We start from the raw sequence: 72,089 nt of genomic DNA, 5'->3' as shown, positions 1-72,089 counted from the left end.
AAGGGAGTAATCCTTAGTTCCATAGGTGGACGACGTTTCGAGATATCGTCATAAAGGTGGGCCAGGGGTGACTCTAGGCTTTGTTAGTACGATATGGGCATCAAATGAAACGTGTTAATGAGTATTTTTAAAAGGGAGTGGGCCTTCGTTCTGTAGGTGTTCGCCTTTTCGAGATATCGCAATAAAGGTGGACCAGGGGTGACTTTAGAATATGTTTGTACGATATGGGTATCAAATGAAAGGTGTTAATGAGTATTTTAAAAGGGAGTGGGCCTTAGTTCTATAGGTGGACGCCGTTTCGAAATATCGTCATAAAGGTGGACCAGGGGTGACTCTAGAATGTGTTTGTACGATATGGGTATCAAATTAAAGGTATTAATGAGGGTTTTAAAAGGGAGTGGTGGTTGTTGTATAGGTGGTCGCATTTTCGAAATATCGCCATAAAGGTGGACCAGGAGTGACTCTAGAATTTGTTTGTACAATATGGGTATCAAAAGAAAGGTGTTAATAAGTATTTTAAAAGGGAGTAATCCTTAGTTCCATAGGTGGACGCCGTTTCGAGATATCGCCATAAAGGTGGGCCAGTGGTGACTCTAGAATTCGTTTGTGCAATACGGGTATCAAACGAAAGGAGTTAATGAGTATTTTAAAAGGGAGTGGTGGTAGTTGTATATGTGAAGGCGTTTTCCAGATATCGACCAAAATGTGGACCAGGGTGACCCAGGACATCATCTGTTGGATACCGCTAATTTATTTATGTATGTAATACCTGCCAAGATTTCAAGGGTTTTTTATTTCGCCCTGCAGAACTTTTTCATTTTCTTCTATTTAATATGGTAGGTGTCACAACCATTTTACAGAGTTTTTTCTAAAGTTATATTTCGCGTCAACAAACCAATCCAAATACCATGTTTCATCCCTCTTTTCGTATTTGGTATAGAATTATGGAATTTTTTTCATTTTTCGTAATTTTCGATATCGAAAAAGTGGGCGTGGTCATAGGCGGATTTCGTTCATTTTTCATACCTAGATAAAGTGAGTTCAAGTAAGCACGTGAACTAAGTTCATTAAAGATATGTCGATTTTTGCTCAAGTTATCGTGTTAACGGCCATGCGGAAGGACAGACGGACGACTGTGTATAAAAACTGGGCGCGGCATCAACCGATTTCGCCCATTTTCACAGAAAACAGTTAACGTCATAAAATCTATGCCCCTACCAAATTTCAAAAGGATTGGTTAATTTTTGTTCGACTTATGGCGTTAAAAGTATTCTAGACAAATTAAATGAAAAAGGGCAGAGCCACGCCCATTTTCAAATTTTCTTTTATTTTTGTATTTTGTTGCACCATATCATTACTGGAGTTGAATGTTGACATAATTTACTTATATACTGTAAAGATATTAACTTTTTTTTATAATTTTGAATTTAAAAAAATTTTTTTTTAAAAAGTGGGCGTGGTCGTTCTCCGATTTTGCTAATTTTTATTAAGCAGACATATAGTAATAAGAGTAACGTTCCTGCCAAATTTCATCATGATATCTTCAACGACTGCCAAATTACAGCTTGCAAAATTTTAAATGACCTTCTTTTAAAAGTGGGCGGTGCCACGCCCATTGTCCAAAATTTTACTAATTTTCTATTTTGCGTCATAAGTTCAACTCATGTACCAAGTTTCGTCGCTTTATCTGTCTTTTGTAATGAATTATCGCAATTTTTCGGTTTTTCGAAATTTTCGATATCGAAAAAGTGGGCGTGGTTATAGTCCGATATCGTTCATTTTAAATAGCGATCTGAGATGAGTGCTCAGGAACCTACATACCGAATTTCATCAAGATACCTCAAAATTTAATCAAGTTATCGTGTTAACGGACGGACGGACGGACGGACGGACATGGCTCAATCAAATTTTTTTTCGATCCTGATTATTTTGATATATGGAAGTCTATATCTATCTCGATTCCTTTATATATGTACAACCAACCGTTATCCAATCAAACTTAATATACTCTGTGAGCTCTGCTCAACTGAGTATAAAAATGCAGATAAAGATTTTCATGTGCCAGAGTGAAGCGCAGGGATTATAGAAATATTTTAACATAAATTTTTTTCAATAATAAAATGTTAAGTCCAAATGAGACCAAAAAATAAGAGTAGTTAGAGATACACAGGGCGGAACCAGGAAAAGGTGACAGCCGGAAATCAGCTAATTGGTACTTATTTTAACGGTGCATTACGATTTTGACATTAATCGATCGATATACAAAAACAAATGACATGGAATTGGTATTTGTATTGGTATGTATGTTATCGCCCTGCCACCATTTATAGTTCTACCATGCCGATACAAAAAGCTGAAAATCAGTAAAATTGTGTAAAATATAATTATAAATAAAACTGAGAAACTTATCACCACTCCAATGTATGGAAAATATTATATTCAAGGTCAAAGGTTAAGAGTTTGCGACTTTTATAACTTTTTGGATTGTAACATCCAGAAATGGCTCTTCAGGAAAAAAATCATCGGACGTTTTTCGTAGACAATTTTATGATCTACAATTCTTGTAAATTTTTTTTGATAAAACGTGTCACTTTGTTGAAAATCGCGAAGACTAATTTTTTTTACTTTTGACCTTGAATTAAATTTTTTTCATACCCTGGAATGGCGAGAATTTTTAAAATTTTATTTATAATTATATTTTAAACAATTTTGCCGATTCTCAGCTTGCTGCAACTTTCTTCATCATCGTAGGTGTAGATTGACCGGACTATGTGGGTTCATCGCTATTTGAATAGAACTACCACCACTCCCTTTTAAAAGCCTCATTAATACAAACACATTCTAGTCTGGTCCACCTTTATGGCGATATCTCGAAAAGGCGTCCACCTATAGAACTAAGGCCCACGCCCTTTTAAAATACTCATTAACACCTTTCATTTGATACCCATATCGTACAAACAAATTCTAGAGTCATCCCTAGTCCACCTTTATGGCGATATCTCGAAAAGGCGTCCACCTATAGAACTAAGGCCCACTCCCTTTTAAAATGTTCATTAACCCCTTTCATTTGATACCCATATCATACAAACAAATTCTAGGGTCACCCCTGGTCCACCTTTATGGCGATATCTCGAAAAGGCGTCCACCTATAGAACTAAGGCCCACGCCCTTTTAAAATACTCATTAACACCTTTCATTTGATACCCATATCGTACAAACAAATTCTAGAGTCATCCCTAGTCCACCTTTATGGCGATATCTCGAAAAGGCGTCCACCTATAGAACTAAGGCCCACGCCCTTTTAAAATACTCATTAACACCTTTTATTTGATACCCATATCGTACAAACACATTCTAGAGTCACCCCTGGTCCACCTTTATGGCGATATTTCGAAAAGGCGTCCACCTATAGAACTAAGGCCCACGCCCTTTTAAAATACTCATTAACACCTTTCATTTGATACCCATATCGTACAAACAAATTCTAGAGTCATCCTGAGTCCACCTTTATGGCGATATCTCGAAAAGGCGTCCACCTATAGAACTAAGGCCCACGCCCTTTTAAAATACTCATTAACACCTTTCATTTGATACACATATCGTACAAACAAATTCTAGAGTCATCCCTAGTCCACCTTTATGGCGATATCTCGAAAAGGCGTCCACCTATAGAACTAAGGTCCACGCCCTTTTAAAATGTTCATTAACCCCTTTCATTTGATACCCATATCGTACAAACAAATTCTAGTGTCACCCCTGGTCCACCTTTATGGCGATATCTCGAAAAGGCGTCCACCTATAGAATTAAGGCCCACTCCCTTTTAAAATGTTCATTAACACCTTTCATTTGATACCCATATCGTACAAACAAATTCTAGAGTCATCCTGAGTCCACCTTTATGGCGATATCTCGAATAGGCCTCCACCTATAGAACTAAGGCCCACGCCCTTTTAAAATACTCATTAACACCTTTCATTTGATACCCATATCGTACAAACAAATTCTAGAGTCAACCCTGATCCACCTTTATGGCGATATCCCTAATTGGCGTCCACCTATAGAACTATGGCCCACTCCCTCTTAAAATCTTACAAAATTTACATACAATCAATTGACAGGCTGTTTCGCATACTTAGCATACGTAAAATCATATAAAAGTTATATGAATCGATTCGTATTGATCAGCCGCAGTGCATAGGCCTATTTTTGTTAACAAATATTACTCTATTTGTTTATAATTAATAGACAATTTTTTTTGTAAGTTCGAACAATTCATACAAATATCGCAAGTTATTTTCGTGCACAAGCCCGCCCTCTTCGGGAACAATTATCTAAGTTTTCTAATGCGAATTTCAAAGACCTAAACCTTTATGCACATGCGCGCCGTCTTTGGGAACAATTGTCTAAGCTTTCTAACGTGAATTTCAAATTTTATGTATACTCGCTAAATTCGAAAGCACAAATGTTTCACCTACATACAAATATGGTTCCCCATTGTAGCCGCTTACCTATAATAGTCTCTACCAAAATCCTAAAAAATTGTTCCTAAATAATTTGTAGCGTACCAAAAAATCTCAAATAGAATTAATTTTTGACCGGCCCATTTTTGTGGCAAATTTCACTTAAACGTAAATACATAAGTGTTTATTTAACAGATTATTTGTTTCTTATTTTAGTTATTTTCAAAAAAACATGAAATCACAAATAATGAGTTAACTTTAGTTGAAACTAACTAATTTTTTTATAACAATTAATGGCAAATTTGCCCGAAAATGTTTTTGCATTTGCAGATTTAATCCTCATTTTAGATAAAATACGTCTTATACTGAACGAAAAAAAAAAGTTACAAAAATATAACATTAAATTTTTTATATTGCCTTTTATGCTAATTTATTTTAGTTCTTATTTTATTTTATTATATATTCTCTTATTTCAAATTGGTTTATTATTATTTAACTGCAACTTGACTGAATCGGAAAATTTCACGTTGTATATTAAACGAAACAAAAAAACGTCCCAAAAACGTCTTTGATTTTAGGTCAAAACGGCAACCGGCATCATAGCGTGCATAGTCAGTATATTACCCACTATATTTATTATTAGGCTAACTTTGTTGGATTATATATCCATTAATCGGATGCTTAGATCCCATAACCCTAATTTTTTTATGTCGCTTAAAGTTATGAAATCAATTTTATTTTAGTAAATATGTTTACGTGAATAACTTTAATGTTTTTGTTTGTTTTTCTTTTTGTTTACAAATTTAATATAAATTAATTACGTACATAGATCTCAATGGGAATCCCAACATTAAATATCCGAACATTAGAAGTTTCATATTTCCACAATGATCACATCAAACCCCGGAAAAAGTCTAAGTGCACTTATTGCGTTTTTATATGGAACTGTTTGTTCACTTCACTTAATTTTTTCGCAATTTAAGTACTTTATTTTTTTCTTTAATTAAACATTTTTTAGTAAACTCTGCTTTCTTTCTCATTACATAATTTTTTTATATTTTTATTTTATTTTTTATGAAGGCATCCTCTATTCTACTCGAAATTTGTTTTTGAGACAACTTTTTCCAGTTATCCCCATAGTGCGCCGCCTTACCCAGGGCATCTTTTGCATTTCGTACCATCAACGACCGAGTGGAGTTCTCTACAATCAAAAGGAGCATCAAGGGAGAGGTTCGTTTGCTTTGGATGGAGAATATAGTTTCTAATTAAAAAATTCAAAGATATCTGAAGAGATCGTTGGCAGGACGAAATAGCTATAATATTATAATATCATAAAGTACGTTTAATTCTTACAGTTTTTCTATTAAAATAAAATACAATAATTTAATAAATATATTTTTGTGAAAGGCGTCTAATCGTACGTTTCCACCGAGCCAAAACTCTGTGTTTGTCAATTTTATATGCAAAATATCTCTGGATAGAAATAAAATTTTTATATTTGCTTTCGGATTATTGATACCGATGTTAAAACGCGACTTTCGATTCCTTTCCCGATATCTTTAGACGTTTTCTGGCTATCGAACGAAACAGGCTAACACGAAGTTTGGGTTTGTTGGAAACGTAGTGTAAAATTCAATAGAAATTTATGAGCCTAAAATGAACAGACGAATAAATAAAAAAATGTCAGGCGCGATAACCTCCGAAGAGATCTAAGGCCGAGCTTCTCTTCCAATTTGCGTCGTGCTCCTCTTGATTTTCCCTACAAAAGACGGGTTTACATAACCATTACTTACAGTACTCGATTCTACGCTGCAAGTATTTTCAATTGAACAAAAAGTGTTACAAAGCTTATCTTTCTAAAATGAAAAGAAATATAACTTGCAACCCGAAGACATTTTACAGATTCGTAAACTCTAAACGCAGGGTGAAAGGATTTCCATCATCCATGAAATTCCAAGATAATATTTCCAGCGATGATCAAGAGATCGCCGACTTCTTTGCGGAATTTTTCAAATCAAATTACTCTATTGAGACCAATGTTCCACCTAATGAATACCCATACCATATTGATTCATGTTATTCAATCAGAGCTCCATTTATATCTTCAGAAGATGTATTATCTTATTTAAAAACTTTAAAAGTATCATATTCATACGGCCCCGACAGGATCCCGACACACTTTCTTAAAAAATGTGCCGCAAACATCTATCAGCCGCTAACAGATTTATTTAATTTATCTTTAATTCATGGCATTTTCCCAACAATATGGAAGGAATCTTTTCTTATTCCGCTTCATAAAAATGGAAGCAGGTCTTCAATAGAAAACTACCGGGGCATAGCAAAGTTATCCGCTATCCCAAAGTTATTTGAGGCTATTGTTACCCACCACCTAACATTCCCTATTTCCCCCATAATTGCAAGCTCGCAGCATGGGTTCTGTAAGGGCAAATCACCTATCACCAATTTACTAGAATTTACCACCCACGTTTCTAATGGATTTAGAAAAGGCCTTCACACTGATGTAATTTACACCGATTTCAGTAAAGCTTTCGACAAAGTATCACACCCATTACTTATTCATAAGCTCAGTCAACTCGGTTTTCAACCCCGTCTTATATGTTGGATTTCTTCGTATCTTGGTTATCGTACGCAAAAAGTAATCTTTAAAAATACACTTTCTGGGGTCATCAATGTTTCTTCTGGTGTTCCTCAGGGCAGCCATCTTGGTCCGATTCTGTTCTTGTTGTTCATAAACGATATATCTGGTACAATTAAATACTCAAAAATCTTGATGTACGCAGACGATGTAAAACTTTTCAAATCATGTGCCTCGGTTGAGGAACATTCCTTGCTTCAAATGGATTTAAATCACTTGGTTACCTGGTGCAATGTAAATTATATGCCGCTCAATCTCAAAAAATGTAAATTCATGTGTTTTTCTCGGAGAGTTTCGCCACCAGCTTCATATACAATGAACAACTATAGTCTAGAAACTGTAAATAATTTTATTGACTTGGGAGTCATGATGGATTCCAAACTTAGTTTCAATCTTCATATTAATGCTACAGTGAATAAAGGCAAAGGTGTTTTTGCATTTGTTAAACGGTGGTCAAAAGAATTTAACGACCCTTACATAACTAAAGCACTTTTTACAACATTAGTTAGGCCAATATTAGAATACGGCTCGATAATTTGGAATCCGCGTTATCAAGTCCATGCAGACAGTCTCGAATCAATACAAAAACAATTTTTACTATTTGCCTTAAGAAATTTCCAATGGGACTCTTTAACTAATCTTCCACCTTATACTAATCGATTAAAGCTTATCAATCTTCCAACTCTTGCTAGTCGAAGGGAAATGCTTGGTGTGATATTTATGACAAAACTTTTAAATGGATCAATTTCGAGCCCATTTCTTCTGAATGAAGTGAACTTTTGCGTTCCCTCTCGGACATCGAGACACTTCAAACCTCTTCTGCTGAAACAATGTAGAACGAATTTCGAACAAAATGAACCTTTTCGGCGTTTATGCCAAGATTATAACTCTCACTCAAACACATTTGATAGCTCGGACTCCCTTTTTTCTATAAAAAAGATTGTTCTCACCTCTCTAAATTAATGTATAATACGTTTGCTTCTGTTCTCTTTAAGTATTACGCTTGGCTGATGAAATTTCTTCTGTAGCTGAGCAGTCTCAGATCGTGACGCTTGACAAAAAAAAAAAAAAAAAAAAAAAAAAAAAAAAAATATATATATATTTAAATCGATCGCGTGAACAGGATTAGCCTGGTTTCATTGGGCCACTTGAGGGCAGCGCGCTGCCACAACGTCCATTAAAAAAAAAAAAAAAAAAAAAAAAAAAAATTGGCCGGACGGGACCTACATGTTTTATGTCGACTCCGAACGGCATCTGCAAGGCAGATGAGTTTTCACTGAGAGCTTTTCATGGCAGAAATACACCCGGAGCGCTTGCCAAACACTGCCGAGGGGCGACCCCGCTTAGACAAATTTTTTTCTAATTGAAAATCCTTATTTCAAAAATTTTGATGTTGCTTTGCCCGGGGTGTTAACCCAGGGCATACGGTGTGGTAGGCCGAGCACGCTACCATCACACCACGGTGGCCGCAGACGAAAAAATGCAAGATAAAAATCTATGAAAATAAAATGAAAAAGGACTAATAGCGAAATTTTGTAAAAATTACACATTTACCAATGAACAAACATCAAATAAATCAACTGGAAATTTCCCTTCACATTTCGTGTTAACCAAACTTCAATCAAATGTATCGAAAAACAATAAACCCAAATTTACGACTAAATGAGTCCATTTCCAAAAATGCTGCCATATGAGGTTTTAAAGCGTCATCATTTAAAGTGTATTTATGTAGGTATGTATGCATATACCTAACTATAAATTTCCATTACCAAACAAATAAATTTATAGCATTGTATGCATGTGTGTACATACATACGTATGTATTTAAAATTTGCATGGGAATTCGAAGTTGAAATTGTGTCGAGAAGCGCCAAAATGTAGGAACTTTCAGTCAAAAACAGAAGAAAGCAAAAAGTCAAGTAGCCTTATTTATATACTTGCTTACATGCATATGTGTTAATATGTTTGTACGTAAGGTAAACATATGCGGATGCAATAAGGTGTAATCAACTTCAAAAACAATTATTTCTCACTCCAATCCAATAGATCTTTGAATAACGGAAATATATGCTAAGAGGAGAACGTCACCACATAACAAATGTACGTAGGTGCATACCCATTAGGAAACTTAAAGTTACGTGGCTCCAGTTCTCCAATTTGTATACTACTTTTTTCTAACTTTTGTGAAGTCTCCACATGGTGTCATCCAATTAGGTTAGGTTGAATTGGCCGGTCCGTGCGGACCTTACTTAATCAGTTCATAGTGTTATGTCATACCGAATTCATAGGCAATATTTTTCCAAAGGTGAGTTAAAATAAGAATACCTTCTATGTATGAGCATCTTTCTTAGGTGCCCCCATAAATTTAGAAAACAAAAATTCAGAAACACACTTTTTCAGAAATATTAGTCAGAAAATTGATTTCTGAAAAATGACTTCTGAAATTTGGCTTTCTGAAAAACAAGGTTCTCACTAATGTTTTCTGGAAAAATGTGTTTCTGAATTTTTATTTTCTGAATTTTTAAGGAGGAACCTTTTATTAAATCACATAATATGCCTAACCAACGCAATGGTGGGTTTAATTCTCTGAACTATGTCGATATCTGCTTTAAGCCTAGAAATAAGTCTCCTTCGCTACCCTGCACACAGCTGTCCATGAATCTTTCGAAGAGCCTTTCTCGTCGCCCCATTGTAATTATCAGCATCCAAGACTTGGCAATATAGAAAAACGCTAAGATACGCGAATTTAGCTCTGCAAGTAAGCCGACAGGGTCTTTACTTCTCCAACGCAAATAGGTGAACTGTTTGGCCAACGATAGTCTTGTAGTAAGCTTAACTAACGGCGCGAATTCTACGTCCAATGTTGTCAATGTTTCCAGGTTATGCCTGTTACTTAATTTATTGACGCTTAATCGTTTACACGACCTTGGACGTCCAACAAGGCGGACCAGTCGCTTCTTCGCTCTGCTAACTAGTACCAATTCGTCACACCAAGCGAATTTAAATCGTCTTCCACCTGATTCTTCCAGCTGAGTGGGGGCCGTCCTCTTCCTCTGCTTCCATAGTCGAGTTCCGATAAAAATACTTTTGGCCGGAGCGTCATATTAATCGCATAGCACCGCCTAGCCACCGTAGCCGCTGCGTTTTAATTCGTTAGACTATGTTGATGTCGGCGTAAACCTCGTTCATTATTAAATATTACTCGGCACTCGCCGTCGCCAATGCGTAAAGGTCCATAAATCTTTCGTAGAACTTTTCTCTCCAACACTCATGGTCATGTCATGGTCCATACTTCTGTACCATATAGCAGCATGGGTACGAAAGCTGACTTGTAGAGCATGATTTTCGTTTCCCGAAAGAGGACTTCACTTTTCAATTGCCTATCTAGTCCAATGTAGCATTTATTGGCAAGAGTGACTCTTCGCTGGATTACAGAGCTGATTTTGTTGCTGATTACCAAATAAACGAAGTCTTTTACTATTTCGAAATTATTTCATAAGGTAAGTATGCTCTAGATATCGGCTACCAAGTTAAAGTTTTCGTTCATTCTGAAACGAATTTATTTCATTCTTTAAAGTTTAAACCTTCGATTGCTCACTGAGTTTCGAAATCATTGACACTCTAACGTAATCAAATTTTTCCGGCGTCCAGTTTTCCTTGTATTGGTCTTAATTGCGACGAGGGAATGACGTGAGTCACTTTTGAAATTGTGTGACATTCTTGAACTGTGTCTTTTTTTTTTTTTGTCAGTTTTTCCATCCGGAAACATGTATGAGCATTACATGGATGTAAACGGGTAGTTTTGGTGACAAAGTTAAGGAAGATTCATTCAAATCATCTTTATTTACTGTTGGTCTTTCCATTAGGGTACGTACAATACTTAAAGGCAAACAACTTTCTTCATACACTTTCAATCCAGGTGAAAAATGTTTCCCAGTTACCAGCCTTAAACCAATAAATATTGTCCATCCACATGATTTCGATTTGAGTAACTTCAAGACTCTTCACTGTAACGCCCTTGCGGTTCGAGTCCCGTAGCTAACATATGTTTCTACCAAATGCTGAGCTATTCAGCTATGAATCAAATGCAGCATCAGTGGCACAAAAAAAGGATTCACTTCAAATCGAAGAGTCCACAAGCACTAATGTAAACATCCAAACACAAGTTAATTTTAAAACATATGTATATTAGGGTGCACCCTCTAACTATGCATTCACATTTGTGTTGAGCTGCAATGTAAGACTGAACCTAGAAAACTTCGCCGAGTCACCAAGACTTCTGAATCTGGAGGAAGTCGAAGAGAAAATTACGTGCATAAAAATGATCATATGAATGGTCAGCTCAAAAGGCATTGCAGATATCATTTAATCGTTAATTTTGCTCCCTTTCATAGTTTGTGGATGCAATAAAAAGTGCAAAAAACCTTTCAGAATGGTTTCATTTGTTGCATTCCTAAAAAAAATGTTTGGCGCTTACAACGTTTTCCAAGACAACCGTTTATATGCAATAACCTTTTAACGAAGGCCAAGGTGTAACACAGGAAATGTTAGTCGATTGCTCAGGCTATAGCTTAGGCCTTAGTGGAAGTTTTTTGTCTCTGACAATTGCCTTTTTGTTGCTATTCCCTTTAAACAAAGCATGAAGGGCATACAAATGACTGAGGGGATTAAGGCATCCGCCTTAACACCAGAATGAGCTCAAAGCTCAGATGATGAAATAGTGAAGTTCAGAAACATGCCCTAGTAACGATCACCGTATTAAAATTTTGACATTTTTCCCTGATAGCAATAACAAACTTCATTTGGTTCTGCAATGATTCCGAACTAGCACTTTAAAAACTTACAAACTTCGACCTTAAACATTTTCTGATAGCTCTCATCCCTGCACTCCACATGTAAAATAGTACAAATTTTATGGTCCCAGCATCACATTTCCGTCTAAACTTCCGAAACTCTATGTCCCTGAAAACAAATGTACCAAATTTCATAGATATCGGTTGAGCCGTTTCCAAAATATAAATGGAGATGTAAAGGAATATGTAATAAGGTTACTTAAAGATGTAAAAGACGTGTATCATGTAATTTTTAAAAATTTTCGATTAGGTGATAATACGGACATGGTTTCTTTTCCAAGCTCTAGAGTGAAGGGTGGTTTAGTTTCGAATGGCTCTGAAAGGTTGTTGTCAATTCTTATGGACTTCATGACGTTGCTGAGCGCCATATAACAAAAGCGATAAACTTATCTAATCAATCAGCAATGGGTTTGATTTAAGCACGCTATCTGTCGAGAAGTAGTAGTATTGTGAAGTACTTGAATAAAGCCATTTTGCATTATTGAATAGTGGAGTTATTTATTCAACTGTTTAGTAATTCGGACGTTAGCAGAAGGTTACAAATAAGAGGATTTCAGTAAATTCGTTACAATATATAACATTGCTGCAAACGACGGATATAAAAAACACTAGTAGATAAGCTCAGAAGGACGCATGGAGAACCTAAAAGAAATACTGAAAAGGAAAAAAATAACGCCTGGACGACTATGACATATACTGGAAAGGCAACATATAAATTGGCAAACTTCTTTAAAAAATACAACATTAACACAGCGTTCAAAACATGGAAAAATCTAGGGCGAAAACTAAGAACTAACACTAACTCAGAGGATCCGTTTAGCAGCCACGGCGTATACAAGCTTACCTGCGGATGCCAACATAGTTACATAGGACAAACAGGACGGCAAACAAGAACGAGGTTCAGAGATAACATTAGAGATTACAACAAAAAACACGGAATAAAAACATTATACCAGAGTCCAACTTCGCGAATCACATGGTCGAAAATGAATGTTCCCCAGCAAACATCAATAAAACAGTTACGGTTCTTCACATACAAGCAAAAGGCCGACGTCTCAACGTATTCGAAAACATGGAAATTACAAACAGAAAACATTCGACGGTAGAATAATAAACGAACAAATAAACACAATTTCTGACACAATATTCGAGCCTTTAAAACTTGTTTACAAGAAACAAAGTAATCACACAGGTACAACAGAAAAACATACAACAACAAATAAACACAAAACGATTAACGCACCAAAACAACAAACCCACAAAGAAGGTCAAACGACTAAAATTACGGACTTCTACCTGCCTCAGCCAGCTACACAAATCGATCAGTAAAAACCACCCTCGGTTCTGAATGAACACACAGCACATGTGTATGTGTAAATATACACAAGCATCGATTTTGACAATACCTGCTCATGTACCTACGAACTATAAATCAGGGCTGAAAACCGGTTCGAACCGAACCGTTTCATGAACCGAACCACCCGCTATTTTGGGGCTTTGAACCGAACCACGAACCGAACCGTTTTTTTTTCTTAACTTCAAAAACCGAATCGAAAACCACCCAAAAAATGGTTCGGTTCGGTTCGAAATATAGTTTCAACAAAAATCACTTAACTTATTTAATTCACCACTTTGATTGAAAATACAACTATAATATAAAGTTGCATACATTTTTTCTCGATGGAAATGCCGTTAGTTGTCACTTTTGATAGTAATAGGTAATAGCGTCAACTGTTTGCGCCTGTGGTCAAAAGCTTGTGAAAAAATAAACAAATTTACAAAATGAGTTCAAACGCCGTGCATAGCAACTTTGTATATGAAAGAGCTTTTTCATTTTTCATTTATACATTATTTTCATTTATAACATAGTCCGAACTATAACACGAACCACATACATATGTATAATTATAAAAATTTTAAAGTTAAATTAATAAAATCTTTATTAATTTTCGAAACTTCTTATTAACAGTTTTTAGAAAATTTCTGAATCTGCAGTCTGGAAGCTCATTCAATTGTAGTGTAATAGCGTACAAGTTTCAAGTAGATGAGAATTACCGTTAATTAAAAAAAAAAAAATCCCCGAGGGTGTTGCCCATATCTTCCATATAAAAACAAATTTTGTTCATGCGGTGTATGGACAAAAATGCGAACACCCTCTTGAAACTTGCACATTATTACACTACAGTTAGGTGGGCTACAAAACTGCTCACTCAGAAATTTTTTGAAAGTTTCTAATAAGTCTGGAAAACTGATGAAAATTTGGTTAATTGTTGGGAGCTTTGGATAAGCTTTGAAATGTATATATATAGTTTGTGTTATAGTTAGACCGATATTTTAAATTGGAATAATTAAAAACTAATGAATAAAAAAAATAAATGTAAGGCGCGATAACCTCCGCATAGATCTACAAATTGGCCGGACAGGACCTACATGATTTATGCCGACTCCGAACGGCATCTGCAAGGCAGATGAGTTTTCACTGAGAGCTTTTCATGGCAGAAATACACCCGGAGCGCTTGCCAAACACTGCCGAGGGGCGACCCCGCTTAGAAAATGTTTCTTCTAATTGAAAACCCTTATTTCTAAAATTTTGATGTTGGTTTGCCCGGGGTGTGAACCCAGGGCATACGGTGTGGTAGGCGGAGCACGCTACCATCACACCACGGAGGCCGCTAATAACTAATAAATAAACATAATTTGGGAACAATACCTTCTTAAACGGAGACCATATTATTTTTCACATACCGTATATCAACATTTAAGCTTTATGCCTAAGAAAAGCAAAGAAGACATTTACATTTTCATGAATAGCTTTTAGTTTTTGTAGTAATCTTGCATCTAAAATTTAGTTTTTTTATATTTTATATGTATATTGAAAGCAGCTAATTGAAAGCTTTTCTTCTCTTAAAAATACGACTACTTTCTTATGTGCAGAATATATGCGTTGTAAATACTCCCTATAGGTATAGTCATGCATTCTACTATTTTCATTCCATACGTTTTATAATAATCAACAAACCGTTTTGATAAGTTTTATAAATAAATATATATGTACATGGATTTGATCTCAATAACTGTATTTTATTTGTATGCTTAGTAAGGTACATATCGATGGTTGGTTGCACACAGATCCCAAGTCACGAATTTCAAATTTTGTATACTATTAAAACTTAGTATTAAACGTTTGAACCACCTGAACCACACCGGTTCAAGTTTTGCCTGAGTGGTTCGAACCACTGAACCGAACCGCTTCCATTTTCGATGCGGTTTGCAGCCCTGCTATAAATACAGGACACTTACAAAAACAGATCAGAACGAAAATCGACACTGATGATGGCACAGCGCCGAAACCGGTTTGTCTCGAAACCAAATTTGACAAGGGATGACGGAAAATCGTTCACACATCACATCTATTAATATCTACAATGTAAAAAAAAAAGTCAGCACGTGAAAGGTTTGAGAAATGTATTTAATTTTTTTTTTTTTTATGAACAAAGCGGGGATTGCCCTCATTGCTTTTTTAAATGTATGGACACATTTATTTGAAACAATTTATAATTTATTTAATAATTTGGGAAAACTTTAAACAACGTGACATCAGGACGGATAAGGCGACCGACAGCTGTTTCGATTATACCTTGTAAAACCTTTTCTCCCAGGAGTGGGATTCGAACCCGTACTCCTACGATGGTTGAAATGTTGCAAACGCATTCAGCCACGTCATGCCTTAGTTGTTGTAAACTTATCCCAATCGCTTTCCTTGCATATTTTATTCTTTGCACAGTACATATTTTGTATGTAATCATGTGTTAAAGTTTGCTTTTTGTTTTGGAGGTTTTATAACAGTTTCAAGCAGAGATTAAATAAAAATGTTGGCTGGTATATATATCACGCTTTCTAGGTATGTATAGGTATGTAAAGGCATAAATAACTCGAAAATACATATCGCTTAAAAAACACAATTTTCCAGGAGAGCCATTCACATGTTGCGCATATAAAGGCATATTTTCATTTGTATAGCATGCGGTAAATTTTTAACTGATCACAAAGATTTTTTTACATCATGATATTGGGTACGTTTCTATGTTATTAACTCAAAAGTCACGATTTTTGAGTTATGGAACAATTGCAGTAAATGAGCGATATGTGCATTGATATTGGCATTGGTATTCTATTCATCGGTAATTTTTCGATGGATTCACTTATGACCTTTCAAACTTTATCATCACCATCAGTTTTTTCTCAAATTCTTTTCTTAGCACTGTTTTTTAACGTACCATGCATATAAAGCGGCCGTCGTGGTATGGTGTTAACGTGCTATCCTACCATACCGAAGATCCTGGGCTTAAGTGCCGAGGGATAAGTAACATCAAATACTTAATAAAATGAGAAGTTTCACCTAAATCTCATCGGAGGTATACCGCGCCTCTTACTTTTAGAAACAAGTGAATAATAGTTTAAGCCGTTTAACAAAACTGTTCATTAAAACATCCGGAGTCACCCAAGACATGTCTCTAAAACCTCAATCTACCTCCGTAACTAGTTGAGGCAGATATTTAATAATAATTGGTATAGAGATCCTACACTTTGCAATTTGAGGTAGTCCAATCATCTAGAGGACAACGTTTTCTTGCTCTGGTAGTTTTCTAATAGATTAGTAAAAGTATTTTGTTTTTTTTTTTAATCAGCCTAATGCGCATAAAAATAAATACAAACATATCTATGGCATACGATCAAATTTGGTAGCTTTAAAAATTTAACAATTGTAAACAAACTACACATACAACATATTTGCGAACCAATCGAGTATTTTCGTCTTGGAGCAATTATGCTTCGTACTAACAAACAGACGTCCATATTTATATAAATATATATGTTCTTACGTCCTTAAATATGTATGAACAAACTAGGAGATTTAAAGTTATCCTCCTGGACAGGGATGATAAATGGAGTTTTTCATTTTGTACCAAACGAGGAAAGAAAATGAACCAAATCATCCAAAAATGAAGCGTACGATTAAGTACATATATAAAAATATTTCTTTATTGAGTACCAGTAAGGAACATAAAATTAATATTTAAACAAAATAACAGTTGCATTCAGTGCAAAAACATTTTAAGTTTATCTATACTAATAACTCATGTTTCAATCACTATATTAACATATCTTCTTCTTTGAGTTCTTTAAATGCCTCAGTTGACAAAAAGCTTTTTTCGTATCTATATTATGACAACTACTGTTGGCTGATTTCACCAAGTCTTTACTTTGTATTAAATTCGAAACTGTGTTTATTTGAAGTCTATTTCTACACTTAGAGTTAATTAAATTTTGTAAAGAAAATATCCTTTCTACGTTTGTGGATGAATGTGGAATGGACAATATGTCTTGAACTATTCTATAAATATTGGAAAACATTTGCGCATGCGTTTTAACTGATCTTAATTCTTCCCAAAAGCTGCATATGTTTAAATGCTTGAATTTTTTAAGGCTATCATTCGTTGCTAAAGGTCTAAATTCAGAATTAATTTTCTCTATTTTATTAAATTTCGATTTCGGAAACAAGTCCATAACTAAAGGCACAATACTATTTGTTTCACCACTTAAAATATTATCTGGTGAAAGCTTTGCAGCCCATAAAAAAGTTTTATCATTTAAATTTACAAATTTACTTTATTTAGTCAAGTACTACAAAATTATATACAAAATTGTTTAGCCCAGCTCTTAAATATGTGTAAGTCATCTTTTTCGAAAAGGTTGTTTGATAGAATAATATCCACATTAACACCGCAGTAAACTTCATCTGGGGTTAAGTGATTTTCGTCTGAATCAACATTTAACATCCAAATAAGACTGGATTCTAAATAAGATTTTTATACTCAGTTGAGCAGAGCTCACAGAGTATATTAAGTTTGATTGGATAACGGTTGGTTGTACATATATAAAGGAATCGAGATAGATATAGACTTCCATATATCAAAATAATCAGGATCGAAAAAAAATTTGATTGAGCCATGTCCGTCCGTCCGTCCGTTAACACGATAACTTGAGTAAATTTTGAGGTATCTTGATGAAATTTGGTATGTAGGTTCCTGAACACTCATCTCAGATCGCTATTTAAAATGAACGATATCGGACAATAACCACGCCCACTTTTTCGATATCGAAAATTTCGAAAAATCGAAAAAGTGCGATAATTCCTTACCAAATACGGATAAAGCGATGAAACTTGGTAGGTGAGTTGAACTTATGACGCAGAATAGAAAATTGGTAAAATTTTGGACAATGGGCGTGGCACCGCCCACTTTTAAAAGAAGGTAATTTAGAAGTTTTGCAAGATGTAATTTGGCAGTCGTTGAAGATATCATTATGAAATTTGGCAGGAACGTTACTCTTATTACTATATGTCTGCTTAATAAAAATTAGCAAAATCGGAAAACAGGATTAGCCTGGTTTCATTGGGCCACTTGAGGGCAGCGCGCTGCCACAACGTCCATTAAAAAAAAAAAAAAAAAAAAAAAAAAAAATTGGCCGGACGGGACCTACATGTTTTATGTCGACTCCGAACGGCATCTGCAAGGCAGATGAGTTTTCACTGAGAGCTTTTCATGGCAGAAATACACCCGGAGCGCTTGCCAAACACTGCCGAGGGGCGACCCCGCTTAGACAAATTTTTTTCTAATTGAAAATCCTTATTTCAAAAATTTTGATGTTGCTTTGCCCGGGGTGTTAACCCAGGGCATACGGTGTGGTAGGCCGAGCACGCTACCATCACACCACGGTGGCCGCAGACGAAAAAATGCAAGATAAAAATCTATGAAAATAAAATGAAAAAGGACTAATAGCGAAATTTTGTAAAAATTACACATTTACCAATGAACAAACATCAAATAAATCAACTGGAAATTTCCCTTCACATTTCGTGTTAACCAAACTTCAATCAAATGTATCGAAAAACAATAAACCCAAATTTACGACTAAATGAGTCCATTTCCAAAAATGCTGCCATATGAGGTTTTAAAGCGTCATCATTTAAAGTGTATTTATGTAGGTATGTATGCATATACCTAACTATAAATTTCCATTACCAAACAAATAAATTTATAGCATTGTATGCATGTGTGTACATACATACGTATGTATTTAAAATTTGCATGGGAATTCGAAGTTGAAATTGTGTCGAGAAGCGCCAAAATGTAGGAACTTTCAGTCAAAAACAGAAGAAAGCAAAAAGTCAAGTAGCCTTATTTATATACTTGCTTACATGCATATGTGTTAATATGTTTGTACGTAAGGTAAACATATGCGGATGCAATAAGGTGTAATCAACTTCAAAAACAATTATTTCTCACTCCAATCCAATAGATCTTTGAATAACGGAAATATATGCTAAGAGGAGAACGTCACCACATATACAAATGTACGTAGGTGCATACCCATTAGGAAACTTAAAGTTACGTGGCTCCAGTTCTCCAATTTGTATACTACTTTTTTCTAACTTTTGTGAAGTCTCCACATGGTGTCATCCAATTAGGTTAGGTTGAATTGGCCGGTCCGTGCGGACCTTACTTAATCAGTTCATAGTGTTATGTCATACCGAATTCATAGGCAATATTTTTCCAAAGGTGAGTTAAAATAAGAATACCTTCTATGTATGAGCATCTTTCTTAGGTGCCCCCATAAATTTAGAAAACAAAAATTCAGAAACACACTTTTTCAGAAATATTAGTCAGAAAATTGATTTCTGAAAAATGACTTCTGAAATTTGGCTTTCTGAAAAACAAGGTTCTCACTAATGTTTTCTGGAAAAATGTGTTTCTGAATTTTTATTTTCTGAATTTTTAAGGAGGAACCTTTTATTAAATCACATAATATGCCTAACCAACGCAATGGTGGGTTTAATTCTCTGAACTATGTCGATATCTGCTTTAAGCCTAGAAATAAGTCTCCTTCGCTACCCTGCACACAGCTGTCCATGAATCTTTCGAAGAGCCTTTCTCGTCGCCCCATTGTAATTATCAGCATCCAAGACTTGGCAATATAGAAAAACGCTAAGATACGCGAATTTAGCTCTGCAAGTAAGCCGACAGGGTCTTTACTTCTCCAACGCAAATAGGTGAACTGTTTGGCCAACGATAGTCTTGTAGTAAGCTTAACTAACGGCGCGAATTCTACGTCCAATGTTGTCAATGTTTCCAGGTTATGCCTGTTACTTAATTTATTGACGCTTAATCGTTTACACGACCTTGGACGTCCAACAAGGCGGACCAGTCGCTTCTTCGCTCTGCTAACTAGTACCAATTCGTCACACCAAGCGAATTTAAATCGTCTTCCACCTGATTCTTCCAGCTGAGTGGGGGCCGTCCTCTTCCTCTGCTTCCATAGTCGAGTTCCGATAAAAATACTTTTGGCCGGAGCGTCATATTAATCGCATAGCACCGCCTAGCCACCGTAGCCGCTGCGTTTTAATTCGTTAGACTATGTTGATGTCGGCGTAAACCTCGTTCATTATTAAATATTACTCGGCACTCGCCGTCGCCAATGCGTAAAGGTCCATAAATCTTTCGTAGAACTTTTCTCTCCAACACTCATGGTCATGTCATGGTCCATACTTCTGTACCATATAGCAGCATGGGTACGAAAGCTGACTTGTAGAGCATGATTTTCGTTTCCCGAAAGAGGACTTCACTTTTCAATTGCCTATCTAGTCCAATGTAGCATTTATTGGCAAGAGTGACTCTTCGCTGGATTACAGAGCTGATTTTGTTGCTGATTACCAAATAAACGAAGTCTTTTACTATTTCGAAATTATTTCATAAGGTAAGTATGCTCTAGATATCGGCTACCAAGTTAAAGTTTTCGTTCATTCTGAAACGAATTTATTTCATTCTTTAAAGTTTAAACCTTCGATTGCTCACTGAGTTTCGAAATCATTGACACTCTAACGTAATCAAATTTTTCCGGCGTCCAGTTTTCCTTGTATTGGTCTTAATTGCGACGAGGGAATGACGTGAGTCACTTTTGAAATTGTGTGACATTCTTGAACTGTGTCTTTTTTTTTTTTTTGTCAGTTTTTCCATCCGGAAACATGTATGAGCATTACATGGATGTAAACGGGTAGTTTTGGTGACAAAGTTAAGGAAGATTCATTCAAATCATCTTTATTTACTGTTGGTCTTTCCATTAGGGTACGTACAATACTTAAAGGCAAACAACTTTCTTCATACACTTTCAATCCAGGTGAAAAATGTTTCCCAGTTACCAGCCTTAAACCAATAAATATTGTCCATCCACATGATTTCGATTTGAGTAACTTCAAGACTCTTCACTGTAACGCCCTTGCGGTTCGAGTCCCGTAGCTAACATATGTTTCTACCAAATGCTGAGCTATTCAGCTATGAATCAAATGCAGCATCAGTGGCACAAAAAAAGGATTCACTTCAAATCGAAGAGTCCACAAGCACTAATGTAAACATCCAAACACAAGTTAATTTTAAAACATATGTATATTAGGGTGCACCCTCTAACTATGCATTCACATTTGTGTTGAGCTGCAATGTAAGACTGAACCTAGAAAACTTCGCCGAGTCACCAAGACTTCTGAATCTGGAGGAAGTCGAAGAGAAAATTACGTGCATAAAAATGATCATATGAATGGTCAGCTCAAAAGGCATTGCAGATATCATTTAATCGTTAATTTTGCTCCCTTTCATAGTTTGTGGATGCAATAAAAAGTGCAAAAAACCTTTCAGAATGGTTTCATTTGTTGCATTCCTAAAAAAAATGTTTGGCGCTTACAACGTTTTCCAAGACAACCGTTTATATGCAATAACCTTTTAACGAAGGCCAAGGTGTAACACAGGAAATGTTAGTCGATTGCTCAGGCTATAGCTTAGGCCTTAGTGGAAGTTTTTTGTCTCTGACAATTGCCTTTTTGTTGCTATTCCCTTTAAACAAAGCATGAAGGGCATACAAATGACTGAGGGGATTAAGGCATCCGCCTTAACACCAGAATGAGCTCAAAGCTCAGATGATGAAATAGTGAAGTTCAGAAACATGCCCTAGTAACGATCACCGTATTAAAATTTTGACATTTTTCCCTGATAGCAATAACAAACTTCATTTGGTTCTGCAATGATTCCGAACTAGCACTTTAAAAACGTACAAACTTCGACCTTAAACATTTTCTGATAGCTCTCATCCCTGCACTCCACATGTAAAATAGTACAAATTTTATGGTCCCAGCATCACATTTCCGTCTAAACTTCCGAAACTCTATGTCCCTGAAAACAAATGTACCAAATTTCATAGATATCGGTTGAGCCGTTTCCAAAATATAAATGGAGATGTAAAGGAATATGTAATAAGGTTACTTAAAGATGTAAAAGACGTGTATCATGTAATTTTTAAAAATTTTCGATTAGGTGATAATACGGACATGGTTTCTTTTCCAAGCTCTAGAGTGAAGGGTGGTTTAGTTTCGAATGGCTCTGAAAGGTTGTTGTCAATTCTTATGGACTTCATGACGTTGCTGAGCGCCATATAACAAAAGCGATAAACTTATCTAATCAATCAGCAATGGGTTTGATTTAAGCACGCTATCTGTCGAGAAGTAGTAGTATTGTGAAGTACTTGAATAAAGCCATTTTGCATTATTGAATAGTGGAGTTATTTATTCAACTGTTTAGTAATTCGGACGTTAGCAGAAGGTTACAAATAAGAGGATTTCAGTAAATTCGTTACAATATATAACATTGCTGCAAACGACGGATATAAAAAACACTAGTAGATAAGCTCAGAAGGACGCATGGAGAACCTAAAAGAAATACTGAAAAGGAAAAAAATAACGCCTGGACGACTATGACATATACTGGAAAGGCAACATATAAATTGGCAAACTTCTTTAAAAAATACAACATTAACACAGCGTTCAAAACATGGAAAAATCTAGGGCGAAAACTAAGAACTAACACTAACTCAGAGGATCCGTTTAGCAGCCACGGCGTATACAAGCTTACCTGCGGATGCCAACATAGTTACATAGGACAAACAGGACGGCAAACAAGAACGAGGTTCAGAGATAACATTAGAGATTACAACAAAAAACACGGAATAAAAACATTATACCAGAGTCCAACTTCGCGAATCACATGGTCGAAAATGAATGTTCCCCAGCAAACATCAATAAAACAGTTACGGTTCTTCACATACAAGCAAAAGGCCGACGTCTCAACGTATTCGAAAACATGGAAATTACAAACAGAAAACATTCGACGGTAGAATAATAAACGAACAAATAAACACAATTTCTGACACAATATTCGAGCCTTTAAAACTTGTTTACAAGAAACAAAGTAATCACACAGGTACAACAGAAAAACATACAACAACAAATAAACACAAAACGATTAACGCACCAAAACAACAAACCCACAAAGAAGGTCAAACGACTAAAATTACGGACTTCTACCTGCCTCAGCCAGCTACACAAATCGATCAGTAAAAACCACCCTCGGTTCTGAATGAACACACAGCACATGTGTATGTGTAAATATACACAAGCATCGATTTTGACAATACCTGCTCATGTACCTACGAACTATAAATCAGGGCTGAAAACCGGTTCGAACCGAACCGTTTCATGAACCGAACCACCCGCTATTTTGGGGCTTTGAACCGAACCACGAACCGAACCGTTTTTTTTTCTTAACTTCAAAAACCGAATCGAAAACCACCCAAAAAATGGTTCGGTTCGGTTCGAAATATAGTTTCAACAAAAATCACTTAACTTATTTAATTCACCACTTTGATTGAAAATACAACTATAATATAAAGTTGCATACATTTTTTCTCGATGGAAATGCCGTTAGTTGTCACTTTTGATAGTAATAGGTAATAGCGTCAACTGTTTGCGCCTGTGGTCAAAAGCTTGTGAAAAAATAAACAAATTTACAAAATGAGTTCAAACGCCGTGCATAGCAACTTTGTATATGAAAGAGCTTTTTCATTTTTCATTTATACATTATTTTCATTTATAACATAGTCCGAACTATAACACGAACCACATACATATGTATAATTATAAAAATTTTAAAGTTAAATTAATAAAATCTTTATTAATTTTCGAAACTTCTTATTAACAGTTTTTAGAAAATTTCTGAATCTGCAGTCTGGAAGCTCATTCAATTGTAGTGTAATAGCGTACAAGTTTCAAGTAGATGAGAATTACCGTTAATTAAAAAAAAAAAAATCCCCGAGGGTGTTGCCCATATCTTCCATATAAAAACAAATTTTGTTCATGCGGTGTATGGACAAAAATGCGAACACCCTCTTGAAACTTGCACATTATTACACTACAGTTAGGTGGGCTACAAAACTGCTCACTCAGAAATTTTTTGAAAGTTTCTAATAAGTCTGGAAAACTGATGAAAATTTGGTTAATTGTTGGGAGCTTTGGATAAGCTTTGAAATGTATATATATAGTTTGTGTTATAGTTAGACCGATATTTTAAATTGGAATAATTAAAAACTAATGAATAAAAAAAATAAATGTAAGGCGCGATAACCTCCGCATAGATCTACAAATTGGCCGGACAGGACCTACATGATTTATGCCGACTCCGAACGGCATCTGCAAGGCAGATGAGTTTTCACTGAGAGCTTTTCATGGCAGAAATACACCCGGAGCGCTTGCCAAACACTGCCGAGGGGCGACCCCGCTTAGAAAATGTTTCTTCTAATTGAAAACCCTTATTTCTAAAATTTTGATGTTGGTTTGCCCGGGGTGTGAACCCAGGGCATACGGTGTGGTAGGCGGAGCACGCTACCATCACACCACGGAGGCCGCTAATAACTAATAAATAAACATAATTTGGGAACAATACCTTCTTAAACGGAGACCATATTATTTTTCACATACCGTATATCAACATTTAAGCTTTATGCCTAAGAAAAGCAAAGAAGACATTTACATTTTCATGAATAGCTTTTAGTTTTTGTAGTAATCTTGCATCTAAAATTTAGTTTTTTTATATTTTATATGTATATTGAAAGCAGCTAATTGAAAGCTTTTCTTCTCTTAAAAATACGACTACTTTCTTATGTGCAGAATATATGCGTTGTAAATACTCCCTATAGGTATAGTCATGCATTCTACTATTTTCATTCCATACGTTTTATAATAATCAACAAACCGTTTTGATAAGTTTTATAAATAAATATATATGTACATGGATTTGATCTCAATAACTGTATTTTATTTGTATGCTTAGTAAGGTACATATCGATGGTTGGTTGCACACAGATCCCAAGTCACGAATTTCAAATTTTGTATACTATTAAAACTTAGTATTAAACGTTTGAACCACCTGAACCACACCGGTTCAAGTTTTGCCTGAGTGGTTCGAACCACTGAACCGAACCGCTTCCATTTTCGATGCGGTTTGCAGCCCTGCTATAAATACAGGACACTTACAAAAACAGATCAGAACGAAAATCGACACTGATGATGGCACAGCGCCGAAACCGGTTTGTCTCGAAACCAAATTTGACAAGGGATGACGGAAAATCGTTCACACATCACATCTATTAATATCTACAATGTAAAAAAAAAAGTCAGCACGTGAAAGGTTTGAGAAATGTATTTAATTTTTTTTTTTTTTATGAACAAAGCGGGGATTGCCCTCATTGCTTTTTTAAATGTATGGACACATTTATTTGAAACAATTTATAATTTATTTAATAATTTGGGAAAACTTTAAACAACGTGACATCAGGACGGATAAGGCGACCGACAGCTGTTTCGATTATACCTTGTAAAACCTTTTCTCCCAGGAGTGGGATTCGAACCCGTACTCCTACGATGGTTGAAATGTTGCAAACGCATTCAGCCACGTCATGCCTTAGTTGTTGTAAACTTATCCCAATCGCTTTCCTTGCATATTTTATTCTTTGCACAGTACATATTTTGTATGTAATCATGTGTTAAAGTTTGCTTTTTGTTTTGGAGGTTTTATAACAGTTTCAAGCAGAGATTAAATAAAAATGTTGGCTGGTATATATATCACGCTTTCTAGGTATGTATAGGTATGTAAAGGCATAAATAACTCGAAAATACATATCGCTTAAAAAACACAATTTTCCAGGAGAGCCATTCACATGTTGCGCATATAAAGGCATATTTTCATTTGTATAGCATGCGGTAAATTTTTAACTGATCACAAAGATTTTTTTACATCATGATATTGGGTACGTTTCTATGTTATTAACTCAAAAGTCACGATTTTTGAGTTATGGAACAATTGCAGTAAATGAGCGATATGTGCATTGATATTGGCATTGGTATTCTATTCATCGGTAATTTTTCGATGGATTCACTTATGACCTTTCAAACTTTATCATCACCATCAGTTTTTTCTCAAATTCTTTTCTTAGCACTGTTTTTTAACGTACCATGCATATAAAGCGGCCGTCGTGGTATGGTGTTAACGTGCTATCCTACCATACCGAAGATCCTGGGCTTAAGTGCCGAGGGATAAGTAACATCAAATACTTAATAAAATGAGAAGTTTCACCTAAATCTCATCGGAGGTATACCGCGCCTCTTACTTTTAGAAACAAGTGAATAATAGTTTAAGCCGTTTAACAAAACTGTTCATTAAAACATCCGGAGTCACCCAAGACATGTCTCTAAAACCTCAATCTACCTCCGTAACTAGTTGAGGCAGATATTTAATAATAATTGGTATAGAGATCCTACACTTTGCAATTTGAGGTAGTCCAATCATCTAGAGGACAACGTTTTCTTGCTCTGGTAGTTTTCTAATAGATTAGTAAAAGTATTTTGTTTTTTTTTTTAATCAGCCTAATGCGCATAAAAATAAATACAAACATATCTATGGCATACGATCAAATTTGGTAGCTTTAAAAATTTAACAATTGTAAACAAACTACACATACAACATATTTGCGAACCAATCGAGTATTTTCGTCTTGGAGCAATTATGCTTCGTACTAACAAACAGACGTCCATATTTATATAAATATATATGTTCTTACGTCCTTAAATATGTATGAACAAACTAGGAGATTTAAAGTTATCCTCCTGGACAGGGATGATAAATGGAGTTTTTCATTTTGTACCAAACGAGGAAAGAAAATGAACCAAATCATCCAAAAATGAAGCGTACGATTAAGTACATATATAAAAATATTTCTTTATTGAGTACCAGTAAGGAACATAAAATTAATATTTAAACAAAATAACAGTTGCATTCAGTGCAAAAACATTTTAAGTTTATCTATACTAATAACTCATGTTTCAATCACTATATTAACATATCTTCTTCTTTGAGTTCTTTAAATGCCTCAGTTGACAAAAAGCTTTTTTCGTATCTATATTATGACAACTACTGTTGGCTGATTTCACCAAGTCTTTACTTTGTATTAAATTCGAAACTGTGTTTATTTGAAGTCTATTTCTACACTTAGAGTTAATTAAATTTTGTAAAGAAAATATCCTTTCTACGTTTGTGGATGAATGTGGAATGGACAATATGTCTTGAACTATTCTATAAATATTGGAAAACATTTGCGCATGCGTTTTAACTGATCTTAATTCTTCCCAAAAGCTGCATATGTTTAAATGCTTGAATTTTTTAAGGCTATCATTCGTTGCTAAAGGTCTAAATTCAGAATTAATTTTCTCTATTTTATTAAATTTCGATTTCGGAAACAAGTCCATAACTAAAGGCACAATACTATTTGTTTCACCACTTAAAATATTATCTGGTGAAAGCTTTGCAGCCCATAAAAAAGTTTTATCATTTAAATTTACAAATTTACTTTATTTAGTCAAGTACTACAAAATTATATACAAAATTGTTTAGCCCAGCTCTTAAATATGTGTAAGTCATCTTTTTCGAAAAGGTTGTTTGATAGAATAATATCCACATTAACACCGCAGTAAACTTCATCTGGGGTTAAGTGATTTTCGTCTGAATCAACATTTAACATCCAAATAAGACTGGATTCTAAATAAGATTTTTATACTCAGTTGAGCAGAGCTCACAGAGTATATTAAGTTTGATTGGATAACGGTTGGTTGTACATATATAAAGGAATCGAGATAGATATAGACTTCCATATATCAAAATAATCAGGATCGAAAAAAAATTTGATTGAGCCATGTCCGTCCGTCCGTCCGTTAACACGATAACTTGAGTAAATTTTGAGGTATCTTGATGAAATTTGGTATGTAGGTTCCTGAACACTCATCTCAGATCGCTATTTAAAATGAACGATATCGGACAATAACCACGCCCACTTTTTCGATATCGAAAATTTCGAAAAATCGAAAAAGTGCGATAATTCCTTACCAAATACGGATAAAGCGATGAAACTTGGTAGGTGAGTTGAACTTATGACGCAGAATAGAAAATTGGTAAAATTTTGGACAATGGGCGTGGCACCGCCCACTTTTAAAAGAAGGTAATTTAGAAGTTTTGCAAGATGTAATTTGGCAGTCGTTGAAGATATCATTATGAAATTTGGCAGGAACGTTACTCTTATTACTATATGTCTGCTTAATAAAAATTAGCAAAATCGGAGAACGACCACGCCCACTTTTTAAAAAAAAATTTTTTTAAATTCAAAATTATAAAAAAAAGTTAATATCTTTACAGTATATAAGTAAATTATGTCAACATTCAACTCCAGTAATGATATGGTGCAACAAAATACAAAAATAAAAGAAAATTTGAAAATGGGCGTGGCTCTGCCCTTTTTCATTTAATTTGTCTAGGATACTTTTAACGCCATAAGTCGAACAAAAATTAACCAATCCTTTTGAAATTTGGTAGGGGCATAGATTTTATGACGTTAACCGTTTTCTGTGAAAATGGGTCGTCCGTCTGTCCTTCCGCATGGCCGTTAACACGATAACTTGTGCAAAAATCGACATATCTTTAATGAACTTAGTTCACGTGCTTACTTGAACTCACTTTATCTAGGTATGAAAAATGAACGAAATCCGACTACGACCACGCCCACTTTTTCGATATCGAAAATTACGAAAAATGAAAAAAATGCCATAATTCTATACCAAATACGAAAAAAGGGATGAAACATGGTAAGGTAATTGGATTGTTTTATTGACGCGAAATATAACTTTAGAAAAAACTTTATAAAATGGTTGTGACACCTACCATATTAAGTAGAAGAAAATGAAAAAGTTCTGCAGGGCGAAATAAAAAACACTTAAAATCTTGGCAGGTATTACATATATAAATAAATTAGCGGTATCCAGCAGATGATGTTCTGCGTCACCCTGGTCCACATTTTGGTCGATATCTGGAAAACGCCTTCACATATACAACTACCACCACTCCCTTTTAAAACTCTCATTAATACCTTTAATTCGATACCCATATCGTACAAACTCATTATAGAGTCACCCCTGGTCCACCTTTATGGCGATATCTCGAAAAGGCGTCCACCTATAGAACTAGGGCCCACTCCCTCTTAAAAATACGCATTAACACCTTTCATTTGATACCCATATCGTGCAAATAAAGTCTAGAGTCACCCCTGGTCCACCTTTATTGCGATGCCTCAAAAAGGCGTCCACCTATATAACTAAGGCCCACTCCCTTTTAAAATACTCATTAACACCTTTCATTTGATACCCATATCGTACAAACGCATTCTAGAGTCAACCCTGATCCACCTTTATGGCTATATCCCTAAATGGCGTCCACCTATAGAACTATGGCCCGCCTTCACATATACAACTACCACCACTCCCTTTTAAAACTCTCATTAATACCTTTAATTCGATACCCATATCGTACAAACTCATTCTAGAGTCACCCCTGGTCCACCTTTATGGCGATATCTCGAAAAGGCGTCCACCTATAGAACTAAGGCCCACTCCCTCTTAAAAATACGCATTAACACCTTTCATTTGATACCCATATCGTGCAAACAAAGTCTAGAGTCACCCCTGGTCCACCTTTATTGCGATGCCTCGAAAAGGCGTCCACCTATATAACTAAGGCCCACTCCCTTTTAAAATACTCATTAACACCCTTCGTTTGATACCCATATTGCACAAACGAATTCTAGAGTTACCCCTGGCCCACCTTTATGGCGATATCTCGAAACGGCGTCGACCTATGGAACTAAGGATTACTGCCTTTTAAAATACTCATTAACACTTTTCATTTGATACCCATATCGTACAAACACATTCTAGAGTCACCCCTGGTCCACCTTTATGGCGATATTTCGAAACGGCGTCCACTTATAGAACTAAGGCCCACTCCGTATTAAAATACTCATTAACACCTTACGTTTGATGCCCATATTGTGCAAACAAATTCTAGGGTCACCCCTGGTCCACCTTTATGGCGATATCTCGAAATGGCATCCACCTATGGAACTAAGGATTACTCCCTTTTAAAATGCTCATTAACACCTTTCTTTTGATACCCATATTGTACAAACAAGTTCTAGGGTCACCCCTGGTCCACCTTTATGGCAATATCTCGAAACGGCGTCCACCTATGGAACTAAGGATTACTCCCTTTTAAAATGCTCATTAACACCTTTCATTTGATACCCATATCGTACAAACGCATTCTAGAGTCAACCCTGATCCACCTTTATGGCGATATCTCGAAAAGGCGACCACCTATACAACAACCACCACTCCCTTTTAAAACCCTCATTAATACCTTTAATTTGATACCCATATCGTACAAACACATTCTAGAGTCACCACTGGTCCACCTTTATGGCGATATTTCGAAACGGCATCCACCTATAGAACTAAGGCCCACTCCCTTTTAAAATACTCATTAACACCATTCCTTTGATGCCCATATTGTACAAACAAATTCTAGGGTCGCCCCTGGTCCACCTTTGTGGCGATATCTCGAAACGGCGTCCACCTATGGAACTAAGGATTACTCCCTTTTAAAATACTCATTAACACCTTTCATTTGATACCCATATCGTACAAACGCATTCTAGAGTCAACCCTGATCCACCTTTATGGCTATATCCCTAAATGGCGTCCACCTATAGAACTATGGCCCACTCCCTCATAAAATACTCTTTAATGCCTTTCATTTGATACACATGTCATACAAGCACATTCCAGGGTTTCCCTCGGTTCATTTTCCTACATGGTTATTTTCCCTTATGCTGTCACCATAGCTCTCAACTGAGTATGTAATGTTCGGTTACACCCGAACTTAACCTTCCTTACTTGTTTTTTATAAAATTTTTAATTTGGTAATAGGTAAATGTATGCGAATATCTTCAGAATGCATTTCTATATTCACATTATTTATTTCATATAAAATATAAGAAAGAAATGTAAAATATACTTTATAAATAGGACTTTGAAAAATTTCAGATATAAGATTAATATTTTGATTACTGCTTTTATTTTCAAATACGTAAAGATTTAAATAATACTTGAGGGCATCTCATTGCACAAGATTTCTATCTATGACTCTATCTATGACTTCTATCTATGACTCTGAAAGTCTGCTCTCCTAAGGGGCTGTTACAAAATGATAGTATACGTCTTTTAAAAATTTATCAATTTTGTTGGGAAATACATCACAAGCGGCTAAATTTAAAATGTGACAAACACATCCATTAGCATGCAGATTTGGAACAACTTGCTTCAGCCTTGCTTGCACTCCGCTTTTTGCTTCTCCCATCATAACCGAGCAATTGTCGGCAGTGAAACCAATCATTTTTTGAAGTGGTATTGAAAGTTCTTTAAAAGATTTAATAATGGCATTAAAAATACCCTTCGTGCTACTATCGGTCAAAGGTATCAAATCTAAAAATCTGTCAATGTACTTTTTATCAAAAATTCGAATCGAAACAGCCAAATTTTTTGATATACATATATCAGTCATTTCATCTACTATTAGAGAGTAATAATTCTTCTGAAAAAATGCAATTATGGATTTATAATTTTCTGGCACTGTTATTTGAGTTATTATTTTCTGTGCTTTAATTATATTGATGCAAAATTGGGTACAATTTTAGATTCAGTTATGCTATTTTTCATAAGCATATTTAAATGATCCCTAATTGCAAATGGCAAATTGTGCTCGGCAACAAAACAACTTAACTATATACTTTCTTCGAAAAATTTTAATTTTTTTTGTACATTCAGAGCTGCTTTGCAAATGACTTGAAGTGTAGTGCTGTATTTTACAAAAATGTACCAAATATGTCAATATAGTACCAACGTACTTTCCGGAAGTGAAATGTAGCAAAAAAGGTCAAATGTACCATGATTATCATCACTGCTCCTGGATTGCAGTTAGAGAAAAATAATTGCATTTTCTCACAATTTAATATCCCACTCAACAAAGTTTGTCATATTTTAAGAGGAAAAGTAAAAAATGAGAGCACAAATTACAATTTACTCGTTGTGTGCCCAGCTTAAGCAATAATCAGATTAGACAAAGTAATTGGCAATGGAATAGAATTGTACATGGGAATAGGAGAAGTTAATACGCATAAATCGTAATAACGAAGACTGGAAAAAGTTTACGTGTCCTATTGTTAAGTTGACAACGGAAAATTTATTGAATGCACTTCCTGTGGAAAAAGCTAGTTTTATAAATGATATACAGTGGAGTCTGGATATAGTGAACTAATTTCTGCAAGGCCTGTTCACTACATTAAGTTTGAAATTTTTTTTAACTTGGTTTATTAGCTTTAAATTAATTTTTGCTTATGTAAACAAAACAGATTATTTGTATAAAATAATATTTTGAAAAAATACAGACATATTATTGAAAGAATTTACGAATAGATGTTGGCTTTTTGTGTTCGGAAATTGACTTTTGAACCGCTTCTTCGCGTAGACTTTTCAGTACTAGCATGCCAGCATAGTCAGTGGTGGTAGCTTCAGCCCATGCGATAGCTATATTGGGGAATACCCGACTTTATTTCTGTTTAAGTTTTTTTTTTTTTTAACAGTTTATGCTTGCTGTTGCGTTTAGAACTTTGTTCACTATTTCGAGTTTTCGATAGTGCACTCTTAAGAGTACTCAATTAAAATGTTTAGGCGTTCAGTATATCGAGGTGTTCATTATACCGGGGGTTCACTATACCCAGACTCCACTGTACATACATATTTACGTTTTTATATCACACATATCGCAGGTTATATTGTAAACAGATGTAAATAAAATTTTTTTTTTTTTGAGATTTTATGATACCACAACATAGCAGGTTGGTGAGACTATGCTCACATATAGAGATTAATCCAAGGAACAAAAGGGTTCAAAAATGTCTCTTAATCCCATTTTTATGATGAAGTTGTACGTTTTCCCAAAGCATTCAAATTTTGAATTATAGTGGTTTAAAAGAAAACGTGCGATATGTACACATAGGTAAGTATTACTTATAATTCCAAACATATATTCAGTTATGTATATAACAAATTTAAAACAAGTTCGGCTGTAACCGAATATTACATACTCAGCTGAGAGCTTCGGAGACAAAATTTTCTTTTTCATGGATACATAATAATTATAGCTGCATTGGTTTCGTAAGGCTTCATAGATGGTTTATTAGTGGTTCCTAATTCCATATCACATACGTTTGGGAAATATCGATCAAATTGTAGACCAGGGGAGACATTTTTTGGAACAATTTTCCTTCATCCTTTATCAAATAAGGGAATATCACAATGCAGGAAAATGAACCTATGGTAACCCTGAAATGTACTTGTGTGAGTATCAAATGAAAGGTATTAAAGAGTATTTTAAAAGGGAGTGGGCCTTAGTTCCATAGGTGGACGCCTTTTCGAGATTTCGCCATAAAGGTGGACCCAGGGGTGACTCTATAATGTGTTTGTACGATATGGGTATCAAATTAAAGGTATTAATGATGGGTTTAAAAGCGAGTGGCCCTTAGTTTTATATATGAAGGCGTTTTCGAAATATCGAACAAAATGTGGACCAGAGTGACCCAGAACATCATCTGTCGGGTACCGCTAATTTATCTATATCCTGCCGTGATTCCAAGGGCTTTTGATTTCGCCCAGCAAACATTATTTTCTTCTACTTACTATGGTAGATGTCACACCCACTTTACAAAGTTTTTTCTAAAGTTATATTTTACACCAATAAACCAATCCAATCACCATGTTTCATCCCTTTTTCGTATTTGGTATAAAATTATTGCATTTATTCATTCTTCGAAATTTTCAATATCGAAAAAGTGGGCGTGGTTATATTCCGATTTCCTTCATTTTAAATAGCGATCTGAGATGAGTGCCCAGGAACTTATATACCAAATTTCACGAAGATAGCTCAAAATTTACTCAAGTTATCGTGGTAACGGACAGACGGACGGATCATCAGCGCAAGCTGAGGAATGACGAATCAGTTTTGACTTAAACACGCTATTGGTTGCGAAGTATAATTGTGACGTACTACTCCCAAAGTAATCTAAATAAAGCCCAGCAGAAGATTTCAAATAACCGGAATTTCCCTAAATTCGTTACAATAATGTGTGAGCTCTGCTCAGCTGAGTATAAAAATAGGTAGGTACTTTGTGTGAGAATGCAAAGTTTCACGTTTTTTTCGGTGTTTGCATGTGAAAACTATGACCACGAATCACTTATTTCAACAATATATTACGTAAGCGTAAGTATTTGATGAAATTTGGTGAAATTTGATGCTTCTAGCCGTAAAAAAGGGGGCAGAAATGACAGTTTATATGGGGTATATACTATATATACCACCGAACTCTATGATTTTTCAGACAACAATGAATGCTATATACGTAGGCATTTGGTGAAATATTAAGCCTCTAGCTGTTAAAATGGGGCAGTAATTACGAAAAGCTTCTTATCTGAACAACCGGATGTGGGGGATATGGGCTATATCTATGACCGATCTCATCCATTTTTTCAGACAATATTATGTGCAATATACGAAAGCATTTGGTGAAGTTTGAAGCTTCAATCTGATAAATTGAGGAAAATATGACAAAAATCCTCTTTTCTGAAAAATTGGGGGATATATGCTATATTGCTCCGATTCGACTGGTTCCGACAAATGTCTAATCGGATACCTAAATATACCCGCTGATCAAATTTTATCAAGATACCTCAAAAATTGAGGAACTAGTTTGCATACAAACAGACAAGCAGACAGACGAACATGGCTAAATCAACTCAGCTCTTCATCCTGATAATTTCAGTATACTTATTTGTGGGTCTATCTATTTTCCTTCAAGGACTTACAATTTTGAGATCGTGACGAAGTTAATATACCATTTCATTTTCATGAAAGGTATAAAAAAATTATTTCTAAAATTTTGATGATGTGTGCCTGCGGAGTCAGTACAGGATCTTCGGGGTGGTAAGTGGAACACGCTACCACCACAACACGGCGGCCACATCTCTTTTGTTATCGCCAAACTACTAGACGAGCTATCAATTTGTTATCGAATTGTTATTAACTTGCAATCGATAGCAAACGTTATCGATAAGTTATCAATTTGTTATCGGAGTTTTAGGAATTCGTTAGCGGTATGTTATCTATAGCTAATCGAAATGTTATCGATTAAAAATGGAAAACTTATGGATTATTTATCGAAAGATTATCCATATGTTATAAAACAGCTTTCGATTTGTCATCGAATTTTTATCGATATGTTATCCATTTATTGTATTTTTTTTAAAAAATTGATCAATTAGTTACTGGAGTGTTAATCGTTCGTTATTGGCATGTTTTCGATTTGTTATCGATGATTCATCGCCTTTTATGAAATAGATACCAATAAAACTTTAATATAAAATCAATGACACATCTGTAAGCCGTCTAACTTGTCGGTATCGGTTGTTACCGATAAGAAGACGACGAAGCTCTTCTCAAATACAGCGAAACTGTTTATTCTGGTAAACCTACCTCTGTTGTGGTTTAAATTGAACATAAGTTTTCTAGACGTTGGTTGGTCAGTGCCCCCTTCGGTCAGTGCCCACTGCTATCATAATTCGGCTAAGTTTGCTTTGTGGTCTTGAAGGTGCGCGAAGTGTACCAGTTGGATACTTCTAATTCCTTGAATCTGCTATGTATGTTTCTTGGATTCATGAAGTGAAGCAGTTTCCCTACACTTGCAAGTTCGTCTGCCTTCTCGTTGCCCTCGATGTTCCTGTGGCCAGGTACCCCAGGTACTAGACGTATGTACACCTAAATGGCGAAGTTATCCCCTTCTACCCAATATATTTATTCATACATAATTTTCAGATCTTTAAAATTTGTTTATTTATTTTAAAAAAATTGTTTACTTTAAGTAACACTTCATAAGTTAATGAGACTTTTTTCCCTAAGAAGAATTTTAAATAAATAATCTTATCCATGCAGACGTCATAAAACGAGTTCATCGTCTTGGTTGATTTTAGTGATTTTATACAAATGTATGCATGTATACTGTAAGTAACAAAATTCCACTGGTTGCCTAACACTTGTGTGGGGGGTAAGAAGCTTTTCTATTTGCGTTACCTCCATCATGCCACTTCCGAGTACTTAATATCAGCGTTATTGTCGTCATTAATGCCATTTTTCGCCGTTGAACCCAATCGTTGCGGTTGTTGTTGTGGTTGTTGTTGCTGTTGCCTATGACGTTGGCCACCAGCATCAGTACTTACAACACTTTCTAAAAGCTTTGGCGATACTCCCAAAGGTATGCCTGGATTATATAGGTGCGTTCCGTAGTGCACGCCAGCTGGATGCATAAAATAAGGCAGTCCTCCACCGTTAAGAATATCCTGCGTTGCCATGTAAAAAGCTGGTCTACCAACCATCGCCGGCAGTGCTGCTGATTGCTGATGTGGCGGTTGCTGAAGTTGGAGAGGTACCTTCGAAACTAAAATATTTGGTGGTGTACCGACTGTGTTATGGGCCGGATAGTATTGAGGCGTGAATGGAGCCAGTTTGACCAGTGGTGCGGCATGAAGCCCAGATCTAAGTTGAGCTTGAATGTAATTGCTATAGGGTGACGGTGGCAGGGTATGCTGTTCCAGCGGTGGTGGCTGCACGTAGGCAGGGTTATAGAAAAATACTTGCGGCGGCGTATGTGAAGATGTGGCTTTTGTGGGTATAGACTCAGTTGGGGGTGATGAGGGTGGTGCTGCAGACTGTGACGGTACTAGTACATGTTTCACCGTTGGTTTCGGTACAAAAACAGTAACTCTCGGATGTTCGTTTTGTTGGGCTCGTGGCTGCTGCTGTAATTTTTGTTGGGTATTACGGCCCTCGACTTGAGGTCGTTGGTCATCCTGCTTTTGGACTGCAATGAAAAATTATTTTAAAAAAAATGTTGATTTAAAAGTATAATTTGTATGTTGAAACACCCAGCTCAAAAAATATAGTTACATAGTAACCTTGCACATCCTTCCTTCTCTTTGCTACTCTCTCTTAGTTGAGCTTCCTTTAGTTGTACTTTTAAGAAAATAGATACTCTTACTTTACTATACTACTTCCTTCTTACTCTTACTTATCGTACTTATCGTAACGTTGAAGCTAGTCACATTTTAAGTCTTACTTTTTAAGCTCTCTGTACTTTGAATTCCGAAATAAAGTTCAGTTTATGTTTGAGATTCCGACGAAAAAGGCACTCGATCACGACTACATTATTATATTGAATTTAAGCTAAGATATGGCGTTTTTGAAACAAATTCTGAAATAGAGCGTTATTCAAAAGTTTTCTGGGATAGGGCGCCTTCGAAGCGGTAGGCGAGGTAGAGCGATATTCACTCCCCAGTCGATATATTTAGTAAGCATTGGATAGAGAAGGGCGATTTTCACCCACGCATGAAGTGTGTCTTTTATATATGTAAACTGAAGGTGACATGAGCTGTTTTCTTTCAACAGCAAGGCTTTATATCGATCTAAATTAGTTTTTTACCGAGATTCCTGTTTTGAATGGCTATTAATTTAAGTTTGGATTTTCATCAGGACTTTTTTTTGCGATATATAAACAAAACTTGGCAATTTTGAAGGGCATGCTGAAGACAACCTGTTGCTCGGAAGTTCGTTATTCAATCACGCAAAAAGGATGACGTGGTACTGGCGATAGGTAAATCACTATTACCCGCAGGAAGATTATTAAAGGAGCACGGTGTTTTTGTTAAATGTTCACAAACAATTAACTTAAGAGTGACAAAATAATTAAGTTCTGATTAATTAATCAAAATAAAAGTGTTTCTTGAAATTTTCGAATTTCAAGTTCAATTTTCCCAGTGGTGAACTACCTGCTCGCGATTTAATGCTTTTCTGTTTCCCACTATTTGTGTTGTTGGTGATTCTCTATGCATTAAACTTCTCTGAGGAAAAAAGAGAGTAGGAATGAGCGATTGAAGTTTTCATATTCCCCTTCCTTCCAAGTGCGGGTAATGATAGGAATACTTTCTGAGGCGGATCTTTTTCATTCATTTTCATAATATGAACTAGCCAGAAAAGCTTTTGACCATTTATGCGTTGCACTATGGCGGCCACCAGACCGAAAGAAAGTCCTAGGTTCAAGGCAAAAGCAACATCAAACTCCTTAGAAAAGTATTTTCAATTATGAAAGTGGTTTAAAGCGGGTATCCCGTAGACTTTTGTTTATCAAGTGAATATCTGACATGAAAAGCTTCCCGACGAAAATTCATCTGCTTACTGATGCTGTTCAGATGTGGCATACAACATGAGAAGCTCGGCTTGGGTCTACTAGTTTTCAATTATCAAAAAGGAATGATGTACCGGTAGGAGAGGAGAGGAGAGGAGAGGGGAGGAACTGAATGGAGAGTGTACTTTTAATTTTTTAGTTGGAAAGAAATTAATAAATCCGGACTTTTATTTTTTAAGGACTACTGAATGGCTCACTCAAATGAGACGATTATTTTTCTTACAGAATCCTTCATGTTTCAAAAGAAAGCGGTTATTCAAAATTTAAGGCAATGCCTCAATTTTAGCTGCAATGGCAAAAAACAGGTGAAAAAATAGGTATAGTGCTATGAGGGTTGGTTTTACTTATTCTACGACGAGTTTCTGGTAATACTAACAAAAACCTTCAAATGACAATATAGGTTCCAAATCTAGACATTTAAAAGAATCTATTGGTAAAAAACTCGTTTTATTTGCATGAGCCGTTCTATAGTCATAGCGCCGGACTTTTTTTATTTGTCCTTATAAAGTAAAAGTCCGCGTTTTACTTTTATTTATGGATTTAAGACAAAAATGGTTCGAAACACGAAAAGTATGAATGATTCGTCATGAAAATGCTATGGGTATCCCTTGTATCCCATAAACTTTCCCCTAAGAGAATTTTTTGACCCGGACTTTTTCGTCTCAAAAAAAGAAAATAACTACAAAAATGGATCTCTGATAGACACACATAATATAAATATTGAGAATCGAATGCTCTATGAAACTGGATACTCGGACACATTTTAGAAATAATGATAAAGATCCGTATGCGAAACTTGAAACTGTTTGTCTAAGAGGTGTTTCTTTCACATTAGGTTGCATTTTAGTAGTATAAAGTGTGTTAAGAGACTCTCGGCACCATGATAGGTCGCATTAAGATGATCGAGAAGTTGCCAAATTTAGCGGTTGTCGTGAAATTTAGATGTTTGGCAAAGACTCGGACTCGTACTTCTGTCATGAAAAGCTTCACAGTGAAAATTTATATACCTTCTAAATCCCCTCGGAGGTACATATATCGCGCCAAGTATTTATTTATTTTGAATAGTGAAGAGATCTAAGTTTGTAATAACGTGTAATGCTCTTCTTATTTAACATATAAAAATTTAGGATTTGAGTTGGTTACCTAGTTTACAATATAAAATTTGACTAACGCATACCACATACGGCGAATAGGACACCTTGTGAAATGCCTAATTGATTGAAAATAATTCACAACTTCTCTTCTTTCGGCATTGCGATTTTATCACTTGTGGTCATATCTTATAAATATTTTGCCAAAAGTGTGCGCTTATTCGTTTTGTAAATTTATTGATTTTAATTGACCTCTTAATAAATACAAAAGTAATTAAGTCACAGAAAGCGATTTATTTGGAAAACGATAATTTGTGTTACCTTTGTACTTGAATATCTTATATCCATCGCAGTTTTATGAACTTTTTATTGAACTTCAAGAATACCAATATAATGTTTTTCTCTCAAGGCCAGGACTGTTCTTTTATGGCTAAAGAGAATGGCCACAATGCCTGCTCAGGTGAAACTTTATTATTATAAATTCAATTTATATCGTTTTAAGTTTCTTGCAAATTGAATACTCTAACTACCAGAACCAAAACAAAATATGGTTAAGACAATGAGCGTAGCCATATAATCGTAAAATCAATAAATTAAAATAGTCTGATGTGTTTAAAAAGTCAATGAATTTTAATTACCGTAGCGAGGCAAATTCTGATGCTGTTTTACTTGCAGTTGCAGCTGTTGCTGTGGTATTTGGCGAATAAGTTGGGGTTGCACATATAGCAACTGCGATGACGGGTATATAGTTTGTCGTGGTCTCACCGGCGCTGCTGTCAGAACCAAATCCATAGGAAATGGCAATTGTTGTGAAGCCAAGGCCAGCACTGCCTGAGGATTTGAATTGAGTTCTGAATTAGATGGTGTAGGCGCTTGTAGCGCATAATGAATTGGTGACTGCAGGCGGTAGGAATCGTGATTTAATGAACTACCGCTTGAGCTAGCCCCACTGCCGCTGCTAATGGGTTGCAAAACAAGAAGTAGTGGTAAATGTGAATGCGGTATCTGTAATGGCACAAGAGATGGAGATTGCTGTTGATTTTGTGGTGTGGGTGATGCCGATGCTGGTGCTGATTCGCGTTGTGATGCAAATTGATGTTGCAACTGTCGCACATATGATAATGGTATGGCAATGATGTAATTAATTTGTTGACGACCCGGTTGTTGATATTGATGATGTTGTAGTTGTTGCTGCGGCAGGGATTGTTTTTGTATAGAAGCATGTTGGGGTTGTTGTTGAAATTGTCTTTGGTATGGTGAATATTGTTGTTGTTGTTGCTTTTGCTGCTCATTCGATTGGGGGAAAGGAATATTTGGCTGAGCTTGTTGTTGCCTGTAGTGGTAAGGTGGATGGTGCTGCAGCGGGCCTTCTAGTGGTATAAAACCTGAATCCGATGGTGGTGAAACGTAACTGAGATTTGGAGATGCTTTAACTGTTTGAGCATATTGTTGCTGTTGCTGATTAAATTGAATTTGTTGCCGCTGCTGTTGTTGTAACTTTTGCTGTTGCTCTAGTTTTAGCTCTTGCTGTTGCTGCGTCTGGGGCTGTGGCTGTGGGTGTGCCTGTTCAAGCCCCAACTCGTACGGCTCCCTGAATGGCCCTCGATAAACGTGTGAAGGTGTGCCATAATGAATGCCACCACCACCAACGTCGTTCGACAGTTTTCCATTGTTTGTGGTTGGGACTACATGACTGACGTCACGAACCACATTCGGAGGCCTATCATAATATATCTGAAAGTATATTTATAAAAATGTTTTAAAACAAAAATAAGTAAAATAAAAATATAGTTTAAAAAAACTAAAAACACTCAAATATGGTGCCGTTTTAGTATCTACAATCTACTTAGACATTTGACGCACAGAAGTTCGTGTCTCCGCTATTAATATTAAACACAACTCGTTTTGTAGCGAGTTATTTAACAACTGCCGCGAGTCTTCTATAATTGCCACCAGATGGGTCTAACTCTCTTTTGAGCGCCTAGCCTTGAGGGGTACAATATGTATGCTTGTTGGAGTGAAAATGAAGCTAATATAGCGTATTAATAATAAAATGAACGAGAAGCAGGGATGGCTTAGAAGGAGAAGAAAAGCTTTCCGGTCGTTGGAAGGTGTCGCAAAGGGCGGAGACGCCGTATAGTGAGGTTTCGAATAGATTTACTTTTCATCAGATATGTAACATTTACTATTGAGAACAAATAATACTTCAACAAGAAAGGGTGAATAAGTTCGATAAGAGCTTCTATCGCACTTTTCATATCAGTTTTTCGAAACTGAATATGAGCAAAGGTGGGCGTTTTTATTAAATTTTGTTTTTCATATTTATTAGAAAACTTTCTTTTTATTTATTATTATTTATTTTAAGAAACTGGAACTGGACAGAACAAAGTCTGCCAGGTACTTTAAAAAGTGAGCCTCATTCCCATTCTATCCCTCACATCAATTTGCCCATAAATGGAATCTCTTTACCAAACATTGAACACCTTTTTCGCCTGAACAACCAATTTTAAAGGCTTTGTTTTTATAAACCAATACAAAACCATACTAGGTTAACGCAGGTAAAATCATTAAAATGGGTCTCAATCTTATGCATACGATTTAGATAGATAATTGACATGTTCTCCTGTCCAATGACATTCGTTCCTATGATGTATGCGTTTACACTCCCAGTAAACAGAGGCATTCTGCAAAAAAAAATGTGTTGTATCTTCTTACCTCTTCCCTCTTCTCCATGTTTGATCCCTGCCCCTCCTTCGTATCTACCTTCTTTCATTTTCTCGATTTTTCTCCCTACTACTCCAACTTTCTTTCCTCTCCCTCAACCTCCCTCTTGTTTTTCTTTATCCCCACCAATTGTCTTTCTTCATCTCGTTCCTCTTCTTTCCTCTCCCTCACCCTCTCCCCCTTCTTTTTCTCCTTCTCTCTATTTCACACTCCTATATCTTATTTGTTCTGCCTATTCCTTTTCGTATAGTTCTGACTCTCAAGTAACCGGTAGTCTACATTTGTAGGAAAAAGAATTAAAATAAAATAAAAATTTCCCACAGAGCACGCCCCACGGTTTTCAGTAGCTTTCTAATTATTACTTCTAAGAAGATTTGCAGCATAAAACCATTCAAACTAATATTTTCTTGACTCCCAGACCCTACTTGGAAAAAATACCGCCCCTCAGTCGGTAGTCTACATACAGCCATCATATAAAGTATATGGACAATTTCATCATAACGTTGACTTCAACTTGTCGAAACGTAATTTTTTCATTTGTATTATTACTAGCTTATTCATGGCTTTCACTGGGGTTGGCAGCTTGTGGATGGTGTGATTGCCTAGACGATCTTCATAGCTCCCAATTATGTGTCTTTGAGCTTTAGGGCATTCCATCTACACCATTCTGCCTCTGAGGAGTGCGACGGGATTTTGGTGACAAAGAACTGTGTCTATTGAATCATTTGCAACCAGAGGGTATACCCTAGTGTATCTCAATGCAACCTTCCCGATATCCTGTGCTGATAACAAGAAGGAGAAAGAGAGAATAGAGTCACAAGCGAGAGAAGACAAAAGCGCTACAAGCGATGCCTCGGATTCGGAGAGCAAATTTAGCGGAAAATCAATGAGCTCAGTGATGGCAATAAGAGGAGATTGGAGAAAAATACGGGTCAGAACGAGTAAGAAAATCCTCACACAATACCGTGCAGTATAAAGAATTGTTTAGCGCTTAGAAGCAGTGGTAGACGCAACAAACTAGCAGAATGAGGTTAGGTTAGGTTGAACTGGCCGGTCCATGAGTTTAACAACCAAACTGAAAAGCCGTTTCAAAAACCAGTACCTATGTTGTGAAATAACTCAGTCATCTTGGCCAATATTAGAAGCTTTCTAGGACCTATGCCACTTGCTGCATCTAAATCTGGCAGCCGTATCACTCCTATAGCTGAAGTCTTAGCCTCGCAAAAGCAGGGTATGAACACAAACCGTGTTCTATCTTTTCCTCCCGAATCCCACACTTCCAATATCTGCTCTCACTAACCAAGCCTAATTTAAAGGCATGTGAAGCCGGAAGGCAGTGTCCAGTCAGAAACCCCCGTATTGAGTACACAGTTCCCTCTTTTTAATGATAATAGTAATTTTTTTAGTTTAAGGTTGTAAGACCTAAACATGATCTTCGACACTTTGCAGCCCCCTCTTGGGTCCACGCCCTTTCCGCTTGGTCGATCATGTGCACTTCTCGCCTTCTCTTAATCTTGGCCAATCTTAATGCGACGTATACGGAGAAAGTTTCGAGTGCTGCGAGGTATTAAGTCTTGTTGCAGTTGTTAACGCGATGTTCTCTGCCACCAGGTGTACAGAAGGAATGTGCAGAAATTGAAGTAGGTTCTTTTTTGTGTGGCTGTCAATCAAACAAAGACTCCATAGTAGAGGATAGGCTTCACAATTGCTGTCAAAACCCAATTGGAGAGAGATGTTGGCATGTAGAATGAACACTTGGCATGGACTGTGAGGCGTTAGAAATACGCCGAAAGCAGTTCAAGAGTTTTGCTGCGATAAACCCTTGGCCCAGCAAAGAGTATGAGAAGGAAGAGGCTTTAAACGGCAGAAGGAAACAGACATGTATAGCTATCGAAATGGCATTATACCGATCAGTTTCTGCGACTTCTGGTGTTTTCAATGAGAAATGACCAACTCATCTTGTACCTTGTCCACATTGTGAACTATTTGGGCTTTCTCTAGTTTAACATGGACTTTTGCCGCTTAACTAGGGGGAGAAGTAAAATTTAGGCTAAATAGCCAAATTAGCAAGGGTAAATTCAGCAAACCTTGAGTTGTAGTTTAAGTTCGCAATACAACTATTAACATATAAGCATTTTTTCTTAAACATAGTCCTAGTTTAACAAGCAGTTGCATGCTTGCTACGAACGTGGACTTCCGCCAGCCTACGTAAGTTACCTGAAGGTTAAAATTGGTTCTTACGATTTTGAGTTATAAAGTTATGAACAAACTTTGCATTCGATTCTGTATAGTATAAGATTAACTTATTCGGAATAAGAATTTTTACGATAGCTCGAATTCTGGTTCACTTCCAGAAAGAAATGTTTCTCAAATAATACCATATAACACGTACTCTGGTCATCGTTTTTACTTGCAACTCATCAGGGCTGGAAGAGGAAGCGATACAACCTATTTGATTGTAAGTCAAGGCAATCGTCCTGGTAAGGGTTCTCACTGCGAACTGATGCCGCTAGTGTCGGCAACGAATTTAAAGATTTTTAACAGTGGCCTTAGTGTAGACCTAGATAAGTTTATATTCTTTGCTGTTGTTGTAGCAGTTTTTATTCGTGTGTCTGATTGCTACAGTGATGAGCTGTATGAGACATACGCAGATATGAAAATAGTATAACGAATAAAAGTCCAATGGCTCCGCTGACTAGATCATTTTATGCGAATGGACGAAGAAGTTCCGGGTGGGAGAGTATATCTATCGCCACCCATATTTGGAAGCAGTGGTAAGAGAGTAAAGTAGAGGAAGACTTGATCTTTCTTGGTGCTCCCAATTTGTGTTAGTTATCGCGACTTGTTAAGCGTCAATTAATGATGATGCTAATCTTTCTGAGTGTTGCTTCTACACTGAAACCGCTAATCATATTGTGACAACTATTAGCATCACTATGCTGTTAGTAAATAATCACAACACAAAAACATTAAAGCAAGCCACACTTCTGTACATGAACACCTCAATCATAATTTATACACATACATGGAAGGCGACGAGAAGTACATGCACACACATAACCAGCAGCTCGAAGTGAAGAGATATCTCACACATACACATATAGTCATCAGGCGCAGTTCTTACTCACACATACACACGCATATAACTACATTACAAAGCAGGAGATACAACAGTTCTAGAAGGTGAAACGTCTACACCTTTGGAGAAATATGCGGACGAGGCAACAGAGAGTATACAAGCAGCGCAAGCTGAGTAAAAACTAATCAGTTTTAATTTAAACACGCTATTGGTTGTGAAGTATAATTGTGAAGTACTACTCCCAAAAGGCATGTACATTCATACCTATATAAGGGTGTCCGTCTTTTATCATCCTCTTTTTATTCAAGACAATAAATTTAATTAAAATTAATTTTAAACCGTGCTAAAAAAGGGTACATTTTCCATTCACAATTACATAAGATTTCGGGACTATTCATTAAAATAAATCGATTCATTAAAATTTTAAATTTACAGCAATGATAAGAAAATTTCTTGAAACAGTGAACACTACAAAAATTTCATTTTAATAAAATTTATTTTATGGTTTAAGAATTTAAAAAAAAAACGTTGGTAAGCAACGGGCACCCTTATGAATATTCACCTGTGGAGCTGCTTCTTCTGCGACATAGCGTACGGTTGTTGGCTGAAATGTGCTCGGTGATGGCGACGAAACAAGCTGTTGGATCTGTGGCTGTAATTGGTGGTGATAAGTTTCACTTGTTATTGGCCGGAAATGCTCATCCTCCTTTAGGGTGTAAATCGTTGTTCCTGAAAATGTAAAAGTTTATACCTTCAATGACAATTTCATAATGAGATTTGAATAAATGGCATCAATGGAAACAATTACATATGTAATGTACTGCGTCTATGATAACGATTACTTAAATAGCGATCTACCGTTTCAGTATGGTAACTGCATTCGTCAATCGTTATTTTGTTTACATACTACGTAGATAGAAGCTACAGCCAAGTCTTCCGACAGGAGGTAAAAGTCTCAATATAGGTCCCAAGCCTAACTGAATCCATCTGAAGTAGTATGTCTAATGGTAGCCGTAATAGGAAAAAATATTAAAAGTTAGGCAATGCTTCTCCATGCAATTGTGCATTCGTCTGCTTTTCCTCATGTCTTCGCCTGCTTTTCCTCCGCACATGATGACTTATCTTTACCCAGAATATATCTGTATTGAAAATGAGTGAAATCGAAACTTTCGACAAATTGAAAGAAAAAAAAATTGATAAATCATTACCAAAGACCGCCAAAGTTGTAAAACTTGCTATGTGAGTTGACTTTATGACAAGAAATAAAAGTTTAAAAGAACATTGGAAACTGGGCGTAGCCTCGCCTACGTTTAGAAGAAGAAAGCTCGAAAATGTTTCAAACAGTAAATCAAAAGCCAGATGTGTTAAATTTTTTCTTGCTATTATACATACGAAAATCTATACATATTTTAACGAATTTGGGGAAATTCCGCTTATTTGAAACCTTCTGCTACGGAATATTCTCAGAGAAGCCCAATCTAAGCGAGAGCTTACGCTTAGCGGACCACTGCAGTGTTTTTCAGGCTGAACTTATAGTTATCGGGGAAACAGCCCTCTATCTTGCTAACCTGCAGGTGACCAATTCTATTTCAATTTTCTCGGACAGCCAAGCCGCCTTAAAATCCCTGCAATGCTGTAACACCTCGTCACTAGTGGCGTTGAAGCGCAGAGAAACCCTCAACAAGCTAGCTGATAAATGCAACCTGAGCATTATATGGGTTCTTGGCCACTGTGACATCTCAGGAAACTGTGCTGCGGATGAGCTAGGTAGGGAAGGCTCCAATCTGCAAACAATAACCTCCGCTGGTTGGGCCAGCCCTCCTCTAAACACCTGCAGGGACTGCTTGTGAACTCTTTTCACGGATCAAGCAAGCGCAAGATGCGCCATGGAACCTAGATGTAGAATATCCAAGCAAACCTGGCCTAAGCTGGATGAAAATAGATCGCAATCGGCGATACAGTTAAACTGTATCTCTAAAAGCCCACTAGTTGGGCCTTCTTACAGGTCACTGTCTCATGGTCACTCATGGTGCCTATATGGGCCTACAGACAAATGACTTCTGCCGCGGCTGTAGGGACGAAGAGGAGATGGAAAGTGAAGAGCACTATCTGTGCCACTGTCCCTCACTGTCAAAAACCAGGTAACGATGCCTCCACAGACACTCCTTTGGGGGTCGTACATTCACTTCGCAACTAATAGCGTGTTAAATCAAACTGATTACTGACTACTCAGCTTGTGCTGCTTTTATACTCTCCGTTGCTTCATTCGCATATTTCTACTAAAATCTAGACGTTTCGCCTTCTATAACTATTGTATCTCCTGCTTGGTAATTGAGCTACATATATGCGTGTGTATATGTGAGCAACTAACTTCGGCTGATAACAACATGTGTGTGCGTGAGTTATTCCTCGTCACCTTTTATGTACGTGTGTTAATGGATTAAATTCATGTATTCGTGTACATGAGAGTGGCAGCTTGCTTTGTTGTTGTTGTGCTTTTGTTTACTAATAGCATAAAAAAAAATAAAAAAAATAAATGTAAGGCGCGATAACCTCTGAAGAGATCTAAGGCCGAGCTTCTATTCCAATTTGGGTCGTGCTCCTCTTGATTTTTTTACAAATTGGCCGGACGGGACCTACATGTTTTATGCCGACTCCGAACGGCATCTGCAAGGCAGATGAGTTTTCACTGAGAGCTTTTCATGGCAGAAATACACTCGGAGCGCTTGCCAGTCACTGCCGAGGGGCGACTCCGCTTAGAAAAATTTTCTTCTAATTGAAAAACCTTATTTCTAAAATTTTGATGTTGCTTTGTCCGGGAGTTGAACCCAGGGCATACGGTGTGATAGGCGGAGCACGCTACCATCACACCACTAATAGCATAGTGATGCTAAAATTCGCCACAATATAATAAAACTCTAACAGGTCGATGTCTGTTCTTTGAAGATCATGGCCAAACTACTGAATAGACTGATTTCTAGCCCCTTTCTTTTAAACGAAGTAAACTTCAATGTCCCATCACGAGTGTCAAGACATTAGAAACCTCTTCTTTTGAGGCAGTGCAGAACTAATTTCGAATTAAATGAACCTTTTCGGTGTTTGTGTCATGATTTTAACGCTCATTCGAACACGTTTGATATAACAGATTCACTTTTTACTATAATGAAAACTGTCCTATCCTATAATAACTCATAACAAAATAAAAAAAAATAAAAAAATTGTATATACAATGTTCACTTATTTAACAATGTAGTATATGTGCAAATCCCAAAAAATTTTACTTTTTTGGAGACTCGGGTTTTACACCTGGGCAAAAAACTTAAGGCCAGAAAAAAGTACAAGGACATTAAGCTTGACCTTTTAACTATCCGATCTGATGATTTTAAAAATCAAGAAAGTTGATAGTAAGTTTTTACAGAACTTCGAAACGTAAAAAACGTCGATTTTTACACTTCTTCAAGCGATACCCTTAATTTTTTTTTTTTTGAATTTTTTCGGTAAAATTTTGAGGCATCGCTGAAACGCTATGGAATTTAAAATGAATGTTGTTTTTGAGACGGAGATTCTAAATGTATGAGCAAAATTAATGTGCCCCTCCAATACTCAAAACAATCATCAATCAAAGTAGTAGTAGTAGTTTTTTGCTAATAGCTTTTTGAGGCAAATGAGTATTGAAATTTGGATTATGCACGATAATAGCCTATCAGGGACTAAAAACAACTGGGACGTCAAATTCGATGTGCCCCTTTCAGTTTTGAAGGTAGAGGCAGAAAAGTGGAAGCACTTGGTTGCGTAAATTTTTTTCAGGAGCATGTTTTTTTGTGGGCACAGCTACAATTTTACTTTTATCACTTCATACCCGTCTGTTAATTTTTTCTCTACACCACAGTATACCATCAATTGCCTCATATTGGAATATTCACACAAGGAAAGTTATTGATGTTTGTATATGGGGCAAATATACGAAATTTCCGACAAAAATTGGCAATCGTCAAAAAGTGTAGAAAAAAATGTTTTTTTTTTAACCAGGTTTTATTTAAAAGTAAATGAAAAGAAATACAAATTTGGTACAAAAAATAAAAAAAAAATGTTTACACTTTTTCACGATTGCCAATTTTTGGCGAAAATTTCGCATATTTGCCCCATGTACAAACATCAATAACTCTCCTTGCGTGAATATTCCAAGATGAGGCAATTGACGGCATACTACTGTGGTGTGGCGAAAAAATTAACAAACGGGTAAAACATATTTGACTGTTACCCGGTTTCATATTTTTGCCGACATCTCTAAAACCGGGTTTCGGGTATCAACAAAATTTAACCTAAATATACCCCACATATACATCCTGATAAAATTTCAACACGATCGGTTAAGAAGTGTTTAAATAAGTAAACAAATTTAAGGTTCTCCGGGTTTATATTTTTATCAATATCTCCAAAACCGGATCTCGTGTATTAAAACTTTTTTACCTAAACATACTTCGTTCACATATCAATATGTTTTGAAAGTTTCAAAAGAATCGGTAGAAAGGTGTTAAAATAAATATGTTGGAAACTTTGCAATAAAAAATATTTGGCGGTTATTCGGTTTTATATTTTTACCGATATCTACTAAACCGGGTCTCGTGTATCAAAAAAATTTTACATAGCTAACAGCTGCATATATCTCCATATTTTTTTTTTTTAAATTTCGATATAATCGGTACAGAAGTGTTGAAATAAATGTATATTTAACATTCCGACCTCAATTTATATATATTTTACTCGATCTTTTGACTATATCTTTTTGAGGCATTATGTAAGACGAGTAACGGCGATGCACTATAGCTCCAACTTACCCCTCAATGTTCCTAACAAAAAGATATTTGCGTGATACCATGTTTCAAAATTTGGCGGATTTCCCCATAAGTATTATTTCCAACTGTTATGTATAATACTCAGCTGATGATATTTATTCTGTAGTTGAGCAGTTTAGATCTTAACGCTTAACAAACTCCGCCTATCAACAACTCGGCAAAAACAAAATCCGTGCGTCATTCGGATGCGCCCCTCATGTCGGTTGGGCGGGCGTTGGAGGGTATTTATCCGTTGGATTTATTATTATTGCAGAAAAATTGATAGGGGAGGTCCTTATTGGACCGCCTGAGCCCAAATCAACAGTTTTTTTTTTAATTTTTGTCTGTCTGAATGTCTGTATGTTTGGCCTGGCATCACTCAGAAACCTCTGCAAAGAATTGAGTGCGACTTTAACTGGTGCATTAGACAAGGCCTAGCTTAAATTTTAGGATCTATCTTAAGCCCCCAAATGAAAGCTTACATTTAACTTAAAATGAAAGCTGCTGATGAGGAGTTTAATACACTTTTTAAATTTTTGAGATACCTTAACCCGTTTCTGAGACATATATAATGTGGTTCAGGGGTATTATTATAAATAATACTATAAAAAAAATTCGGTTAATAAAATCCTGCTGTAATGTATTTATGGGATACATTTGAAGAACGTCCATGAGTGTATTTTAATCATGAAAACTTAAGTAATATATAAAGATCCTAGCCGCACAATATTTTTAAATTATTTAAATTTATATGAAGTAGAATTTCCGAGCTCTAGACCACACATATATATGAGTAATAAAAATGCAATGAATTACAATACCATATATGTTGTATTTATTTATTTTGTCGATATTTCGATTTCAATTAGAAATCATCTTCAGGGACTTGTGAATGCACCTTGTCGACTTCATATAACTTTTGAAAGGCCGAAAATAAAAATAAAAATAACAACAATTAGTTAAATTTAAGTAAAGAAGATAACTCGAACTTTTTCTTTAAAATCATTTACCGACATAAATATACCATAAGCGGGGCATTACTTTAAGATTTCCATTATGCGTGAGAGTTTTAAGAAGTTCTGCTTAAAATTGCCAGGGTTTAGATCCCAAGTAGAATTGCTTAGAACCTATATCAGATAATCAATTTAAAATAATTCCTTCAGGCCTTTACTGAAATGTGAAGCATCAGTTTTTGGTTTTGTCTGCGAGATATACCTACGCTAGCACAATTTATAGTACTTCGGGAAACGTTTATATAGAGGAGGTAGTTTACGCAATGGTAACTCCAAAGCAAATATCCTATTTAAAGTACATGTGAGGAGTTTTCCGTGATGCACGTCCAACTGTATGTTACTTGCCCACCGGTAACTAGATCCGAAATTTTTTATAGTTTTCATTGTTAAACATATAAATTGTTTTAGGCAACCCAAAAATAGAAGTAAAGATTCTTTATTTCAAAGATTCACGCATACAAAGTGTTAACATGTTGTGATGCCTAGTCAATAAATAAATAAATACAACACGCAATAACCTAAAAAAGAGGTTTTAGGCTGAGCTTCCCTCCCAATTTGCGCGGTGTTTCTTTAAAGTTTTCCTATTAATTGACGGAGCAGGACCTACATGTTTTACGCCGACTCCGAATGCCAACCGCAAGGCAGATGAGTTTTCACTGAGAAGCTTTACATGGCAGAAATACACACGAAGTGTTTACCGAATCACTGCAGAGGGGCGACTCCGCTTTTTTTAATTTATTGGCCTGGAAGTTGAACCCAGTATCTTACGTGTGGTAGACGGAGCACGCTACCACCACATCACAGTGGCTGCCATTGTGCATATGTACATTTTTTTAAATTACTAAAATCGGTCTAGTGACCACGCCCACTTTAAAGGAAATTGGTATAGAAATTTCGAAAAATGGGAAAAATGTGATAATCCAGTAACAAAGACCGATAAAGTGATAATATGTGGATTGAAATGAAATGAAAATGGGCGTGCCACCGCCAACAGTTGGAAGAAAAAATTTCAAAGTTTTGCAAGCCGTAAAGCAAATTCCATTGAAGCTATCATGTCGTGTTCTGGCATGGATAATTTCGTTGCTTTTATATATACACCTTGTGAAAACTAACAAAATTCAATGTCAACCATACCCACTTAAAACAAATGTTTTTAAAGTCGAATAGTAACAAAAGATTCAACAACTTTGTGGTATATAAGTAAATTATTTTGAGATATTACCTCAGTAGTGATTTGGTCAGTTATTCATTATGCTATATTACTCTGGAGTTTTTATACCCAGCTGTACTTGTACACAGGGTATTACAACTTTGATTAGATAACGGTTGGTTGTACAGGTATAAGAGAATTGAGATAGATATAGACTTCCATATATCAAAACTGTCATTATCGAGAAAAAATTGTATTAAGCCTTGTGCTTTCGTCCGTCTGCCTTTGCCACGATAACTTGAGTAAATATTGAGATTTCTTATATAAATTTGGCATATGGGTTCCTTGGCACTCATCTCCCATCGTTATTGAGCGAAATCGGATGATAACCACGCCCACTTTTTACATATATAAAATTTGCAAAACACAAAAAACCTGATTATTTAGTAAATAATACACCTAGCACGTTGAATTTTGATGTGTGTACTAATATTGAAACTCTTAATAAAAATTAAAAAAAAAAAAAAGAAAATATGCGTGGCACCATAAAATCAATTTTATTACTACTAATCAAAAATCCAAAACCGTTAAACCTATCATATCAATTTGACATAGAGGTTGGCTTTACAATAAAGTATGATTTGAAGAAAAATCAACGAAATCGGTAGGGTGCCACGCCCACTTTTATGTAAAAGATGTTTAAAAGGATCATGTATGAATAAAATAAGCTATATCTTTGCAACAAAGAATTTTATATTCATGATGTTTCATTTCCCAAGTGAAATAATAACAAGAAAAAGGAAAAAATTCAGGTTTTTTAAAAGGGTCGGCTATTTTCTTGTTTCGGGAGCCATAACTCGAAGGAAAACTAACGGATCTTAATAGGATTGGGTACACATTAACCTGGGCCGATTTATATGGACGAAAGTTAACCGACATCGCGCCATCGATTTTTCGATATGATTTGGGCTCAGGAAAAAAGTTCCACTGCGCATACCCAAAAAAATAAATTTCGGGCCTGCAAAAAAAATGACCAAAGGGTAAAACCCAAAACCCAAAAAATATTTTTTTTTCTTCAAAAACTGTTGTAAAAACGTTGGCGATAACAGTTTTTTGAAAAAAATATGTTTTGGGGTTTGGAGAGTGTTTTGGTCGAAAAATTTACCCTTTCGTCATTTTTTTTGCAGGCTCGAAAATTATTTTTTTGGGTATGCGTAGTGGACCTTTTTTTTCCTGAGCCCAAATCCTATCGAAAAATCAATGGCGCGATATCGGTTAATAAATCGACCCAGTCTAGTACACATATTTAGCTTGTAGAAGGAAATATGTCGAGAAAAATGGACGAGATCGGTTAAGGACCACGCCCAATTTTATAAAAACGACTTTTAAAAGGGTTGTAGACGAATATAATAAGCTTTACCTTTGCGAAAAAGAGCTTAATGTCAATGGTGTTTTACTTTCTAAATGGAACTATAACAAAAAGATAGAAAATATATAAATTTTGAAAATGGGCGTGGTACTGCCCCTTTTTTGACAAAGCAATTTTCTATGTTTCGGGAGCCATAATTCGGCGAAAATTAACATATTGTGGGGAATATTAGCATCACTATGATGTTAGTAAATAATCACAACAAAAAAAAGCAAGCAGTGATACTTATGTTCATGTACACTTATGTACAAGGCAACGAATAATATTCCGCACACATAACCAACAGCTCGAAGCGAAGGCCTATTTCATATACATATATGTAGCCGACAGCTAAGAGCAGAAGTTGTTACTCTCACATACACACGCATATATCTAGAACTAAAACACAAACTACAGATATACATGTATATAGGTAAATAACCAAGCACGAGGTACAACTGTTCTAGAAGGCATGCTCGTGTAACATCTAGACTTTAAAAGATATGGGCAAACGAAGTAACCGAGAGTATAAAAGCAGCGCAAGCTGAGGAATCAGTAATCAGTTTGATTTAAATACGCTATTAGTGAAGAATACTTTTGATTGTGAAGTACTGCTCCCAAAGTAGTCTAAATAAAGACCATTTTTACTGAATATTGGAGTTACATATTCGACAGTTCAGCGGTTCGAACGTTAGCAGAAGGTGTATAATTATCAGGAATACCCAAAATCGTTACAATATCGTATTAAAGTTGGGAATGCACACTTTCCTTAATTTTGTGTCAATGATACTTCATTTTTTATGGGCCATGCCAAGGCCCTATTCCAATCAAGCAACAACATTTCTAGAACAGAAAAAAAATTAATCCCTCATAACGAAATTCGAAAAGTAATTTATCTGAAACGAACTGTACAATTGAAACTCACGCTGAGCATATAATGATCGGTTACACCTGAACTTGCACACCTTACTTGTTTTTGTAATAACTTTTGTTTGAATATAGGTATTTGTAAACCAATTTTGGATGAAATTTTTTCTGGATACATGTACTTACCGTCGCCGCGCTAACAAAAACAGTTATATGTTTTTCTTCAAATTTTTTTTATTGCATATTTTATTATCACTATATAGAGCCCACATTTCTGCATATTCCGTTTTTTTATATCTCTTTTCGTTTAGAAGTGATCGAAAGCAGCTATGTGTTCACAGTACTAGAAGTACTCTGAAAAACGGTTATGTACTTACTCACTAACTTATAATTTTTTTTAATCGCTGGCGTAAGTGCTTTGATTTCAATGTAAAAAATAATTACAAACCATCTCGCTTCCCAAGGCAGCCGGTTCTATGAACCGGAGCGACTCGGGATTTTTCCCGACCAAGGGCTGTCATTTCAGTTTTACCCCATTTAATTTGTTGCGTTCCTCCCACCAATTGTCATCCTCCCAGCAGATCCTTGCAGCGTGACTGCACTATATTCTCCTGCTCCGGGAGGGTATAGAACCCAATCCAGGACTTTTACCTGACCCCGGTCCAGAGAAATGGTTTTGCTGCGTTTGCCGGAAAAGACTCTTTTTAGGACGGCCACACTCTTGTCAGTGTGTCACGTACAAGGGATGGTTGCATCGGACAGGATGTTCTGGGTTAGACCCCAAAACCCGAAGTCCTCGTAACTTTTATAATTTGTTTGTGGCTCCTTGTTGTTTACGCCCAAGGGCATCCCTTAGTCTGCGGCTTAGCGACTTAGATTCTTAGGTCCCTACCACTTTTTGCACCATTTTCCAGCACAGAATATATATGTTTGCAACATCTGCCCAATGCAGCTCCTGCCTTGGCCGATGCCACTTTCCTAGATGTTCTAGTCTCAGCGACGGCAACCCCCCGACGGGTTTCATCCCACCATACTGCCAGACCGCAAACACAACTACACTGGGTACCCAAATGCTTACCCAGGGACGTCCAGTCCTAGGGCCACAACAGCAATTGTGTCCTGGCCTCCCTCAACTAAGACGTAGTCACCTATCACTTACCCCCAGAGTAACGACGCCTCCCCCGTTGCACTTCAGAATTCTGCAGTTAAACTGTTATGGGTTAACTGGGAAAATCACGGAGATAGTTGACTTCATGAAGCGGCATAACATCCGTATTGCAGTGATGCAAGAGACCAAAAATACAGCAAGATCTGCTCTGCAAACCAGCTCTGGACATAACGTCCACAGAAAAGATAGCGAGAGCGGAAATGCAGGTGGTCTCGCGTTTATCACCCACCACACAGTGCAATATAATTTATTTGATCCCGACATCGGCGTTACGCTGCCGACTGTCTTATACCCTAAAATCTTGGGTGTGACGTTCGATCAGGATCTACGTTTTGGATTGTACCGAAAATACAGAGCCGTTATAAAATCCTCAAATCTCTTTCCAGCAGCACTTGGAGTAAAGACAAAGAAACGCGCATTACTACTTACGAAGCAATTGGCCGGCCGATTGCATGCTTCCCGTCCCCGATATGGTCGCCCAAAGATTACTCACTGGAAGAAAATACAGGCCTGCCAAAATACTGCCCTCAGAACCGCTTCTTATGTCCCCAGAACACCACGTACACAATGAGGCGAGAATACTCCCCATCAGGGAGAGGAATGAAATGCTAAACAGTTTCTGTTGAATACCAAGAAACCTGGGCATCCTAACAGACATCTGATTGATGAAGCTACACTTCCCAGGGACTTAAGGGGTAATCTCCATAAGCATTATGAGGAATAACGGCAAAAATTGCATGCATTTCCCTACCGCCAAAAGCAAATTTGAATCATGTTTGAAAGCAGCCATGCGCTATAAAACGGCGCAAATATTTATCACGTCGTAATGGGTTTCAAAACATGATTTTTTTCCTTCACACATCAATAACGTACTTTCCATAAAATATTTAAAAAATACGACATTTGCAAAATTTTGCAAATGGACACCAGAAATAAGTTTTATTGATCTCCTGAAAAGTTACGGAAAAACACATAACTGTTTTTGTGAGCGCAGCAACGTTATGTTCTTTAGCATCGAAACCAGATTACACATGATATTTGTACAGTATCATATCTTCGGGTCTGTCAGTTTTATGCAAAATATCGAATGAGCTCAAAATTAAGAATTTAAGTAAAGACCTTTATCAATCAACGTCATTATTTTGAGCTACAGAAGCTTTATGTTTCCTTTTTTTCGGGCCACGAAATATTTATGTCGACTAACCTATTTACAGCCCCTTAAAGTATCCCTGGAGCGAAAATGGGAGACAGAGCCGGAAAACATTAGTTTCGCACTGCGTCTTTAATTACAATCTCCGAATTGGTGATACTCGGATGCAGAGTGGGGCAGCTGGTAGCCCCACTTGTTGCTAAAGCGCTTAAGTCTAAACTATATGAAAATAAATTAGTTATCATTTTCAGTTGATTGAATTAATTATTTTATTTTTTAAATAATTAGATTTAGATGTTTGATTAAATAATGAGTAGTAATTAATAATTCTAAATATACGTTCAAATGGCCAGCAAAGGGGGCAATTGCCATTTCGTAGGACATCAAAATGTTAAGTGTCAGTAGAAAGCACTACGAGGGTATAGAATTAGAACTAGGCTTCATCTCTTTATGAGATAGTTGGGAACTAATTCGAAAAAGAATATCTAAGAAGAAGTGCAGATCTCATAATGGAATCAAAGAGTTTCCAAAAGTAAAATAAGGCATGTCAATGCTAAAAATCGGTAGTCCAACAAGGTTGCAATGTAAGTGATTTTGCATAATAAACTGAGCCACAGTTAATAATATTCTCGGCAGCATTTACAGGAGGAAAAAACCATGAAACATTTTTTTTAAGGGACCCTCCCAATTTAAGCTTGCAATTTAGGGGCGGCCTTTTGCCATTTTTTTATTTGATTCGAGAAACCACCCTAGTGTAAATTGAAGATATCTTTAAAAAAAAAATGCCTCAATGTGACGCATGATCAATTTAAAAATTTCCCAAAAAAATTTTTTAATTCAACAATATTTTTGGAAATCTTTTGACTCTCTTTTGACTAAAACTTCTCGACTACTTTATCGAAATCGTCGACCATAGCCTTTTTAATTTTGCTGTAATTGTAATCGTGTTGTATTCGCAATCCATACCGTCCAACTTTGCATGGTTTAGTTTTTAACTGTAAGTTCATTTAAACGCTTACCGATTTGATCAGAGGAATCTCGCTTTTCAGTTTTACTTTTTGTTTCAGGTGCTAAACTTGTTAAGATGCTAATTGTATCGACTGTTGCTTCCACGGCTAAATTGTCACTTATGTTTGACACATTTTCAGCGAAAGTACTCGTTATGTAGAAACACGCAAGAGTGAGGAAGGTAATCTGCAAATATATATGAAATTTGTAAATCCATATATCCATTTATAATAATTACCTAATACCTAGAGTAAATTTCGACCATAAAATAAAAAAATAAATGTAAGGCGCGATAACCTCCGAAGAGATCTAAGGCCGAGCTTCTATTCCAATTTGCGTCGTGCTCCTCTTGATTTTCCCTACAAATTGGCCAGACGGGACCTACGTGTTTTATGCCGACTCCGAACGGCATGGGCAAGGCAGATGAGTTTTAACTGACAGCTTTTCATGGCAGAAATACACTCGGAGTGCTTGCCAAACACTGCCGAGGGGCGAACCCGCTTAGAAATAATTTCTTCTAATTGAAAAACCTTATTTCTAAAATTTTGATGTTGCTTTGCCCCGGGGTGTGAACCCAGAGCATTCGGTGTTGTAGGCAAAGCACGCTACCATCACACCACGGTGGCCGTGGTCAATGCGAATGCATACACTAATCGAGGTAAGGATACATCAAAATGACCGGAATTAAAAAAAGAAATTAATTTAGCCCGTCCGTCTGTGAAACGATAACTTTTCCCAAGGCAGTCGGTTCTATGTACCGGAGCAACTCGGGGTTTTTCCCGACCGAGGACTGTTATTTCAGTGTAACCCCATTTAATTTGTTGCATTCCTCCCACAAATTGTCATCCTCCCAGCAGCTCCTTGCAACGGGACTGCTCCATATTCTCTTGCTCCGGGAAGGCATCGAACCCAATCCGGGTCCGTCTCCTGACCCAGGTCCTGAGAAATGGTTTTGCTGGGTCTGCCGGAAAAGGATCTTTTTAGGACGGTCATACTCTTGTCATTGTGTCTCGTGCAAGGGATGGTTGCATTGGACAGGTTGTTCTGGGCTAGATCCCAAAACCCGACGTCCACATAACTCTTATAACTCTTTAGTCACTCCTTTCTGTTCACGCCCCAGGGCGTCCCGTAGTCTACGCCTTAGCGCCCCCACTACCTCCCAACAGCCCCGCTGCTCAGCAAGCCACAACAAGTATCCGCTCCGTAGTAAATTCGGTAGCATTGCCGAGCATCAGCTCCGCTACTCAGCAAGCCACAACAAGTACCCACTCCGTAGTAGAGTCGGCAGGAATGCCGAACATCACCCCCTGCCCCCATCTTCTCCCCCCCCCCCCCCCACGTCTTTTCCGACAGCAATCGTGGAGGTCAGGGAAGCAGACACTTAGTCCGTAACTCCTTTTGCGCCGTTTGCCAGCACATAATATATATCTTTGCGACATCCGCCCAATACAGCTCCTGCCTTGAACGGTTCCACTTTCCTAGATGTTCTGGTCTCCGCGACGGCAACCCCCCGACGGGTTTCATTGCCCCATGTTGCCAGGCCGCAAACCCAAAAACACCGGGTACCCCAATGCTTACCCAAGGACGTCCAGTCCCAGGGCCGCAACAGCAGTTGCGTCCTAGCCTTTCACAACCCAGGCGTAGTCACCCATCACTTACTTCCAGAGTGACGGCGTCTCCCTCGTTGCACTTCAGAATTCTGCAGTTAAATTGTAATGGATTAACTGGGAATTTACGAGTCGATTTCATGAAGCGGCACAACATCCGCATTGCTGCGATTCAAGAGACTAAACTCACAGCAAGATCTGCTCTGCAGACCTGCTTTACGTATAATGTGCACAGAAAAGATCGCGAGAGCGGAAATATAGGCGGCCTCGCGTTTATCATACACCACTCTGTGACATATCATATACTCGATCCCGACATCGGCCGCAGGGACAGTGTCTTAGAACGGCAAGGCTTATCTGTCCGGTCAGGCGATACAAACCTAGAAATCATCAACATATACATCCCTCCTGCCACCTGTTACCCCAGTGGATACCGCCCTAATATCAGCGCCTTACTCACTGGCAATAATCGCATTATCTTACGCGATTTCAGTGCCCATCACGATCTATGGCATTCAAACTTGCAGGCAGACAGTGGGGGTGAGATGTTGGTGGATCAAATAGAAGAAACGACGTTCTGCACAATAAACGGAGACGCCCCCACACGTATGGTAGGAAGCTGTTACCGTTCGCCTGATATATCAATCGTGAGCGCAGGCCTCGTAAACTGCGTCAACTGGCAGCCGATGGTAACATTGGCATCCGACCACCTGCCTGTACTTATTTCGCTCGAGCATACCGCCGACTTCATCGTCACAGAAAAACGCACTTTCATAAACTTAAAAAAAGGAAGGTGGGACGAATACAAATCCTCTACAGACAACCGCTTTGCTGCCCTCCGGGATAGACTGATGCTCGCCAAGAGGAGCGTGCTTTCCGCAAGGTCGTTGAATCCGCCTCGGCTCGCTTCATTCCCGCCGGTAGAATTCTCGAAATTTGGCCTCACTTTCTGGCGGAGGCCGCAAATTTAGCGAGAGAACGTGACCTTATAAGGCAGCTCGATCCCGGCGACCCCCAAATAAGGGATATAAACCAACGCATCAGATTGCTTGTGGATGAACACAAGCGGGCGAAATGGGAGGAGCGCCTAAGCGGTTGTAAAGTCCCTATCGAATCCGTCTAGGCCCAATGACAAAATTTCCATCGCCTTTGGCGATAAAGTGCTGTCGGATGCGAAAAAATGCGCGAGCGTTTCTGCCAGCAACATATAATACATTCTACGGTCGACAAAGATAGACGGAGGGCCAACAGACACGCACATAAACATAAATTCAGCGCGTCACCTATTACCATCACCGCCAAAGAGGTTGAGGATGCCATTGGTCACGCTAAACCATCCAAAGCAGTGGGCCCAGACGGCATAGCCATGTCGATGCTTAAAAGCCTAGGGAAAGCGGGTTTCAAATATTTAGCACATGTCTTCAACCTGTCTCTTTCCACCTTTGTCATTCCCGAAAAATGGAAAATGGCCAAGGTCGTCCCGCTACTAAAGCCTGGGAAACCAGCTAACATAGGAGAGTCATATCGCACGATATCTCTCCTATCGCCAGTAGCCAAGACGCTCGAAGCCATTTTGCTCCCCTACTTCAAAGCAAATGTGCTGCTATCCTGTCATCAGCATAGCTTTAGAAAACTTCACAGCACAACCACCGCGCTAAGTGCCATTAGCACCCAGATAAATTGCAGTTTAAATCAAAATCCCCACCACAGAACAGTACTCGTTGCGCTAGACCTCTCCAAAGCTTTGATACGGTCAACCGTGCCACGTTACTGCAAGACCATAGAGTGGTGTCCTATCCCCACTTTTGTTTAACTTCTACATATAAAAGCTACCTTCGCCACCAGAAGGAGTTACTATCGCTTCCTACGCCGATGACTGCACAATAATGGCCACAGGCCCAGGCCCACACATCGATGAGCTTTGCAACCGAATAAACGGCTACCTCCCTGATCTCTCCAGTTTTTTCGCCTCGCGAAACCTGGCATTATCACAGAATAAATCCTCCGCGACCTTATTTACAACATGGACGTCCCAAATGTCGACCATTTTGAACTCCCACGTCGATGGCACTACGCTACCGACTGTCCTACACCCCAAACCTTGGGTGTGACGTTTGATCAGGATCTACATTTTTGTGAGCATGCAGCCGCAATTGTACCGAAAATCCAGAGCCGTAATAAAATCCTCAAATCTCTTGGGAAAAAGACAAAGAAACGTGCATTACCACTTACAAAGCAATTAGCCAGCCGATTGCATGCTACGCGTCCCCTGTAAGGTCGCCAAGCCTAAAAACTACTCACTGGAAGAAGCTACAGGCCTGCCAAAATACTGCTCTCAGAACCGCCACGGGCTGTCTTCTTATGTCCCCAGAACACCATCTATATAATGAGGCGAGAATACTCCCCTTAACCAAACAGTTCCTGTTGAATACCCAGAAACCTGGGCCTCCCAACAGACATCTGATTGATGAGCCAACACCGCCCAGGGGCTTAGGGACTCATCTCCGGAAGCATTATGAGGAAATACGGCAAAAAACACACAAGCAGCTCCTCAGTGAACTCCACAAACAGGCATCGGACCTTTGTGCCGGGAATTGCCCGGTGAATCCAGTACTCAAAGTATCCAAAACCTGCGAAAGAGGAACGCACACTCCCCAGGGAAACGCGAGTCACTCTAGCTCAACTTCGATCTGGATACTGTAACAGGTTAAACTCTAACCTATCCAGAATCCTGCTTTCAATATGTCCCCACATGACACCAACGATCTCTTTAATTGTAATGTGGAACCAACGCCTCTAACACCCCTCACATTATGGTCCACCCCTATTGAAACAGCAAATTTCCTTGGACTCCGTTACGGACGTTAGAGGATATTGATGAAAATTTGTGATCGGTCACACCTATTGGATGGGGCTAAGCAATGCTACAACAACAACAACAAACTTGAGCAAAGTTTGAGATATCTAATTGAAATTTGGTACATGGTTTTCTTGGTATTGGTTTTTCATCGTTATTTTATATGAGCGAAATCGGGCGATAACCACGTCCACTTTTTATAAATGTAAAGCGGCTACAATAACCAAATTTCGTGCGTGGGTTTAAGAACAAACCTCTAATTTAAGTTTTTTAAAATAGACTGTCGCGGGCACCACTCATTGTCATCACAAAACTTGGTTAGCTGATTAAACTTGTTCTTATTTTTGAAAAAACGATTTCAAAGCTTAAACGTGCATCCAAATTAAAAGTAAACACTCCACCTACTTATAGGCATATCTCTGACTCAACTAAATTTGGACTATATTATCATCATTAATTGGCCCTTAACCGCCTAAGCGATTTTGTCCCTTTAGTAACAAGTTATGCCAGCTATCCTTGCTTCGAGATAACTGACTCCAATTGGGAGCACCAAGGGAGGTCAAGCCTTTATCTACCTGCCTTTTCAACTCAGTAGCAGTCTCCCCTTCTTCTGCTTTCAAAGTGCGGTGTCGACTGAAATACTTTCTTGGCCGGAGCGTATCCGTTCATTCGCATATCATGACCTAGCCAGCGAAACCTTCTGGTTTTTTTTTTTCGCTGCACTAATGTCATACTTTATGCGTAAAGCTCATACAGCTCATCATTATATATAATCGCGTCGGCATCACGCACATGACCATAAATCGTCCGGAGAACTTTTCTCCGAACACTCCAAGAGCCATGTCATCTTCTCTCACTTCTGTTCGGTCCGGAAGTTATTTGTTTATTTTTTCCGGCGTCAGATTATTGATATCCGAACACGTTTTTCGATAACTTCACCCATATTTGGTTTTGGCTTATCAGTCGAAATTACATGTAAAGTCAATCTGGGTAAACAAATCTTTCATGTGGCAGCACTCCATAAAATCTACGTGGTGGTGCCAAGCAAACCTTGTTTGCACGCGTTGTTTTTTTTTTTTTTTTTTGTTTTGTGATGTAATTGTGTTATTTGTTCATTTAATTATCGTTACAAACTTCTAATTGTGTTTTGTTTTAGCAGCTAATGATGATTTACCTGCAAATTATCCATTTTCCGAATGATTGGTGGAAATATGCCTGGTTCAGTTGGTGTTGTTTTTATTGTTGAATTGCACGAATGCTTTTAGTAATATATACTCTTGTATCTATATTGTATATTAATATGTTTTGACTAGTTTATTGATTTATGTTCATAAGCATAAGTACATTCTTGCAGCTTTTGTTAATTTATGTGGGTTGTACCAACAAAAATTTCATAGTGTTTGATTTTGTTGTTGTATTAGCAATGTCAAGTTCAATTAAATTGGTAAAATCAAACGCCCAATGTTATGTGCACATAAATTCCTGTTTACATACACACCTGCAATAAACCACAAAACAGAATACGAATTGTTGCATAATAAACTAATAAATTAATTAAAATTTACGCGATGCTTTGACAGTCAACCATTGTTATGTCGGAAATGAAGAACTTACTCGATATATATTATGGTGGGTCGATTTTTATGGACGAAAGTTAACCGATATCGCGCCATCGAGTTTTCCATAGGATTAGGGCTCAGGAAAAAAGTTTCACTACGCATACCCAAAAAAATAATTTTCGAGACTGCGAAATTTCATTTTTTTTACTTTTTTCGACTTTGATTTTGAAGGTTTTTTCATGACTTACTAAAAAATTTTCATTTGATTGTAGAATTTTCATGTATACCCTGTCCGACCCAAAAATGTCCGCTAAAAACGTTGTCGATAACAGTTTTTTGAAAGAAAACTATTTTTTTTTTTTTCAAAAAACTGTTATCGCCAATGTTTTTAGCAGACATTTTTGGGTCGGACAAGGTATACATATGAAAATTTTTTTAGTAGGTCATGAAAAAAACCTTAAAAATCAAAGTCGAAAAAAAGTCAAAGAAATTTAATTTCGCAGGCTCAAAATTTTTTTTTTGGTACAAGTAGTGGAACTTTTAATAAATCGACCCAGTCATACATACATGGCGTTTCTACAAGTAGTACTTATTGAACACAATACTCCTATTACGTAGGTACAAAGCTACGTAACAACCAGAGTGTGCATCAGTACAATTGAATTGTATAGTATTGGACTTTGTGATGTACACTACCAAACACAAAATAATAAAACACTTGTGATGCTCGAAGAGTTTTTTTGTATTATGTGGCACAATATTGCACAAAACTCTTAGCCTGCATTTAAATTCACAAAACAGGCAACTTAGTGTGCAGGCGCAAATGCACGCACAATTCGTGCAAAATTCGAAGGAGTTTCGTGTTCCACTACGCAGGCAGTCAGCGTAAGAATTTTAGTTTAGATGGCAAAGGTTTTTGTTTAGTGATTTTATTGAAATTTGGTACATAGCTAGCTTTTACCTTAGGCCAATATTTGCAGAAGGGAAGTGAACCAGGGGCCTACCTATCTTAAAAAAATTTATTTATTGAGCGAGTTGCTTGAAATTTGATACATAGGCAGCCTTTGGCTTAGGTTAATATTAAGGAAAAGTTTTTCCGGGAAGTGGAACAAAAATATTTAGTTGTTGTACAATTTGCTTGAAACGTGGTACATATGTAGGTAGATTATGGCTTGGGTTAATAATAAAGAAACTTTTGCCGGGAACTGAACCAAAAATTAAAAAAAAAAATTATTCATTGTGCGAGTTGCTTGAAATTTGGTACATATCGTCGCTGCGCTCACAAAAACAGTTATGTGTTTTTCAGTAACTTTTCAGGAAATCAAAAAAACTTATGTCTGGTGTCCATTTGCAAAATTTTGCAAATGTCGTATTTTTGAAATATTTTATGGAAAGTACGTTATTGATGTGTGAAGGAAAAAATCATGTGTTTTAACCCATTACGAAGTGATAAATATTTGCGCCGTTTTATAGCACATGGCTGCTTTCAAACATGATTCAAATTTGCTTTTGGCGGTAGGGAAATGCATGCAATTTTTGCCGTTATTCCTCATAATGCTTATGGAGATTACCCCTTAAGCCCCTTGGAGGTGTAGCTTCATCAATCAGATGTCTGTTAGGATGCCCAAGTTTCTTGGTATTCAACAGAAACTGTTTGTTTAACATTTCATTCCTCTCCCTGATGGGGAGTATTCTCGCCTCATTGTGTACGTGGTATTCTGGGGACATAAGAAGCGGTTCTGAGGGCAGTATTTTGGCAGGCCTGTATTTTCTTCCAGTGAGTAACCTTTAGGCTTGGCGACCATATCGGGGACGCGAAGCATGCAATCGGCCGGCCAATTGCTTCGTAAGTATTAATGAGCGTTTCTTTGTCTTTGCTCCAAGTGCTGCTGGAAAGAGATTTGAGGATTTTATAACGGCTCTGTATTTTCGGTACAATCCAAAATGTAGATCCTGATCGAACGTCACACCCAAGATTTTAGGGTATAAGACAGTCGGCAGCGTAATGCCGATGTCGGGATCAAATAAATTATATTGCACTGTGTGGTGGGTGATAAACGCGAGACCGCCTGCATTTCCGCTCTCGCTATCTTTTCGGTGGACGTTATGTCCAGAGCTGGTTTGCAGAGCAGATCTTGCTGTGTCTTTGGTCTCTTGGATCGCTGCAATACGGATGTTATGCCGCTTCATCAAATCAACTATCTCCGTGATCTTCCCAGTTAACCCATAACAGTTTAACTGCAGAATTCTGAAGTGCAACGGGGGAGTCGTCGTCACTCTGGGGGTAAGGGATAGGTGAATACGTCTGAGTTGAGGGAGGCCAGGACACAATTGCTGTTGACGCCCTGGGACTGGACGTCCCTGGGTAAACATTTGGGTACCCGGTGTAGTTGTGTTTGCGGCCTGGCAGTATGGTGGGATTAAACCCGTCGGGGGGTTGCCGTCGCTGAGACTAGAACATCTAGGAAAGTGGTATCGGCCAAGGCAGGAGCTGCATTGGGCAGATGTTGCAAACATATATATTCTGTGCTGGCAAATAGTCCAAAATGTCGTAGGGACCTTAGAATCTAAGTCGCTAAGGCGCAGACTAAGGGACGCCCTTGGGCGTAAACAACAAGGAGCCACAAACAAATTATAAAAGTTATGCGGACTTCGGGTTTTTGAGTCTAGCCCAGAACATCCTGTCGGATGCAAAAATCCCTTGTACGTGACACACTGACAAGAGTGTGGCCGTCCTAAAAAGAGTCTTTTCCGGCAAACGCAGCAAAACCATTTCTCTGGACCGGGGTTTGGTACAGGTCCTGGATTGGGTTCTATACCCTCCCGGAGCAGGATAATATAGCGCAGTCACGCTGCAAGGATCTGCTGGGAGGATGACAATTGGTGGGAGGGACGCAACAAATTAAATGGGGTAAAACTGAAATAACAGCCCTTGGTCGGGAAAAATCCCGAGTCGCTCCGGTTCATAGAACCGGCTGCCTTGGGAAGGGAGATGGTTTGTAATTATTTTTTACATTGAAATCAAAGCACTTTCGATAGCGATTAAAAAAAATTATAAGTTAATGAGTAAGTACATAACCGTTTTTAGAGTACTTCTAGTACTGTGAACACATAGCTGCTTTCGATCACTGCTAAACCAAAAGAGATATAAAAAAACGGAATATGCAGAAAAGTGGGCTCGATATAGTGATAATAAAATATGCAATAGACAAAATTTGAAGAAAAACACATAACTGTTTTTGTTAGCGCAGCGACGTTATGTAGGTAGCTTTTCGCCCAAACTAAAATATAGTACGCTATTTTTGTGGACAGGTTGAATCTCCTATTTAGCATAAATTTGGCATAAATGTTGCGTTTGAAAGACAGATTAAACAACTATATTAAAATTATCAGCGAACTACATTGAATAAATATGTATTGCAAAAATTTGTTGTGTTTTTTACAACTGCATTCGCGAGTAAAAAAACGCACACTTTTTGGTCATAGAAGTGGAGAATAATGTAGACATAAAACGTAGACATATTTCAGTTGCAACTGAGTATAATGCACATTGAAACTTAGCAGTGCTTATTTTATGCGCAGCAATTTCATGAGTGTAGATGAAGTTATACACTAAAGTTTAAGTGCATATGCATAAAACACAGCTATTATTCGACTTTTTTCTATGCAAATGAGGCGCTGCTATTTTTGTGAATACAGCTGTATATATCGCCGCTTATAATATATCCAACTTTATTTAAATAGTATTATTTGTTAAATACCAATTTCATCAAGTTTTATTTGCTTAAAAACTCAATTAATTTAGTTCCAAGCTGTGATGAGCATAAATAAGTAAAGGTCAATAAGAGTAAGAACTTAATATTCCTTTCGCTAAATTGGCCCACTTTTCGGAAAAGGAGTTTCCCTATACTTCCCGGAAAAAAACGTTCGCACAATATTAATCTTAAAAAAAGCTACCCATGTCCCAAATTTCAACCAAACTGCTAAACAATAAACCTTCGCCATTTAAGCTAAAATTATTGCACTGACTGCCTGCGTAGTGGAACACAAAACCCCTTCGAATTGTGCACGAATTGTGCGTGCATTTGTGCCTGCACACTAATTTGCATGTTTTGTGCATTTCAATGCAGACTAAGAGTTGTGTGCAATATTGCGTCGCACAAATACAAAACATAAAAACACTTCCAGCTTCGCCAAGTATTTTATTATCTTTTGTTTGGTAGCGTACATCTTAAAGTCGAGTTTACAATTGACAGGACAGAACACATATCTTTTATGCCGACTCCAAGCGGCATCTGCAAGCAGATAAATTTTTGCTGTAAAGCTTTGCATGGCAGATATACATTCGAAATATTTGCCAAACCACTGCCGAGGGTGAACCCACTTTTTAATTGAAAAAACTTTTTTCTGCGGATTTTGATGTTGATTTTCCTAAGCCTTGAACTCTGAAATTTCGGAGGGGTAGGCGTGAAGGGTTGCCAGATAAGTAAGAGTCTAACCTCTTACAATATCCACAGCGTGCCTGAGCCACATTGACGCATGTGTCCCTACATAATGTGCTCTACCCTACTACCTGTTCCGTATTTCATTAGGTGCCTTCATATTGACCTCTTTTGCCTAACTACGAAAACGACGTTTAAAAGTTATAAGGAGAAACCATGAGGCAGTTCTGAGAACAGTATTTTGGCAGGCCTGCAGCCTTTTGTAGTGTGTGTTGGGTCAGACTACCAACGGACGACGCGTAGCACGTGACCCGGCCCGATCGCGCGTTAGTTGTAGGCAACGTTTATTTATCTTTTCCCCCAAGTGAGATGGATGTCTTTTGGAGTTATCAACAGTCAAAGTCGAAATCACATGACCAGCTATACCTGTGAAATCAATAACATTCGAGTTTGTTCAAAGTTAAAAACATTCGCAATTTAACAAAAAAATCTCAAAAAAAAATATGTTTACACGCTCTTGAAAAAAAAACTTTGCCGAAAGTCCGATTCAATTTGAGCACGAGCTCGGACGATAATACCGGCCGATTCCACTTTTTCGGCCTGTCGACGGCAATTTAAGCGTAGCCCAAGCCTTAGTATTAAATGTTACACCCAAGATCTTCGGTTGTCTGACAGTCGTTAGCGTAACGCCATCTACATCTTTGTGTTATCTCTTCCTTTCAAGTAGTAAACAGAGTAGCCGTAACATATTGAGCCAGGCGAAATGACCAGAAAGGCTGGAATAATAATTATTAATTCTGGGGACTAGCTCATTTATTAAGGGGCCAGGTCAGCAATAATAGTAACTATTACTGGTAAAAAACGGAGCTTTGCTACGTTTAAGTTAAACAGAAGTGGAAATGGAGACCCTATGACACCCCTTGTTTAAATCTCATAATCTTGGATGTTTCATTCCCACGTTTTACCGACGCCTGCCAGCTATCAGAAAATAGGCGTCCATCTTTTTAGATAGAGGGGAAGGGTTGAGTTTTTCATGTCTCGTAGGAGCGGGCCTTGGCTGACTGAGACAAAAACATTTGTCAGATTAAAAGGTGTCACAAGGTAAAAATTAAATAGGATTACACTGAAATGACAGCTTTTGGTCTGGAAACGTCCCGAGACTGACTGCCGAAAACTCCCCACATTTTGCCACTTCCGGCAACAACTTCGTTATCCGCGTTTGAGTTTTCGCAGCTCACTTTACCCGCTACACAGTCATTTAGTTTTTATTCAAAAATGTTAATGCCGTAATCTTAATAACAATTGCCTCCAAATACTTCCGCACTGAAATTGCATGCATGCAACAAATTGTTGTTGGTTCAAAGTCAATGTGCCACACAATGCACTGCCTAAAATCTCCTCATTGCTTTTGTAATACGCTTCAGAGCAGCTAAAACGCCGCTAGCTTGTATACAGCTTGTAGTGTACATACACACACACACATAGGCACCCACAATTAGCTGCCAACACCTCCGCCCAAGTAACGTTTGTTAACTGACTTAGTTAACTTTTCCGCGTCTACACACGCGATGTCTCTTAAACGCTTGCTAATCGTTGAACTTGATGTTGCGCGCTCTTCACTAAGACGTGCCGATACGATTATAAATGCCGATTTTTAATACAAAACGTAGCGCTAGTTAACGTTACCGCGTTCGCGTGTTGAGTACTTCAATGAAAGTGAAACTGAGACCGTGTTTGGAATGAGTTTTATACTTGTGGACAAGAAGCGGGTAGCAGCAGCATATTCACAGCGAATGTTGCACATTGCACGATTCAGACGCAGCACACACCGCCCAACAGCTTGTCTTGAGACTTTGTATGTACATACTTACATACAATGTGTTATGTTGCGGTTTTTGGTTTCTTTTATAGAGGAAGTGCTTTGCTGCTGAAGTTTTGACATATTCGGATTATTTATATTTTGCTTTAATTGCAAACTTTTCTTCTTGAAGTGACGCTTAGCCGACTAGACGAATTTAACTGAATTCAACAAAACAAGAAAATCTTTATACCGTTTCAGGTGATTGGCGACACCAATTGAAGTTGTTTATTCCACTTGCTGATCTCCGGTCAATAAAGACTTCACATTGACTGAATGTGGACATAGTGATACCAGAATTTGTTTGAACGTTAAAAACCCCAACTAGGTCGCAGGACTTACATATTGTATAAAATAGCTCCGTCCTCTTGGCGAATACGAAAAGTTTTCTAGTACCTAGCTTAATAGCTGACTCCATCTCTGGCAGCTCCGCCGCTCGTAGTAGCTGAAGCCTTAACTTGGCAAGCACAGGACACGAACACAGAACGTGCTCAGCCATTCTGCTAAACACAAAAATTGTATTTTCTTACCTCACCCTCCTCTCTACGTGTTTGATCCTTGGACAAATTGCTCGAACCTAGGTCCTCTTGCTAGAAAGAAAAGGCCATAGATATCAAGCTTGTCCAAATAATAAGCTAGTCAAGGAAGTGCGGCTGTACCATATTTCAAGCGAATCGCACCATAAATTACTGTTTTTTAATAGGCCGCCCCTGGTTCTCCTCCCGAGAAGATAAGAAAGAGAACTGGTCACATTGTATATCTAAATCGTCCTCAAACCACATTCACCAAAATCGGCCCGGTCGTTTAGGAAGAGTTCAGTCACAAACATACGTACAGAAGAAATATATATATTAAGATAGGTCAGCCCCAGGTCCACTTCCGGAATGAAAAGTTTCTTAAATAATGTGCTAGTCACGGAAGTACCCCTATGCCGAATTTCAAGCAAATCGAACCGTACACCTTTTCACTTAGAATCGATCGGCCCTGGTCTACTTCACGACATTTGTTGTGAAAAATAACTATGCCTTTTACAGTTCGGAGGCAAAAAATAGAACTGTGTACATTTTCACGTTATTCGGTGATGTGGTTAAAAGCCCCGTCACATAAGCAGTTTTTTCATATAGATGCGTTTAAAGCAATTTTATGCATGATGAGTAGATTGCACGATTGAGCGACACTGGCACAATCTGGCATGAAGAAGTAACCAACTTGGAACATTTGTTTCAAACAAAGCATAAGAAAAAAATTTGATTTGGCTAAGGGCGCTTTCACAATTTGCAATTGAAATAATTTTCCCCACTCATTGGAACTTTTCTAACAGTTTTCACAGTTAAAAACTGCAACTTATAGATGAATGCGACACAAAATATGTTAGCAAATATTTGTCTTGTATAGTGAGAATGCTTATAACAGTGCTGCGACAAATTTTGTAATTCTGTAAACTTCAATTGCCAAGTCTGAAATTTCTTAGTATTTACAAATCAAATGATTATGGCGATGTTACTGGCATGCACGAGATCGCGTTGAACGCATCTATATGAAAAAGTTTATTGTGTCTCAACCTTTAGGCGTGATGCTCAGACAC

At 37.3% G+C, this 72,089-nt stretch overlaps 1 protein-coding gene across 6 annotated transcripts; it reads right to left on the bottom strand.

The window, feature by feature from the left end:
- Window positions 1–36,269: 36,269 nt before the first annotated feature.
- LOC137250249 (uncharacterized) lies at window positions 36,270–70,356 on the bottom strand. 6 transcript variants are annotated; one of them, XM_067782720.1, is made up of 6 exons: window positions 69,953–70,356; window positions 63,820–64,143; window positions 58,193–58,367; window positions 46,145–46,311; window positions 40,418–41,513; window positions 36,270–37,308 (listed from the first exon to the last, which is right to left on the bottom strand). In XM_067782720.1, the coding sequence occupies exons 2-6, from the start codon at window positions 63,832–63,834 to the stop codon at window positions 36,527–36,529; spliced, it is 2,235 nt and encodes a 744-aa protein (XP_067638821.1). In that variant the 5' UTR covers window positions 63,835–64,143; window positions 69,953–70,356; the 3' UTR covers window positions 36,270–36,526. The 6 variants fall into 6 exon arrangements, with proteins under 6 accessions (XP_067638821.1, XP_067638822.1, XP_067638823.1 ...); XM_067782721.1 differs by having other exon boundaries at window positions 69,971–70,356; XM_067782722.1 differs by having other exon boundaries at window positions 70,118–70,356.
- Window positions 70,357–72,089: the final 1,733 nt, after the last annotated feature.

This window comes from Eurosta solidaginis, chromosome 4 (assembly GCF_040869045.1).
Source record: "Eurosta solidaginis isolate ZX-2024a chromosome 4, ASM4086904v1, whole genome shotgun sequence".
Lineage (NCBI taxonomy): Eukaryota > Metazoa > Arthropoda > Insecta > Diptera > Tephritidae > Eurosta > Eurosta solidaginis.
Note: the sequence above shows the minus strand (reverse complement) of the source record. Positions and strands in the feature narration are given on the sequence as shown.

What these genes read in the sequence shown, in the direction of transcription:
- LOC137250249 (XM_067782720.1), bottom strand. An exon ending in AGATTCCTCTGATCAAATCG is followed by an intron (nt 46,312 to 58,192) that starts GTAAGCGTTTAA and finishes TTACATTTTCAG; the next exon opens with GAACAACGATTTACACCCTA. An exon ending in TCAGAATTTGCCTCGCTACG is followed by an intron (nt 37,309 to 40,417) that starts GTAATTAAAATT and finishes TTTTCATTGCAG; the next exon opens with TCCAAAAGCAGGATGACCAA.